At 40.0% G+C, this 72,089-nt stretch overlaps 5 protein-coding genes across 5 annotated transcripts in view; 4 read left to right on the top strand and 1 right to left on the bottom strand.

The window, feature by feature from the left end:
* The first annotated feature begins 19,198 nt into the window (after positions 1–19,198).
* On the top strand, positions 19,199–26,284 carry LOC106083725 (probable palmitoyltransferase ZDHHC24). The gene is made up of 2 exons (XM_013246943.2): positions 19,199–19,601; positions 25,603–26,284. Exons 1-2 carry the CDS (start codon positions 19,370–19,372, stop codon positions 26,244–26,246), a joined length of 876 nt encoding a protein of 291 aa, XP_013102397.2. The 5' UTR covers positions 19,199–19,369; the 3' UTR covers positions 26,247–26,284.
* Positions 26,285–30,434: 4,150 nt separating this feature from the next.
* Positions 30,435–34,371, top strand: LOC106083740 (probable palmitoyltransferase ZDHHC24). Its single transcript, XM_013246967.2, has 2 exons — positions 30,435–30,839; positions 33,695–34,371. Exons 1-2 carry the CDS (start codon positions 30,599–30,601, stop codon positions 34,306–34,308), a joined length of 855 nt encoding a protein of 284 aa, XP_013102421.2. The 5' UTR covers positions 30,435–30,598; the 3' UTR covers positions 34,309–34,371.
* A 5,230-nt stretch (positions 34,372–39,601) lies between these two features.
* LOC106083739 (small ribosomal subunit protein mS39) lies at positions 39,602–42,915 on the bottom strand. Its single transcript, XM_013246965.2, has 3 exons — positions 42,490–42,915; positions 42,036–42,431; positions 39,602–40,956 (listed from the first exon to the last, which is right to left on the bottom strand). The coding sequence occupies exons 1-3, from the start codon at positions 42,805–42,807 to the stop codon at positions 39,721–39,723; spliced, it is 1,950 nt and encodes a 649-aa protein (XP_013102419.2). The 5' UTR covers positions 42,808–42,915; the 3' UTR covers positions 39,602–39,720.
* Positions 42,916–47,027: 4,112 nt separating this feature from the next.
* On the top strand, positions 47,028–57,406 carry LOC131997773 (glutathione S-transferase E14). Its single transcript, XM_059369347.1, has 4 exons — positions 47,028–47,274; positions 47,343–47,546; positions 51,292–51,414; positions 57,117–57,406. Exons 1-4 carry the CDS (start codon positions 47,134–47,136, stop codon positions 57,342–57,344), a joined length of 696 nt encoding a protein of 231 aa, XP_059225330.1. The 5' UTR covers positions 47,028–47,133; the 3' UTR covers positions 57,345–57,406.
* Positions 57,407–66,159: 8,753 nt separating this feature from the next.
* Positions 66,160–72,089, top strand: part of LOC106083724 (uncharacterized) — a 17,073-nt gene continuing 11,143 nt past the window's right edge. The window contains exons 1-4 of the mRNA XM_059370499.1: positions 66,160–66,501; positions 66,570–66,776; positions 66,840–66,962; positions 72,075–72,089. The exon at positions 72,075–72,089 is cut by the window's right edge and continues 1,345 nt beyond it. Of these exons, the coding sequence (XP_059226482.1) occupies positions 66,328–66,501; positions 66,570–66,776; positions 66,840–66,962; positions 72,075–72,089 (519 nt within the window). The 5' untranslated portion in view covers positions 66,160–66,327. The remainder of the gene's footprint in view (positions 66,502–66,569; positions 66,777–66,839; positions 66,963–72,074) is intronic.

Below are 72,089 nucleotides of genomic sequence, written 5' to 3' on the forward strand. Positions count from 1 at the left end.
AGAAAGCATATTCCTTCTCCTGTTGCATCACAATGGACGATAACGTCTAAGTAAGTATAATGGCAGACTGCCAATTAAACCTAACCTTACCGAACCTAACCTTACCGAACCTAACCTAACCAACTACAGAAGGAAGTCGTCCAACTGCCGCCCCATCCGGCCAATATTTTCATCGCGTGCCTAGGACTTGTATGTGGTAGTAGACAAAGGTGGAATTTATACTCAACCCCGCCAAGGCAAGTTATGCGACAAAGGCCTATAGGCCTATAAGCCTTACGACCTTCCTATTCTAAACCATGGAACGTATTATGGATACTATGATAAACAGTAGGAGATCCAGCGAACTGCTCGAATACAAACATCATTCCTACGTCAAAGGAAGGTCCGTGGACACTGCTCTGAACGAGGTTGTACATAACATAGAAGAATCTTTCGATGTCAAGAAGCATACATTGGAGGTATGTATTGACATCAAGTGGGCTTTTAACAAATGATTTAATTCATAGACCAGTACCGTTTAGACCGGGACCATAGAGACTAGATAAACCATATGCTAAGGAACCGGTGAATAAATTGTAGGTTCCAAAATATAAATATGAGCGAGAAAGTGGCACAAGGCACGCCACAGGGGGCATTTTATTGCCACTTCAATGGGTGGCCACCATAACTAACCTATTACGGATGCTGACTGAGGAGGGATTTGAACCCGTCTGCTATGCAGACGATAATTTTGTATTTCTAAGGATGCGAATCTGCTATGCAGAAGAGCCGAAATGGTTTTGCACTTGGTTTGGACTTAGGGTCTCAATGCTAACCCAGAGAAGAACGATTTCTATTTCTGACATGGTCAAATACTTAGGAGTGATTTCGGACAAGAGAAGGCCACCGTAGCGCAGAGGTTAGCATGTCCGCCTATAACGCTGAACGCCTGGGTTCGAATCCTGGCGAGACCAGAAATAATTTTCAACGGTGGTTTTCCCCTCCTAATGCTGGCAACATTTGTGAGGTACCATGTCATGTAAAACTTCTCTCCAAAGAGATGTCGCACTGCGCCACGCCGTTCGGACTCGGCTATAAAAAGGAGGCCCCTTACCATTGAGCTTAAAACTTGAATCGGACTGCACTCATTGATATGAGAGAAGTTTGCCCCTGTTCCTTAGTGGAATGTTCATTGGCAAAATTTGCATTTGATTTTGGACAGGAAACTGAATTGCAAGTGTCACATTCAGGAGAGTACTGAGTAGGCTCACAGATGTTGGGCATTAAGTAAACGGGCCATCAGCTCGAAGTGGGGCTTGATCCCGAAGATTGGGGCTTGATCTAGAAGAGCGTGATTAGACCAATACTTATTTATGCTTCAGTAGTTTGGTGGACTGCCATGGAGAATACAACATTAGGACCACACAATGGGTTCAGAGAACATGTTGTCTTGGCCTAGGTGGAGCGATGGGAACCTCGCCCACTAGGGCACTGGAGACTATTCAAGCTATCCGACCCATTGACATACAGATTAAGTGTGTGTCAGCCTGGACTGAAATGGAGAAAAGGTGCAACGTAAGGATAATACAACAGGTTTAGAGAATATGTTGTCTTGACATAGGCGGAGAGATGAGGACCAAGCCCACTAGGGCACTGGTGACTATCATAGATATCAGATCCATCGACATAAATATTAAGTGTGAGGTAGTCATGGTACAATGGTTAGAGGATAGAAGCAGGTCATACCATCGCGGTATAATCGAGCCGACGATAGGAAACCTGGATGGACTAGAAGAGGTTTCCGAGCGGATACCTGAGATGACACTTGATGTCGAATGCGAGACACTGCTGCCAGTGGCATAGTCTTGGATTAACGGAACTCTGTTATTGCCATCTGAGAGATCATGTTACACAGATGCATTAAAGCTGGAGGACAGAGTGGACCTGGGGGTCTACATTAAAAAACCACTGGCTGAGATCTGTTTTCGACTACATGACATTAATGCGGTCCTGTAGACGGAGATCCGGGCGATCACGGAATCCTTGAAGTGGTGTGGTTTTAACACGAGGACGTCGAGTGTGATCATCTTTACCGACAGTAAAATTGCCATAAGGGCAATAACAACCAGGACGGTAAGGTCACGAACAGTCTTGCAGTGTAAGAATGAGATTAACACCTTCTCCGAGGATGACGCGATTCGCATCGTTTGGTTGCCGGGCCACTTGGGATTAAGGGAGAATGAAAGAGCAGACGATTTGGCGGTGAAGGCCAGAGGACTGCTGTCAATAAACTTGGTTAACCCGAAGCCTTTCGGGTCGACGCAGTCCGAGTTAAGTGCGTGGGCGACATAGCAACGAAATGGTTGGTAACATCCCGGAAATCCTATGGGGAGATCCGGATCCGGAATAGACGAAGCTTTTACTAAAAGGAAGTAAAAAGGAGGTCAGTATAGCTCTCGATATCATAACAGGATACTTAGGACTACGAGCTCACTTATGCAAAATCGGTGCCGCTTGCCGGTGCTTTTTCGAGGTTACTTTTAAGCATTTAGAGCGCTAAACAAGCCGGTATGTCCATAGTGGCATGGGGCGGATTAATATCCGCACCTCTTTTCTGCCTAACCTAACAGACAAAATAAAAGATTTTCAGTACCCCCGAACTTTTGGTGGGGGATATTACAAATAAAATTGTGCTAATTTCGACTTGACTGAATCTTGGGTACCAACCACCATGTATTCTGCCTAAAATGTAAACAGTCTTGTGTATGTCCATTAACGCATTCCGAATTCTTACACCCAACACCATAGGATGTGGATATACTGATCTGGACATTCCACTTGTAACACCTCGGTATATTGATCTAAGACCCTATACAGCATATATAGTCTAGATCGTCTCGACATTCAAAGTCGATCTTGTTATGTCCGTTCGTCGAATTCACGATGGTATTCGAACGAATATAGAAATCCGCTTAGAAGTTTACACAGATACTTTTCATTAATTTTCAAGTGTTTTCTCTTTCAAAACGAGCTCAATCATCTAAAATTTTCTTTGCAAATGGAAAAAGAAAGCCGGAGATCGCAACACACACCAACCACTATAGGACGAGTTTCGTAATTTGATTAGAATTACTCATCGGCCATATTACCATCTGCTTCAAGGCCGCACTTTTATATGTTGGCCTTATACCGAATTTATTGTGAAAACGTCTCTATGATAAAAATTGCACATTAACCACTCTCGACAACCCTGTCCATTAGCTGTACTTTTCCCAATGCATATATTTTTGTGTAATGGCAGATTTTTTTGTCTACACAATACACTACTCCCATGGTATACACATGACTCTGTGCTTCTGTTGGAAATTGTATTGATGACCTCGAGCGCTAAATAAAGACAATGGTTCTCGCTTTTGCTCCATGTGCCCAGGTTCGAGTCTCAGACGGGCTCTGCTGAAGTTTTTTCATTTTCCATTTTTTTTTGTCTGTTAGGGTGAAGATCAATTAATTTTACAATTTTTATTTGTTTCTCTTTCGAGACGAGCTCAATGATCGGAGATTTACTTTGGAAATGGAAAAGGAAAGCCAGAGATCACAACACACACCAACCACTATGGGACGCGTTTCGTAATTTGGTTAGAAATACTTTTAATTGTATTGATATAGCCCCATCAGGGAAGTAGCCTGGCGTTAATACCACCCCCCCATCCATTCAAAAAAATTCGTATTTTTCTAATGTAAGCAAGTACGTGTACACGTACTTGTTTTTTCTTTCGATATGACAAAAGCTTTTCTTTTTAGCAGGAGATACAACCTACCTGGAATGGCAGCAGTCTCCTTGGTACCACTGCCACTGGTGCCATTTACTGAAAGAGCAAAATACCTGGGTGTTTTGCTGGATAGAAAATTGAACTTCGAATCCAACATTTGGGAAAGGGCATGGAAGGCAACTCTTGTCTTGGGAGTTTAAACTGCTTGTCATGGGCACTGGGTTGTAAGATCTACTTTTAAATTTATGTTTTGAAAACAAACACTCAAATTGAAAAAAATTTATGAAAAAAGCGAATAAAAATATTTTAACGACTTTTTCTGCAATTTCAGATTAAAGTCTCCTTAAAAACCAAAAAGAAATACCGTCCGAATTTTTTCCCTAAACTTCCCAAATCGCTACTTTTGGTAATTGGCTGTGGAAGCTATAAATATTATTTTGTGCAAAAAGTATTTTGCATGTGTTTAGGAGACATATGAAGAAAAAACATAAATTCAAATGGGGGTCTAGACTTTGAGTTTTAAGAACTCGGCTCGATTTTCCAGTTTTTTGATAAAAAAATTTGCCTATTTTGTGACACATAAATCACCAGTTGAAGTTGACAAACGAGTGTGTTGCCCAAATCAACTTAAAACACATTCTTAACATATACTCTTTACTAAACAAAACGAAAAAGTTGAAGTATTTAATCAACTTTTTCCAATTGCGACTGAAAATTTAAAAAAATCTTTTTTTTCCAAAAAATTTAAAAATTCTCCAAACCCACAAAATTTTTTTAACATGATTTTAATGTATATTTTCTATAGAATTTTTCTATGAAGTTCTTTTAAAAACAAATAAAACAAGTAAAAGCGTGCTAAGTTCGGCCGGGCCGAATCTTATATACCCTCCACCATGGATCGCATTTGTCGAGTTCTTTTCCCGGCATCTCTTAGGCTAAAAAGGATATAAGAAAAGAGTTGCTCTGCTATTAAAACGATATCAAGATATGGTCCGGTTCGGACCACAATTAAATTATATGTTGGAGACCTGTGTAAAATTTCAGCCAATTCGTATAAGACTTGCGCCCATTGGGGCTCACGAAGTAAAATAGAGAGAACGATTTATATGGGATCTGTATCGGGCTATAGACCGATTCAGACCATAATAAACACGTTTGTTGATGGTCACGAGAGGATCCATCGTACAAAATTTCAGGCATATCGGAAAATAATTGCGACCTCTAGGGGCAAGAAGTCAAGATCCCAGATCGGTTTATATGACAGCTATATCAGGTTATGAACCGATTTGAACCTTATTTGACACAGTTGTTGAAAGTAAAAATAAAATACGTCATGCAAAATTTCAGCCAAATCGGATAGGAATTGCGCCCTCTAGAAGCTCAAGAAGTCAAATCCCCAGATCTGTTTATATGACAGCTATATCAGGTTATGGACCGATTTGAACCATACTTAGCACAGTTGTTGGATATCATAATAAAACACGTCGTGCGAAATTCCATTCCATTCGGATAAGAATTGCGCCCTCTAGAGGTTCAAGAAGTCAACACCCAAGATCGGTTTATATGGCAGCTATATCAGGTTATGGACCGATTTGAACCATATTTGGCACAGTTATTGGATATAATAACAAAACATGTCGTGCAAAATTTCATTTCAATCGGATAAGAATTGCGCACTCTAGAGGCTCAAGAAGTCAAGACCCAAGATCGGTTTATATGGCAGCTATATCAGGTTATGAACCGATTTAAACCATACTTGGCACAGTTGTTGGATATCATAGCAAAACACGTCGTGCAAAATTTCATTCAAATCGGATAAGAATTGCGCACTCTAGAGGCTCAAGAAGTCAAGACCCAAGATCGGTTTATAAGGCAGCTATATCAAAACATGGACCGATATGGCCCATTTACAATACCAACCGACCTACACTAATAAGAAGTATTTGTGCAAAATTTCAAGCGGCTAGCTTTACTCCTTCGGAAGTTAGCGTGCTTTCGACAGACAGACGGACGGACGGACGGACGGACAGACGGACGGACATGGCTAGATCGACATAAAATGTCACGACGATCAAGAATATATATACTTTATGGGGTCTCAGACGAATATTTCGAGTAGTTACAAACAGAATGACGAAATTAGTATACCCCCCATCTTATGGTGGAGGGTATAAAAAAAATTCGAAAAAAAAATTTCAAGGAAATTTTTTGAAGATAATATTTCAAAGAAATTTTGTTGATATTTTTTTTTTCTCTAAAAACAAAATTTTAATGAAATTTTCTTCTTAACACAAACCCCGTGCTCAAACCCTGACGCGAACATCAGACAATTTTTCAGCGTTGGTTATCCCCTTACCCCGATCGGATACCTGAGATGAACCTTTAAGTCGAGTGCGACGCACTGCTGCCATCGGCACAGTCTTGGATTGACGGAACCCTAGTATTGCCATCTGGAAGATCATGTTACACGGATGGATCAAAGCTATAAGACAGAGTGGACCTGGGTGTTTACATTGAGAATCCAGGGACTGAAATCTGTTTTAGACTGCCTGACCATAATACGGTCCTGCAGGCGGAGATCCGGGCGATCACAGAATGCGCGAAGTGGTGCTAATGCGAGGACGTCGAGTGTGAACATCTTTACCGACAGTAAAATTGCCATAAGGGCAATAACAACCAGGATGGTAAGGTCACGAACAGTCTCGCAGTGTAAGAAGGAGATTAATGCCTTCTCTGCGGATGGGAAAATCCGCATTGTTTGGGTGCCGGGCCGTAACGGAGTAAGGGGAAATGAAAGGGCAGACGATTTGGCGCTGAAGGCCAGAGGACTGCTATCAATAAACATGGTTAATCCGAAGCCTTTCGGGTCGACGCTGTCCGAGTTAAGGCAGTAGGCGACGAATGCGCATGCAACATTGTGAAACAGCGAAACGGTCGGTAGGACGGCGAAAATCCTATGGGGGGATCCAGATCGTGAGAAGACGAGGCTATTACTGAAAGGAAGCAAGAAGGAGGGCAGTATAGCTATTGGTATCATAACGGGACACATAGGACTACGAGCTCACTTATGTAAAATCAGTGCAGCAAATCACAGCATGTGTAGGGCATGTGGGGAAGATGATGAGACGTTGGAGCATTCCCTTTGTCATTGCCCGGCTTTCGCGTTCAACAGATACCGGTACTTAGGTGGAGACACAATATCAGACATGTACCAACTTTGGGGAGTGGTATTGAAAACAATTAAGGATTTTGTAAGTAGCACGGAATTCCTAACTTAAAATTTTCTTTTTAAAGGTTACTTTATAGTTATTAGAGCGCACAACAAGCCGATTACTGGCTTAGGTGTATGTCTATAGTGGCATGGGGCGGATTAATATCTGCACCCTGTTTTCAACCTAACCTATCCTATTTCCTTACTAATGCTGGCTACATTTGTGATGTATCCTGCCATGTTAAAACTTCTCCTCAAAAGATGTGTCCCACTGCAGCACGCCGTTCGGACTTGGCTATAGAAAGACCCCTTATCACTGAGCTTAAACTTGAATCGGACTGTACTCATTGATATGTGAGCAGTTTGTTCCTTAATGGAATGTTCATGGGCAAATTTGCATTCGCAGTATATAAACCAGAGATTCGGAGCGGAGCGAAGCAGGCCCAATATTGCCGGAGCGGGAGCGTCATTTTTAGAAAACGGAGCGGTTTCTAATCTCAAAATCTTCTCCGCTCCGCGAAATAATAACCTTTTAAATACACATTTTTTTTGGATAACGAACGTGTTATTTTAGCGAACTGGTACAAAAATGTATAAATATAAAATCGATTTTATAATTGTAAAATCGTTATCGAAAACATATTAGATTTCCACAAATTTTAAAACGGTTCATCTTAAAGTCAAAACAAGTGGAAACGAGCTAAGTTCAGTCGGGCCGAATCTTTCATACCATCCACCATTGATCGCATTTGTCAAGTTCTTTGTATATTCTGGATCATCATAAAATCTAAGATAATTTAACGATGTCCGTGTGTCTGTTCGTTCATCTGTTGTAATCACGCTATGGCATTCAAAAATTGAGATATTGAGCTAAAGTTTGACACAGCTTCGGATTTTGTTTATATGTGGGTTAAATTTTTGAAGAAGCGAAATCGAACTATATTTAGATATAGCTGCCATATAGACCGATCGCCTGGTTTAGAGTCTTAAGCTCAAAAAAGCTGCTTTTATTGTCCGATTTCTCTGAAATTTGAGAACGCGAGTTGCACTAAGATCCCCGATAACTGAACGGAATATGACCCATATCGGGCCATAATTAGATATAACTGCCATATAGACCGAGCTATCGACTTTGGATCTATCCTATCAACATACGGAACGAGCATGGTCCATATTGGACTGCTTTTAGATATAGTCGGCTTATAGGCCAATTTTCCTATTAAGGGGCTTAAGCCCATTTTATTTATTTATTTGTTTATTATGCAATTATAAGCCACAAGTGGCCGATTAACAATCAAAATATACAGCATGTATAACAACTACTCATTTATTACCAGGTTTTGATAAAATTTGGAATAGTTAGTTTTATTATGACTGACGACATCCAAACCGAATATGGTCCAGGCCGGTACATGTTAGGATATAGTTATTATATACGATTTGCTGAATCACGGTTTTAAGCCCATAAAAGCCCAATTTATTACGCGATTTCTCTGAAATTTTAAAACAGTGATTTGGTCTAGGCCTAGGCCGAACTGAACATGCCGATTTAGTCTCATAAAAAGCCGTATTTCCCTATTTTGCTGAAATTTAGAACAGTGAGTTGGACTAAATTTTCTATTTGGCCAAACCAAATTTGTTCCAGATCAGACAATATTTTGCTATAAATTTGGAACATGGAGTTGCACTAGGCCATCCGGTATGTGATCATATGCCATAAAATCCTGACCTGATTTCCCTGAAATTTGAAACTGTGACTTGTATAAAACTTCTCGGCACCTGAACCGAATATGATCAAAATCGGCATATACGTGGACATTTACATTGATGTAGTAGGTTTGTAATAAAATAGTATAATAAATGAATCCATGGTGGTGGGTATCCATAGTTCAGCACGGCCGAACTTAATGCGTTTTTACTTGTTGTTTATTATAAATTTAAAATAAATAAATCTTATATATAAAAATCAATTTGTGTTTGTTTGTAGGTTTGTTTGTTTGTATGTTTGTGTGTTCCTTATAGACTCAAAAACGGCTGAACCGATTTTCTTGAAATTTTCACAGATGGTGCATAATGAGCCCGTGGTGAAAATAGGGTACTACATTTTTGATATCTGAAGGGGGGGGCGGACCCTCCCCCTTACCCTTATTTTCAGAAACGCCAGATCTCGGAGATGGGTGGTGCGATTTAGGGTACCATAAGCTCTCATATGGTTCCCTAAAAATAAAAATTTGGTATTCAACTTTCGGATGGGGTACCTAGGGGGGCTACCCCACCCTAAAACCTACCAAACATATATTTAGACCAATCACGACAATATGGGACTCAAATCAAAGGTATTTAGGATAAAAAAACGTATCTGATATCCAATTGTCGGAGCGAGTGTTAGGGGGACCACCCCAAGCCCCAAAACACCCCTAAATTGGACATATTTACCGACCATGGCAATATGGGACTCAAATGAAAGGTATTTGAGAGTAGAATACGAATCTGATATCCAAATGTGGGGCCACGTTTCTGGGGGTCCACCCCTTTCCCAAAACACCCCCCAAACAGAACTTATCTACTAACCATGGCAATATGGGGCTTAAATAAAAGGTATTTGAATGTAGAATACGAATCTGATATCCAAATATGGGACCAACTGTTTGGAGGCCACCTCTCCCCAAAAATATTCCCCAAAGGGGACAAATTTACGACCATAGCAATATGGGGCTCAAATGAAAAGTCTTTGGGAGTAAAGCACGAATTTGATATCAATATTCGGGAAAAGTGTCCATGGGGCCAGCCCTCCCCACAACACCACCCAAATAGTAAGTATTTTCTGACTATTGCAATATGAGGCTCAAATATAAGGGTTTTTAAAGTGGAACACGAATCCAATATATATTTTCAAGGCTAACTCACTGAGTGGCCGCCCATCCCCCAAACCGGTTATGTTTGCCGACTATGGAAATATGGGGCTCAAATTAATGGTATGTGGGAGTTGACCACGTATCTGATATCAACATTAGGGACCAACTGTCTAGCGGACGTCCCACCACCATAACAACCCCAAACCGGGCCAATACCCCAAACCGGACATATTTGCTGACTGTAGCAATAAGGAGTTTAAATGAGATTAGCAAACGAAATTGATATTCAATTTTGAGGGCAACGGCAATATGGGGTTCAAATAAATGATATATAATAGATATATGAGAATAGATAGATTTAAGGTCATGGACCCATAAAAGGCTCATTTATTGTCCGATGTCGCCGAAATTTGGCACAGTGAGTTGTGTTAGGCCCTTCGATATCCATTATCAATTTGACCCAGAACGGTCCAGATTTGGATATAGTTGCATATAGGCCGATCTCTCGATTTAAGGCTTTGGGCCCATAAAAGGCACATTTATAGTCCGATGTCGCCGAAATTTGGGACAGTGAATTAAGTTAAGCCCCTCGATATACTTCTGCAATATGGGACAGATCGGTCCAGATTTGGATATGGCTGCCATATAGACCGATCTCTCGATTTAAGGTTTTAGGGCCATAAAAGGCGCATTTATTGTCCGATTTCGCTGAAATTTGGGACAGTGAGATGTGTTAGGCTCTTCGCAACTTGACCCAAATCGGCCCAGATTTGAATATAGCTGCCATATAGACCGACATCTGGATTAAAGTCTTGGCCCCATAAAAGACGCATTTATAATCAGATTTCAAGGAAATTTGACACAGTGAGTGTAAGGCTTTTCGACATCCGTGTCGTATATGGTTCAGATTTATTTTTTGATATATTGGGTTGCCCAAAAAGCAATTGCGGAATTTTCATATAGTCGTCGTTGACAAATTTTTTCACAGCTTGTGACTCTGTAATTGCATTCTTTCTTTTGTCAGTTATCAGCTGTTACTTTTAGCTTGCTTTAAAAAAAAAGTGTAAAAAAGTATATATGATTTAAGTTCATTCTAAGTTTTATTAAAAATGCATTTACTTTCTTTTAAAAAATCCGCAATTACTTTTTGGGCAACCCAATAGCTACTAAAAAGATCAATATTTTGTTATGCACAATTGAACAATGACTTGTACTTATTAGTATTTGGTCCAAATCGGAACATATTTCCGTATAACTGCATAAGGTATGAATTTTTCACCAGATTTTGATAAAAGGTGGTTTATATATATACCCGAGTTGGTAGGTATTCAAAGTACGGCCCGGCCGTACTTAACGTTTTATTTAATTTGTTTGTTTTATTTAATTTGTTTTGTTTTTCAATTCAAGCTCGGGGTCTTTCTATTTTTTATAACCTCCACCATAGGATGGCGGTATACAAATTTCGTCATTCTGTTTGTACAATAACTCCTCGAAATATGCGTCTAAGACCCCATAAAGTATATATATTCGTGATTGTCATGTCATTTTAAGTCGATCTAGCCATGTCCGTCCGTCCGTCTGTGTGTCGAAAGCACGCTAACTTTACTGAAGGAGTAAAGCTATCCGCTTGAAATTTTGCACAAATACTTCTCAAAAATGTAGGTCGGTTGTGATTGTAAATGGGCCATATCTGTCCATGTTTTGATATAGAGAGAGTACGCAATTCTTATCCGATATTGCTGAAATTTTGCATGAGATGTTTTGTTATAGTTTCTAACAACTGTGCCAATTATGGTTTCAATCGGTCTATAACCTGACATAGCTGTCATATAAACCGATCTTGGGTCTTGACTTCTTGAGCCTCTAGAGGGCGCAATTCCTATGCGATATGGCTGAAATTTTGCATGCGGTGTTTTGTTCTGACGTCTAACAACTGTGCCAGATATGGTTCAAATCGGTCCATAACCTGATATAGCTGCCATAGAAGCCGATCTGGGATCTTGACTTCTTGAGTCTAAAGAGGGCGTAATTATTATCCGATTTGGTTGAAATTTTGTACAACGGCTTCTCCCATGAATCAGTCTTTAACCTGATACAGCTCCCCTATAAACCGATCTCCCTTTTTTACTTTTCGAACCCCTAAAAGACCCAATTCTTATTCGATTTCGCTGAAATTTTACCATAGACTTCTACTGTGGTCTCCAACACTCAATTCAATTAGCAAAGCAATTTTTTTCTTTTATCCTTTGTTTGTCTTTACCGGGAAAGAGCTCGACAAATGCGATCAATGGTGGAGGGTATATAAGATTCGGCCCGGCCGAACTTAGCACGCTTTTACTTGGTTTTATTTAATTCATTTATCAATATGCATTTTCAAGAAAGGGTAATTTTTTAGCTATTATCTTTTTGGCAACTCTGGTTTAAACAGCTCACGCACGTTTCGTCTATTGTTTAACTATCAAAAATCTTCAGTTTGGTCTATAATTCAACCATGAATCGTTTCCCAAACGAACAACGCTTGCAAATGAATATATTTTATTATCAAAATGCGTGCTCTGTTAAGACATTTCATAACTCCATCATTTTGCTCTCATTTTTGGCTCAATGGGTACATCAATAGGCAGAATTGTCGACTTTGGAGTGAAGATGAGACAGAAGCATTGCAAGAGCTGCCAATGCATCCAGAAAAGGTCACAGTTCTGCGCGGTTTATACACTGGTCGCATCATTGGACCATACTTCTTCAAAGATGATGCGAATCGTAACGTAACTGTGAATGGTGAGCGCTACCATGAGGTGATATCCTACTTTTTTGTCAAAAATGCAAGAACTTGACTTGCATGACATGTGGTTTTAATAATTGAGAGGCCAGTACGGTGAACATTTTATTTCACGTTCGGGACCGGTCAATTGGCCGCCTAGATCGTGCGATTTAACGCCTTTAGTTAAAGCCCATGTCCATGGGATAAGTTAAAGCCCATGTCTATACAGACATGCCGGCTTCAATTGACGCTTGGAAGACAACATTGAAGCATTTTTTCGTGAAATACCGGCCGAAATATTTGAAAGAGTTTGCCAAAATTGGACTAAACGGATGGACCATTTGAGGCGCAGTCAACATTTGCATGAAAAAATCTTCAAACATTAAATTATATGGACCATACTATTGATTCAAATAAAGAATTTTTCTGAATTCTATGTGTTTTTTTTAATTTTGGGCTGGGCTTTGACTGGGCTAGAACCAGAGGTCTCAATGTTAACCCAGAGAAGACTGAAATATGCCTGTTCACGATGAAGAAGACGAAGGTGGTTCAATTTAACGCACTGCGTTTCCTCAATAAGACGATTTCGATATCTGACAAAGACAAATACTTAGGTGTGATCTTGGAGAGGAAACTGAATTGGAAGTGTCACATTCAGGAGCGTACTGAGACGGCTGACAGATGTTGGGCACTATATAGACGGGGCTCGAAATGGGGCCTGAATCTTAGGATAGTCCACTGGCTCTACAGGAGCGTGATTAAAACAATACTTACTTACGCCTCAGTAGTTTGGTGGACTGCTATGGAGAAAAAGTGCAACATAAGGACGGAGCGATGAGGACCACGCCCACTAGGGCACTGGAGATTATTCTAGATATCCGACCCATTGACATACAGATTAAGTGTGAGGCAGCCACTACTGCCATGATAGTTAAGGCGATGGGAGAATGGATTGAGGATGGGAGCAGCTCATACCATCGAGGTATAATCGAGGAGACGAAAGGAAACCTGGGAGGAAGTGGAGAGGTTTCCGATCGGATACCTGAGATTAACCTTTAAGTCGAGTGCGACGCACTGCTGCCATCGGCACAGTCTGGGATTGACGTAACCCTAGTATTGCCATAAGGAAGATCATGTTACACGGATGGATCAAAGCTAGAGGACAGAGTGACATCCAGGGACTGAGATCTGTTTTAGACTGCCTGACCATAATACGGTCCTGCAGGCGGAGATCCGGGCGATCGCGGAATGCGTGAAGTGGTGTGGTGCTAACGCGATTCGACGTCTAGTGTGAACATCCTTACAGTCTAAGAAAGACATTAACGCCTTCTCTGAGGATGGCAAAATCCGCATCGTTTGGGTGCCGGGTCATAACGGAGAAAGGGAAAATGGAAAGGCAGACGATTTGGCGGTTAAGGCCAGAGGACTGCCGTCAATAAACTTGGTTAACCCGAAGCCTTTCGAGTCGACGCAGTCCGAGTTAAGGGAGTGGGCGACGAATGCGCATGCAACATTGTGGAACAGCGAAACGGTCGGTAGAACGGCGAAAATCCTATGGGGGATCCAGATCGTGAGAAGACGAGGCTATTACTGAAAGGAAGCAAGAAGGAGGTCAGTATAGCTATTGTTATCATAATGGGACACATAGGACTACGAGCTCACTTATATAAAATCGGTGCGGCAAGTGATAGCATGTGCAGGGCATGCGGGGAAGATGATGAGACGTTGGAGCATTTTCTTTGTCATTGCGCGGCTTTCGCGTCCAACAGACACCGGTACTTAGGTGGAGACACAATATCAGACATGAACCAACTTAGGGGAGTGGTATTGAAAACAATTAAGGATTTTGTAAGTAGCACGGAATTCCAAACTTAAAATTTTCTTTTTAAAGGTTACTTTCTAGTTTTTAGAGTGCACACCAAGCCGATTACTGGCTTAGGTGTAAGTCCATAGTGGCATGGGGCGGATTAATATCTGCTCCCTTTTTTCAACCTAACCTCAGCTATACTAATGCTAATTTTGCCCATGAACATTCCACTAAGGAACAGGGGCAAACTTCTCACACATCAATGAGTGCAGTCCGATTCAAGTTTAAGCTTGAATCGGCCTCCTTTTTATAGCCTAGTCCGAACGGCGTGCCGCAGTGCCTCTTCTCGGAGAGACGTTTTTTTCTGATGGTCTCTCCTGGATTCGAACCCAGGTATTCAGCATCATATGCGGACATGTGCTACCGTGGCCTCCATGGAAAATACTCCTTGTATATAAAAACCAGGAAAGGCTAGAGTCGGGCGGAGCCGACTGCATAATCCCATGCCATTATTCATTGTTTGACTAAAAAGGGATAATGCTCAAAGAACTCGACAAATGCGATCCATGGTGAAGGGTATATAAGATTCGGCCCGGCCGAACTTAGCACGCTCTCACTTTCTCACTATCCGAAATCTGCAAATGTAATTTTTAATTTCCATTAATTTTCAAATGTAATAATATCAATATCACTAATTACATAGACTTATGGCTGAATCTATGATAATTAGAGCTATGCACTTAAAATGTTTATATTTAAACATGTTAGTGAAATATTTTGGGTCACGTGTTTGATAATTAATCTAATTAATAGTCAATTTTTTTTGCTATTTTATATTTAAACACACGCCAAAACAAGCGCGTGCTGGCACTGACGTCTAACGATTTTCATCAATAAATTAAGAAATGCGAACAACGTGAAATAACGCACGTTTAGCAGCGTCGAAAAAAATATTTGTTTTTAAGTTTGAAATCGTGTCCTGTTCCAATTAGTGTTTTTTATTTCGAAAGATGATAAAATAAAAAATACACAAAATAATCTCACATTTCTTAATATAAAATAATTATAGTTAATTAAACCATTTAGTTTGTATTACTACAATCAACACATCCAACGAATTGTATTTCTTCTGTATGTAATCTCTGATAGGTGCACACATTTTCTTATTTTAAAGTTTTCTTCAAAATTCAAAAAAAAAAATTGGAAGTGATTCATAGTTGGAATCAAATTTCAAATCCCCAAAAATAAATGTAATACTATATTGAACAAGTAAAACGGCCGGGCCGAACTTTGTATATCCACCACCTCGGGGATATATATTTAAACCACCTTTCATCAAAATCCGGTGAAAATTGCATGTCCCATAGCAGTTATATCGAAATATGTTCCGATGTGGACCAAATACTAATAAGTACAAGTCATTGTTCAATTGTATATAACAAAATATTGCTCTTTTTGGTAGATATATCTAAAAAAAACCCGATCTGAACCATATACGACACGGATGTCGAAAAGCCTAATATAAGTCACTGTGTCAAATTTCAGTGAAATCGGATTATAAATACGCCTTTAATGGGGCCAAGACTTTAAATCGAGATATCGGTCTACATGGCACCTATATACAAATCCGGACCTATTTGGGCCAAGTTGCAGAAAAATGTCGAAGAGCCTAACACAAAGCGCTGTCCCAAATATCAGCGAAATCGGACAATAAATGCGCCTTGTATGTGCCCAAAACCTTAAATCCAGAGATCGGTCTATATGGCAGCTATTTTCAAATCTGGACCAATCTGAACCAAATTGACGAAGGATGTCGAAGGGCTAACACAATTCACTGTCTCAAATTTCAGGAAAATCGGGTCATAAATGTGGCTTTTATGGGCCTAAGACCCTAAATCGGAGGATCGGTCTATATGGCAGCTATCTCCGAATCTGAACCGATCTAGGCCAAATTTGTGAAGGATGTCGGAGGGCCCAACACAACTCACTGTCCCCAAAATCGGGTAATAAATGAGGCTTTTATGGGCCTTAGACCCTAAATAGGAGGATCGGTCTATATGGCAGCTATCTCCAAATCTTGACCGATCTAGGCCAAATTGAAGAAGGATATCAAAGGGTCTAACACAACTCACTGTTCCTTATTTCAGTAAAATCGGATAATAAATGTGGCTTTTATGGGCCTAAGACCCTAAATCGGAGAATAGGTCTATATGGCAGCTATCTCCAAATCTGGACCGATCTGGGACAAATCGAAGAAGGATGTCGAAGTGTCCAACACAATTCACTGTCCCATATTTTAGCAAAATCAGCTAATAAATAAGGCTTTTATGGTCCTAAGACCCTAAATCGTAGGATCGGTCTATATGGCAGATATATTCAAATCTGAACCGATCCAAGCCAAATTGATGAATAATGTCGAAGGGCCTAACGCAACTCTCTATCCCAAATTTCAACAAAATCGAATTATAAATGTGGCTTTTATGGGGATAAGACCCTAAGTCGGCCGATCGGTCTATATGGGGGCTATGTCAAGATATAGTCCGATATAGCCCATCTTCGAACTTAACCTGCTTATGGACAAAAAAAGAATTTGTGCAAAGTTTCAGCTTAATATCTCTATTTTTAAAGACTGTAGCGTGATTTCAACAGACAGACGGAAGGACATGTCTAGATCGTCTTAGATTTTTACGCTGATCAAGAATATATATACTTTATAGGGTCGAAAATGGATACTTCGATGTGCTGCAAACGGAATGACAAAATGAATATACCCCATCCTTCGGTGGTGGTTATAAAAAGTAATTGCTATTTTACTATCCCGCGATTTAACCTTCTCTGATAAACATTACTCGGAGAATATTGGGGAAATTGTGTCCGGGTCGAAAATTATTAAGGCAATCACCAGGACCTGATGATATATCACCGGTTAGCTCCTTGGCTGTGGGATGGAGAGACACATAATGGCGAAAGATTTTTGTTTTATTTTCTGTCATCCCTTATGCGGAAACAAATTTGATTTTTATGCGAATCATGGGTAGACTTTTATCCACCGTAGTTCATCGGAAGATAAAGTGTTTTAGATTAAAATCATTTCTGCAGTGGCTTTTTGCCTAAAACATTCCTCAGTGGAGGTTAATTCACTCTTCGCTTGCAAATGACATATACAAGATCTTAGACTCCCATTTTTGGAGTTCTAGTATAGTGGAAGATTTTCGATAGAAAGAAACCGAATCAGAATATAGTTTTAAGGATTCGCTTCCCTTGGAATCTCGAGATCTTGAGATTTAACACTCTGCGATTACTTTCTATTGAGCCACATGAAAGATAAGGTGTACAACAGCCCAGTGTCCATTCAAGACCTCAAGGATAGAATTCGTGAGGATATGGAGGACATAGGGTTGCAATTTTGCAATTTGGTTAAGCAAAATTTCATGAAAAGGATATGGCTTTGTAAGCGTGGCTATTTGACTGATGTTCTTTTTCGTTATTCTCGGCATACTATCCCCTTTATTATGAAATAAACATCCGATCTTTCATTGGAAAAAATTAAATTTTTCTTTTAATACCAAAATAACACCTCTTTTTGGAAAACGAAGTGGGCTACCGAAAGTGGTCTAGGCGTAAATACGTCCAAGACAGAAGTAGTTCTTTTCAGCAGGAGATGCAAGTTACCCACAGCGGCACATGTCTCCTTGGGAAGAGAAAATGTTTCATTTAGTAAATCAAAATTTTTTTTCGAGATTATTTTTTAGTATTAAGAGCGCACAACAAGCCGATTACTTCCTTAGGTGGCTTAGGTGTATGTCTATTGTGACATGGAGCAGATTAATATCTGCACCCTCTTTTCAACCTCACCTAACCAAACCTACGGAAAGACCAAAATACCTGGGTGCTTTGCTGGATAGAAAATTGAACTTCAAATCCAACATTTTGAAAAGGGCAAGCAGGCAACTCTTGTTGGCACACTCTGTAGTTGGCACATTCGGTTTTGTCTCCTTTCTTGTGTACGGGACATAGTATGCTGAGGTTCCAATCATCGGGTATGCGTTCTTCTAGCCAGATTGCGCAGAAAAGCTGATGCATACGCCTTATCAGCGTGTCGCCTCCGGTCTTAAATAGTTCAGCGAGTAACCCGTCGGCACCTGCTGCCTTGTTGTTCTTTAGTTGGGTCACTGCTACTTGGACCTCTTTCTGACTAGGAGGTAAACATTCTATACCATCATCAGTGATTGGTTCCGCGGTATCCTCTTCGCCGCCAACGTCGGACACTAGCAGTTGGGTAAAATGTTCTTTCCATATTGTCAGCATGTTATCTGTGTCAGTTACCAGATTTCCTTCTTTGTCTCTGCAGGAGGATGTGCCTGCATCAAGGCCATCGGTTTGATGTTTAATTCTTTGGTAGAATTTCCGGACTACATTATGACTCCGGTACATCTCAATTCGCTCACACTCACGTCTATCCATTTCCTTTGAAAACATTAAGATTTCTGAATTTTAAAACCAATCACTCCACCGGTGTATCCCTCTTTGTGCTCAAGTGTATTTGACGTGGAGAATTATCTTTGAGAAATAGTGAGCGAGCTGATTCGAAGAAACTCATTTTGAATGTTTTTGAGTGATTAGATAACAAGACACACACATGCCATGGCTATGATCAATTGCATTTGCTCAATCGATTCACGTGATTGGTGTGAAGCATTGGAGAGCACAGAGAGTTAAAGCTAGACACCGAGAAATGAAGAAAGCGCCACTAACCCCCAACCACGAGACCCACCATGCAAACTCCTACACGCAGAAGGCAAGAGAGTGTTTTTTGCGGCTAAATGCAAACATTTAATTAGTCCGATGTGTTGCTCCAAAGAGTTGATCGTGCTTTTCGTTCAGTAAAATAGAGTGTAAATGAAAGCGAATCGTGTTACGGGTTTCGGTGTTGTTTTCATTGAAAAAATAAATAAATAATTGTAGGAGCACCATTGGAAAATCAAAATGAAAATACGTAAAAATGTGCTGCCAAGACGAATCGTCGACTGGCTTTGTTTCCTATTGATTGGAGTATTTTTGCCAATTGTCTTCATTTTCGAAATGATCGTTGTGTTGCCGGCATTCCATGAGCCGGGAGGTTTTTGGCACACATTCACCTTTACGATTGCAATGTTTCTGATATTCAACATTAAGGGGAACTTCTTGGCCTGTCTGATGATTGATACTAGCGTAGATTGTAAGTATGCGCCAGACAAAGAGCAGCTGATTTTCTACAATTTGGTGTTTATTAACGAATAACTTACCATATGGAACAGGTACAGAGCAATCTACGATGGCATGTCATGCATTATGTGTGAGAACAACAACAAAACATGCTTTTAGAAAAGCTAAAGCTTTCGTTAAAAGCTTTTAACATTAAACAAGTTAGAATAGTTAGCAGGGTCTATTCGACTTGTATTGACCCTTCACTAATTATTGTAAAGAGTAAGCACATCAAAGTGTCTCTTTATCCTCAATGCTGAAAAAGTCTGTTCATACGGGACGCTTTGATTTCATAGTGTCTTATGTGCCGACAGGTTCCAGTAAAATAAAGCGGCAAAGAAAAATTTTTGCGCTTCAACTGATCTACACTCAGAGAAATTTGTTAGTAAAAGCAGCAAAAATTTTTGATGCAACAAAACTAAATTCTGCTAAACTATTTTTTAGATGTTCAAAAATTTATTCTGTCCAGTATTTTGAGCGGAGTGCTGTGAAACTCCATATAAAAAAACGTCGGCGAAACATTGGCTGAAAACAGGCGGAAAAGTAGTACTCTGTTTAAAGTAAGGAAAATGGCAAAAAAAAACTATTTTAGTGGCAACACTTGAAACTATTGCTAGCATCATTTTAGTTTGTTTTATTGGTTTCTATGGTTCCTTTTTCTTTATACATTTGAGAAAAAATATATAAAATAGAGAAAACAATAAGTGCAGATTAAGAAACGTATTTTGGTATGGGAACAAATATATTTGATTACTGTCAAATTCCGCTCGCGAAATAATTAAAAAGCTATTCCAAAAGCAGAATAGAACACAAACCTTTAGATGGCCAACAATTTTTAATTTTAAATCAGCAGACAGTGTTTGCTCATATCAGCAAACTTATTTTTCTGGGTGTATATGAATAAAAGGATATTGGACTCATAGAAAAAAGTTTGCTGAAAATAGCAAACACTGTCTGCTGAATATTAGCAGTTAAGTATGCTGCTATTATAACAGTAGTTCTGGCAGTACAGCAGTAATTCTGCAATTCCAGAGCAGCATGCTGTCTGCTGAAAATTCTGTTGTCAACTGAAAATGACTGCCGCTTAGTTATGAAGGGGATGTTGGAAGAAGAAATAAACTACAAATATAAATGTGTTTCTCAGTGGATGTTTATGATCACCACTGAATGTATACATTCCATAATATTTTTTCTTTAAATTTTTAATTTTAGAAACAAAAGGCCATGCCAGTCATGTACACATTAGTAGAGCAATAACAAACAAGTAAAAGCGGCCGGGCCGAATCTTATATACCCTCCACCATGGATCGCATTTGTGAAGTTCCTTGATTTACTTTTTTAAATATATTGGGTTGCCCAAAAAGTAATTGCGGATTTTTTAAAAGAAACTAAATGCATTTTTAATAAAACTTAGAATGAATTTTAATCAAATATACTTTTTTTACACTTTTTTTCTAAAGCAAGCTAAAAGTAACAGCTGATAACTGACAGAAGAAAGAAAGCAATTACAGAGTCACAAGCTGTGAAAAAATTTGTCAACGCCGACTATAAGAAAAATCCGCAATTACTTTTTGGGCAACCCAATATATGAGCTATATCAAGTTATTTACCGATATGGACCGTAGTTGTTATGCCGTACAAGTCATATAAAAATATCATCTCCAAAATTTCAAGCAAATCGAGTAATAATTGGGACTTGAAGAGGCTCAGAAAGTCAAATTGGGAGATCGGTTTATATGGCAGCTATGTCAGTTCATTAACCGATAGGCCATAGGCCATTAGGCACAGTTATTGGAAGTCATGCCAAAACGACACATGCAAAATTTCTGCCAAATTGGATATGAATTGCGCCGTCTAGGACTCAATAAGTCAAATCAGATAATCGATTTATATGGCGGCTATATTAGGTTATAGACTGATTTAGACGATACTTGGCACAGTTGTTGGAAGCTATGCTAAACCGATATGTGCCAAATTAGATAAGAATCGCGCTCTCTAGAGGCTCATGAAGTATAATCGAGAGATCGGTTTATATGGCAGTTATATCAGAATATGGACTGACTCACCCATACTTGACACAGTTTTTGGAAGTCATAATAAATCGATATGTGCAAAATTTCAGCCAAATCGAATTGGATTTGCGCCCTCTAGAGGCTCAAGAAGTCAAGACCCAAGATCGGTTTTTATGACATTGATATAGCAAACATGGACCTATATGGCCGATATCAAGCGCCTTCTTCTTCCAAAGTTTATGTGCTTTCGACAGACGGACGGACATAACTAGATCGGCTTAAAATGTCATGAAGATCGCGAATATATACAAAAGTGTTACAAAACGAATGACGAAATTAGTATATCCCCATCTTACGGTGGAGGGCATAAAAATGTGGTCTAGCTCAGCCACATTTCGAAATTTATACCAATGGATGGATCAGGTAGCTTCTTTACAGTAATTTTCCACAAATTAAAATTATCTCTTCCAACAAAAAAAAATGCCTAAAGTAATTAAAACAATTTACAAGCAAACATAAACAAGTAAAAACGTTGTTTATGTAAGAAGTCAAGATCCGAAATCGGTTTATATGGCAGCGTTTTGAACTATATTTGACAGAGTTGATGGAAACCATAACAAAACACGTCATGCAAAATTTCAGCCTCTAGAGGGCGCAAGATCTGTTTATATGGCAGCTGTATCAAAACATGGACCGATATGGCCCATTTACAATTCCAACCAACCTAAACTAATAAGAAAAATTTCAATCGGCTAGCCTTACTCCTTGGAAAGTTAGCGTGGTTTCGACAGACAGACGGACGGATATGACTAGATCGATTTAAAATGTCATGACGATCAAGAATATATATACTTTATAGGGTACCATTTCAATATTTCGAGGAGTTACAAACAGAATGACTAAATTAGTATACCCCCATTCTATGGTGTAGGGTATAAAAATAGTACACATTTTTGTCAGTAGATTTTGTTCTTAATGCAGCAGATTTTGAGTGCTGATTTAGCTGACCCAAATGTGTGTTAATACAGCAGCCCTATGTTTGCTGAAACAGCAGTAATGTCTGCTTTCCCATTTCAGCTGGTTTGAATAACAAATTTGTTTGAGTGTGTTACCGATTAGGCACCCAATTTCATTTAACTGATGTGGAGTTTAGTTTCAACTTTCATTGGGACTAGAGCGCGCACTTACATATGACACTCAACGAAATTTGTTATTCAAAGCAGCAAAAATTTTTGCTAAAATAACAGTTTTTGTTTTCTGAAAAAGGGAAAGCAGACATTATTGCTGTTTAAGTAAACATAGTGCTGCTGTTTTAGCAAACATTTCCTACTACTGTTTCAACTTACAAAATCTACTGTTTTCAATACAAAAAAAATCAATTTGTGGCTTTGTTTGTTTGTATGTATGTTCCATATAGACTAAAAAGGCTGAACCAATTTTTTGAAATTTTCACAGATAGTACAGAATCCATTACTGGTGACAGTCAGTGACTCTAGATGGTAAAATATGTTTCTCGTCTTCTATAATTTAGACATACAGTGTTGCGCTGTTTCCGAGGAGGAGTGTAATGTGAAAAGGTTAAGAAGTTCCCTTATGGCAAACCCAGCTGGCGTCAGAATTGCGAGACTGTGTTTTGAAAACGTATGCAACTGGTGTGACTTTCACCACTGTTCCAAAGTGACAATGGCATCGATATGCAGTTGCTGCGAAGTGCGAAAAAGACTGATTAATTTAGTAAAGAAAGGAAAAAATGAGAATAAGCAATAACTTTTAACAAAAATATTTACATGACTGCAAACTCGTGGTGTTACTTATTTGCTAAGACATTGTAATGCCAAGATGGTCAAGTGGAGGGTATAAAAATGCTATATGTGCAATTTAATCCAATAAATATATAGATACTAGCTGAATCCGCACTTTCATTAACACCATGCGAAAAATTTATTAATTCCATATGTATCTGCCCAGAATAATTTGTTTTCATAAACACAAACACTATACCCATTATTTGTACACCATATAGCCATGATTGCCAAATTTTCCCATTTAGGGAGGGGTTTTGAAGTCCCATATTGTCATGACTTCCCCCTTCCAATATCGATAAATTGTATAGCCTAATGCTTCTACCTCCGAATACCTTTCATTTGAGTCCTATATTGTCATTATTGTCCAATATTTCTATTTGAGACGGATTTTGGCCGAGGCGGCCCCTACGTACCTGGCCGCTATGGTTATTATCAAATACGAATAGGTTTCATTCATCACATCGGTTCACTTTTATTTTTGCGTGGTGCTTTTGGGGTAAAGGGAAGGGTCCGCCTCCTAACGATATCAACAAATTCTATAGCCTATTGCTCCTTTCAGACCGTATTCGTAATCTACTCCGTAATAACTTTTATTTGAGTCCTATATTGGTATTATCGTCCAATATGCCTATTTGAGAGGGTTTTGGGTCGGGCCCCCTAGGTACCTAAACACAATTTTTATTATCAAATTAATACTCAACTCCCAAATACCTTTCATTGTCCCGATCGGTCCACTTTTATTTTTGGGTGGTGTTTTTGGGGTAAGAGGTCCACTTTTATTTTTGCGTAGTGCTTTTGGGATAAGGGGGAGGGTCGGCCCCTTACAATATCCACTAATTCTTTAGCCTATTCCTCCTTCCACACCATTTTCGTAATCTTCTCCCTAATACCTTTCATTTGAGTCCTATATTGTCATTATCGTCCAATATGCCTATTTGAGGGGGTTTTGGGGTCGGGGCAGCCCCCTAGGTATCTGGATCCAATTTTTAATATCAAGCTAGTACTCTACTCTCGAATAACTTTAATTTGAGTCCCGATCGGTTCACTTTTATTTTTGGGTAGTGCTTTTGGGGTAAGGGGGAGGGTCCCTCCACTATAGGATGTGAGTATACTAATTTCGTCATTCCGTTTGTAACACCTCAAAATATTCGTCCAAGACCCCATAAAGTATATATATTCTTAATCTTCATGACATTTTAGGTCGATGTAGCCATGTCCGTCCGTGTGTTGAAAGCACTCAAACTTTCGAAGGTGTAAAGCTACAAATACTTCCTATTAGTGTAGGTCAGTTGGGATTTTAAATGGGCCAAATAGGCCCATGTTTTGATATAGCTGCCATATAAACCGATCTTGGGTCTTGACTTATTGAGCTGCAATTCTTATCCTATTTGGCTAGGTGTTTTGTTATGATTTCCAACAACTGTGTTAAGTGTAGTCATATACACCGATCTGGGGTCTTGACTTCTTCAGCCTCTGGAGGGCGCAATTCATATCTGATTTGGCTGAAATTTTGCATGAGGTGTTTCGTTATGACTTCTAATAACTATGTTAAGTATGGTTAAAATCGGTCCATAACCTGATATGGCTGCCATATAAATAGGTCTGGGATCTTGACTCCTAGAGCCTCTAGGGGTAGCAATTTATATCCGATTTAGTTTAAATTTTGTACAACGACTTCTCTCATGACCTTCAATATACCTGTCAATTATTGTATGAATCGGTCTATTACCTGATACAGCTCCTATATAAACCGATTTCCATATTATACTTCTTGAGCCCCTAAAAGCCACAATTTTTAGTCGAATTGGCTGAAATTTTGCACAACTACTTCTACTATGGTCTCCAACATTCCGTTCAATTATGGTTCGAAGCAGACGATAACTTGATATTATAGCTCCAATATCATAGCAATTTTTTCCTTTTATCATATGTTTGCCTAAAAAGAGATACCGGGAAAAGAACTCGACAAATGCGATCCATGGTGGAGGGTATATAAGATTCGGCACGGTCGAACTAAGCACGCTTTTACTTGTTATATATAAGGAAAAAATTATCTTACCAAAGTTATTTTGCTGTTCATTTTGCAGTGTTTTATTCAACCATCACCATTGTTTCTTAACTTAAAATTGTTGATATGTAATTTGTTTTTATTTTCTAGTTGCTTCCTTGAAAACTCCACCAAATGCCGAATCTATGGGATGGCGCCATTGCAAGAAATGTGATCGCTTAGCTCCTCCGCGCAGCTGGCACTGTTCGATTTGTAAATGTTGCATTCTGAAGCGAGACCACCATTGTCTCTTTGTGGGCTGTTGCGTGGGCCATCGGAATCATCGCTACTTCATGATGTTCGTGGTATTCCTGTTTATTGGGGCCACATATGCTTTCGTTTATAACTCACTGTTTTTGTGGGTGGTCAATGCCCGGATCTATCGAAACTTCTTGTCACTTCTAAAAATGACCTGTCCATTGCTGATGACAGTCAGTGGCTCCATATGGCAAAATATGTTTCTGGTCTTCTACAATTTAAACATACTAGCCGTAGTATACAGTGTGGTACTATTGTGGTATCATGGGCCTGGCCTCTTCCGAGGGGGAGTGTGCTATGAAAAGGATAAGAATTTCCCTTATGGCAAATCCAGTTGGCGTCAGAATTTCGAGACTGTGTTTGGAAAACGTATGCATCTGGTGTGGCTTTCGCCATTGTTCCAAAGCGAATTGCCTGACAATGGCATCGATTGGCAGTTGCTGAAAAGTGCTAAAAAGACTGATAAATTAAGTAAAGAAAGGAAAAAAGGAGAATAAACAATAAATTTTAACAAAAATATTTACATGACTGTAAACTCGTGGTGTTACTTATTTGCTTGGCGTAAACTACGTGGCGTAGTGTGGTTTTTGTGGTCACGCTGCATTGATTGGTAAAAACTACAATTGACACTTACAATACCCTTTTGTTGGTGAAGGGTTTTGAAAACAATCAGTTATGTAATGTTGACATTGTATAAAAAATTTATGAAAGTTAAGATCAAAAAAAAAAAGTAAAAAGGCGTTAAGTTCGGCCAGGCCGAATGCATACCTTATGCCCCATAGCAGCTATATCGAAATATGTTCCGATTTTGACCAAATACTAATAAGTACAAGTCAAAAAGATTTTGATCTTTTTAGTAGCTACAGCGGTCAAAAAAAGTATTCATCATTCAATGTTTTTTTTTTTAATAAGTCTACAAAAGACAATTGGAATAAAAACATATTAAACTAATGATGCAGTAGTGCTTGTGTGATATATATGTACACAATTTCATTGTTTTTAAAGAAAAAAATAGTATTTATTGGAACAAAAAGGGCCATTTTGCAGCTGAACACAAAAAATTAAACAAAAAAAGTATTCATCATTGCAAAAAAACAAAAAAATAAATAACATAATTTAAAAAAATTAATACTTTGTTATTCGACCACCGCGTCTTATAACTTCTTTTAAACGGTTTGACATCGATTGGACTAATTTAGCGGTTATATTTTGGTCTATATTAGTCCATTCCTTCATTATCACCTGTTGCATTTGACTCTTGCTCGAAAAATTGCGCGTTCTCAATTTGCGTTCGAGATGTTCCCAAAGATGTTCAATTGGGTTCAAGTCGGGACTTTGAGGAGGAGTTTTAATGACTTTGGGGCAGTTATACAGCATCCACATCTTGGTATTTAAAGCAGAATGTTTGGGGTCATTATCTTGATAATATTGAAAGTTATTACCAAGCCCAAGTTTTACAGCACTATCTTTTAAATTCCTCTTTAAAATGTCAATGTAATACTTATGATCCATTACTCCATTAATAATTTCAAGATTTCCCGCTCCTGAAGCCGCCATACACCCCCAAACCATTAAACCACCTCCACCATGTTTTACAGTAGCAACTGTGTTTCGTTCTTCAAGCTCTGTATTTGGTTTTCTGTACACTATGACCTTTCCATCGCACCCAAAAAGATTAAACTTGCTCTCGTCTGCAAAAATTACTGTTTTCCAAAATGATTCGGGCTGTTTTACATACATTTTTGCGAAGTTTAGCCTTTTCACTCGGTTTATTTTATTTATAAAGGGCTTCTTACGTGCAGTTCTTCCTCTGTAACTATGCCTTTTGAGTGTATTTCGAATTGTTTGTGTAGTAACTTCCTTCCCTAAATATTCCATAGTGTTTTTACGAAGAATGGTCGCATTTGTCTTCGGAGTTTTCTGAACTTGCCGCACTAGCCAACGCACATCTCCAACTGAAAGTGCTTTTGGTCGACCAGATCTTGGTTTATTGTCAACAGTTTTCGTTTCTGTCCACTTTCTAATGATGGATTGTATAGTAGATCGTGGTCTATTTAATATTTCACTGATAGTTTTTTGAGTTAAACCATTCCTGTGGTGTTTTATTATCAAAACTTTTACCTCATCAGAAACCTCGTTTTGCTTACGACCCATTTTGACAAAAACTATATTTTCAATGAAATTAAATATTTGCTGTCAAGGGCAAAGCCTCCTTTACTAAATAAAACAGAAAAGGGGGATTCCCAAATAATATTTGAATTTGACTTTGATGATAGCACATCAATGATGAATACTTTTTTTGTTCTGTTTTTGGTGTTATTATATAAAATTGCATTTTTTGCGCTAATTAAATTTATTTTTTGAATTTATTTTAAAACATATTACGAAAAATAAACTATTGCATAAAACTGCATTATTTGTTTACTTTAAATTTTCTTCAATTACCCAAAATAAGTGAATTTATTATCAATTTTGCTAATGATGAATACTTTTTTTGACCGCTGTATATCTAAAAATAAATCGATCTGAACCATATTCGTCACGGATGTCGAAAAGCCGAACATAAGTCACTGTGTCAAATTTCAGTGAAATCGGCGCCTTTTATGGGGCCAAGACTTTAAATCGAAATATCGGTCTATATGGCGGCTATATTCAAATCTGGACCGGCCTATTATGGCCCCAAAACCTTAGATCGAGAGATAGGTCTATATGGCAGCTATATGCAAATCTTGATCGATCTGAGCCAAATTGCAGAAGCATGTCGAAGGGCTTAAATTAACTCACTGTTCCAAATTTCGGCGACATCGGACAATAATTGCGCCTTTTATGGGCTCAAAGCTTTTAATCGAGAGATCGGTCTATATGGTCCATGCTATATCCAAATCTGAACCGATCTGGGCCATATTGCAAAAGTATGTCGAGGGTCTTAATTTAACTCACTGTCCCAAATTTCGGCGACATAGGACAATAATTACGCCTTTTATAGGCCCAAAGCCCTAAATCGAGAGATCGGTCTATATACAAATCTGGACCGATCTGAGCCAAATTTTAGAAGGATGTTTAGGTACAAATCACAACTCACTGTTCCAAATTTCAGCAAAATCGGATAATAAATATGGCATTTATGGGCCTAAGACGGCGGATCGGTCTATATGGCAGCTATATCCAAATCTGGACCGATTCGAGCCAAGTTGTAGAAGGATGTTGAAGGGCTTAATTTAACTCTTTTTCACTTAATTCTAGCACGAACACAATGGACCAGAGGTCTTGAGTGAAGCGGTTGCTAACTGTGGTTGCCAGTCGCATGTCCTTTAATCTAACCTAACCTTCTAAGATAATCTGGATCGTCCTTAGGCCATTTCACATTTCCTGCCTGGCTGTCTGAGAATATATTTTACCGCAATGACTTAAGCTAGAATGAAAAGAGGGAGCGGTTATAAATTTGCCGCTGTGGACATACATAGTAATCAGCTTGCTGTGTGCTTTAAATACTAGGAAGTAACCTCAAAAAAAAAACAAAATCCCTAATTGTTTTCCATAACACGCACCTTAATCGGTTCATGTCTGGTATTGTGTCCCCTCCTTAGTGCCGATGTCTGTTAGCCGCGAAAGTCGGGAAATCACATAGGAAATGCTCCAACGTCTCATCAACTTCTGCACATGCCCTACACACGCTATCACTTGCCACGTCGATTTTGTATAAGTGAGCTCATAGCCCTATGTGTTCTGTTATGATACCGACAGCTATACTGAACTCTTTTTTTCTTCCTTTCAGTAAGAGTCCTATAGGATGTTTGCCGTTCTACCGACCGTTATGCTTTTCCATAGTGTTGCATGTGCGTTCGTCGCCCACGCCCTTAACTCAGACTGCGTCGACCTGAAATGCTTCGGGTTAATCAAGTTTATGGACGGCAGTCCTCTGGCATTCACTGCCAAATTGTTTGCTCTTTCTTTCCCCCTTACTATTTATGACTATTCATGACCTTAACGTCCTTGTTGGACGTGACCTTAACGTCCTTGTTGTTAATGCTCTGATGGCTAGTTTACTGTCCGTAAAGATGTTTACACGCGACGTCCTCGGGTTAGCAACACACCACCTCACACATTCCGCCCGTATCTCTGCCTACAGGCTTAGTTATAATGCTTTAATAATATAAATAAACCAACTGGGAAACGATTAAGGAGTTTTCCCCCTAATAAAAGACGTACTATAACAAAGAATTTTAACCAGTAAAAAAACTCTGGCATTCAGTTTAATTGATGACAGAGTATGTTTTCTATTTTACATGATCATCAAACATTTATTTTCATTCTGCAATAAATAGACAGAGACTGTCGCTTGCTCAGTTGATCGGAGATAGCATCGTTCTTCATATAAAATAAGAAAGGAAATCCGCTTATAGTACATATATAACATGCTTAGTGGATGTGTATTTACCCATCGCTTGTCTAGACGCTTTTACGTTTTCATTGAAAAAAGCTTAATAGTCTTATAAACTAAAAATATATTCATAATAACTTGTCTCGACATCTTTCTTTGCACATATAAATATATTTTAAAGAATTTTTGTTTCCACCATTTTTTGTCGTACAGTGTGATCACCCCATGAATAGAAAGCTATATATACAAAAGCTGCCTAACATGTTTTGCTGTCATTCTGACACTCCGCGTATTCGATATACATTTACAGTTATTTACAAGAGGAAGGAAATGGGTGTATACTGAAAATAAACATAAACAGGACACAAAAATAGCAACGGAAACCGGCCGGTCTAAAATGAAAGCGTAAATAAATTCATTCACAAATATTAATAAATTGTGGAGCCAGTTAAAAGGAATTGCTTTAATATGTTGAAATATCGCTCAATAATTCGGGACATGCCGCGCACCATATCTGATCTGGGTTGTGTTGGTTTCGTTATCATTTTCATTCCTCTATGCTTTGTTTTCCAATTATGTGTGGTGCTGCCTGTATTCCATGAACCATACAGTCTGATGTTTATATTGACTTGGACGGGTGGAATATTTGTGGTTTTTCAAATTGCTGGAAACTTTTTAGCTTGTATGTTAGTGGATACTAGCATAAGAGGTGAGTATGTGTTTTGTGTGTGAGCGTGTATGTATGTATATTGAATTGTAATGAAATATTCATGTTGTGTTTATGGATTTGTTTAAAAGAAAAATCCAATTGCCATAGACTTTGAGGTAGTCAAATGTGTAAAAAATTGTTGGAAGTTTTATTTTAGATTTTTCCAAATATTTCGGTAAACGGATTGGTAAATGTGGTAGTCCTTCCTTACACATTTTTAAAAAAAATTTAAGTGTTTATTTTTTTTTAGTTTTTGTATTCTGTTTGCAATCGCAAATTTGCCATGAACATTTCAATTAGGAACAGCGGCAAATTATTCACATATCAATGAGTACTGTACGATTCCAATTTTGCCATAGGCGGGCAAACATTGTAACCTCTGCGCTACGGTGGCCTCCATTGATTGAGCAAGCACGTTCCGGGCCAAAGGACCCATCACCGCGGCAACATGATGGCCATTGGTTATTTAAAGGCGGCAATAACTCGCCTTGTCATATCGAGCATCATTGACACACAGTATTTAGGCAAGAACCGGTACCACCCTGCCTCTGACTGAAACTCTCCGCTCGAAACCGCTGATTGTGCGCGACTGCAATTGCAGCTACTCCGTATGGAGCATTCCACTATCAGCAACCTGTGGACGCGCCCGGTAGCTCGCAGCTAAGCTTATCGTGATAGCAGTGAACAATACACAGATCGGAGCTCAAAGTTCCAGCTTGTGTGGTGCTCCTGGTTATTCCGTGTCTTACCAACATGCTGTAGAGCAACACCTCTGTATAGAAAAGTTTTATATGTCTGAAATATGTATTTACAAATGTCGTCGACCTTAGCGAGAGGATAACCATCGCCGAACAATGTTTTTGATGTTCATAGTCGGAGTTGGTCCGCAAGAGTTAGGTAACATGGGGTCTACATTTATAGCTCACATATATATTTCATTACATTCGAGAGCCGATTTTCGGGATTCGTTTTCCCGGGTCTTTAAAGATGGCCCAAGACTCTTTGGACTGGATTGGGGGTATACTCCGAGACATTGCTGTTTGGGGGTTTACTCGGTATGACTTTCGCCAAAACCATCACTCCAAGAGAATTTCTGGTCAGGAATTTTTCGTCATCAAATCTCAGAGTCAAGGTTAGGTTAAAAGACACGCTAACCTTAGTTGCTAGCCTCTTCCCTCGAAAACCCTTTGTCCATCGTGTTTGTCCTAGAAAAAGATGGAATTAGAGTGAGATGAAACCATACGCGATCCAAGGACAGTAAAGTGAAGTGCATGGCAGAGTGTTTGGAATCTCCATATAGACTTCAGGCTCACGACTTGGATTCCCGAACACCATGGTATTTTGGAAAAATAGAAGGCGAACGAATATGCCAATAATGGCTCCTTTTTGAGAGCGAATCAGTCGCCCGACTCGCATATGTGCATCTTGTTGATAAGGTGGGAATCTGTTCATTTATGCCGAACTGCCTGTACACTTCGGCCCACCGTCGACAGAATGAGGACGAAAGAGCTGCCGACCTTTGATTAGAGGTCACAGAGTACTTAAAGGTTGTTTCATTTGTACTAAAAACGCATTAAAAATGCAACTCTGCAAACAAATTCCATAAAACCGACGCGCAAGAGTTAAGAATTTTCAACTTTGACGATTGTACCCGTGCGTCATTCTGTGTTGCCATACGTGAAGTGGTGTTTTTAGGCGTCAAAGTTAAGAATTGTTTGACTTTTGTGCCAAGGCAAAACATTTAAAGGTGGTCTCATTTGTACAGCAACCACAAATCATATGGTGCAATCCGCCATCAACCTGATCGACATTTTGCCAACACACACAAAGAAATTTGGGTGCGAGTGTGCATTCGAGTGCACACATGAGCAGAGAATATGCGAGTAAGAAGATAACAACAAAGCGAATGCAAACAAAAATCTGACATCTTAATACCGTCAAACCTGGCAGGCTGTTAACAGCTGTTTGCGTGAGACTACCTACTTAAATCCATTCTTGCTTTTGTGTTTTGTTTTGTGGGATTTGTTTGCAGAGATGCAATTTTAATGCGCCCGCGTAGTATGTAACTCACCCTAAAGTGTGCGTACATGATCAGAGAGTGAGAAAGAAGATAACAACAAAGAGACTGCAAATATTTACAGCTGTTCGCGTGATACAACCTTTAAGTGATTCAGCCATGATGAGTACTATTACAGGGGATATGACCGGAAACTGTACGATAGACAGTATGGCTGCCCACGTGGGAATCCCTCATAGTGATTATTGCGGAAGCTGCTGCGATGAGAAAGAAGAGATGATCGATTACTTGCTCTGATTATGTCTGGGTCTAAAGAGGCATAAGCTATTCCCTCTTAGGGTTTTTAGGGCGGGTTTTTCCCGATCTCGGCGACCTTGTAGACGCATCTTTGGAAAGTCTCTTGAAATTCATGGATAAGACGGGATCGTACCAACGAGGGACGCGACGAAATCTTACACACGCCGTCATGTATGCGTAGACAAGCAGGATCAATCGTTGGCACTCATCGTACACACTCAGATAAGAGCGGACTGATATTCCAGGGAAGCACACGCGTGAGGACCTGCCGGGTAGGCGCTTGCACCCGACACTCTTATTGTAATTTCTTCCTATATTTTCACATAATTCTCACTTTTTCTTTTCCTTTTCACCCACACAATGGTCCAGACTGGCTTCCGAGTCAACTCGCCAACCTACACCACATTTACGAAAGGACAAATTTTGTCAACACATTCTTTTTGAATACTAACTTTTTCTTTTGAAATCTTTGATTATTTTTAATTAAAAAAACTACATCGAATATAATTTATTCTTTACTTATTGCTCTTCTCCCCCACAGCTACGATACTTGTACCACCTCCTGAACCACAATTGCGTAAACTTTGGCGTTTCTGTTCGATATGTGAAGTTGTTGCTCCCATACGATCATGGCATTGTGACTCGTGCAAATGCTGCATTTTGAAAAGGGACCATCACTGTATTTTCACCGGCAACTGTGTGGGACATCGCAATCAACGTTACTTTCTGCTGTTCATCGTCTACGTCATTATAGGTTGCGCATACTGTTGTCTTTACAACTCTGTCTTCTTTTGGTATCTACGTTATGACATTTATTTCAATCTTAAAACAGGACTAAGTTTAATGTGTCCTTTTTTGGGATTCTTCTTTGACATGTCCTGGAACAATTTGTACCTACTGATCTATGAGCTGAGTTTCATTTGTCTGTTGTATGCTTTAATTCTATTGCTATTCCATATGCCCAACATTTTGAAGGGTTCCACGACGCATGAAAATCAAACATCAAAATACGATTGTGGTCGCCAGCAAAATTTGGAAATGGTCTTGGGGAAAAGTTGGCGTTGGGTATGGTTGGCGCCTTTTGTGAAGAGTGAGCTGCCCCATGATGGCATTCACTGGGAGACCTTGTTAAGGCATTCAAGTAAAAATCGTTAGACAAACGTTTTGGGTTACTGATTTGTAAAATAAATTTTTCAGTATTGAATTTCTTAGCTCTCTTAGTGAAGATTTATTATTGATGTACAAATACAATCGATTTTAATAAAATTTTTAATGTTAATTTATGTGTTTATATTTATTTTTCTTAAAACATTTGGTAACCTTGTGGTAGCAAAGGTGACCAAACATCAACACAATAGACAGCAAATGTTACTTCGAGAAGTATTGGCAAACCGAAAACCAGAGTGAGTTACAACTAAGAATGGAAGCTCGGTGGATTGAAGGGTTCTCTTCTTATCGAAATTTTCCTCTATTCAGACATCTCAGACGCCTACAATAATCCTGAATGACAAAAGACCTTGGCTGAAGAAAATTTCGACAAAACATGTGTACATCACCAGCTACCTTAGCTCCGGGACAGTTTCCTCTTCGATAAGGGAAGTGGCAGGGCTTTGGCCACCTGGTACGCCGGAACCAAGTCACGAGGTAACTATCTAGTCGCGATGGAGGGGCTTAAGCCCTGTTCTAGCCACTTGGAACTCTGACGTTTGTTGTTGTTGTTGTTGTAGCAGTGTGTTGTACACCGAGGCGGCAGCCCTTGTCGAAGAAGCATTCCATCGGCTCAATCCGGTACGTACAACCGGCTGCCATGGGATTGCGTGACGATTGTGGTGGGCCTCTCAACCATGGTCTGACCTTTGATGGCGAAACAGGATGACCAGAGGTTACCTTTTCGCAGCGGATGATTAATGGGTTCTTCCGTCGTGTATTGGATCATTCCCGAATCCCTCTGCTAGAGAAACAGGTTGATCGTACGCGCTGTAGGTAATTTAATGGGATCTTCTTCACTTATAAGACCGTCCCCGCTCGCTCCTGCTACAGATATTAGCGGCACGGCACGGGATAGCTGTGAGTACTACACAAGCTGGAACATTGAGGTTCGATCTGTGTGGTGTTCATTGCTGTCACGAGAAGCTTAGCTGCAAACTACCGGGCGCGTCCACAGGTTGCGGATAGCGGAATGCTCTAGCCGGAGTAGCTGTAATTGCAGTGGCGGACAATCATCGGTACCGAGTGGAGAGTCTCAGCCAGAGGTCGGGTGGCACCGGCTCTTGCACAAATACTGTGTGCCTACGATGCGAGTTATTGGCGCCTTTAAATAACCAATGGCCAATGGCCCGGAACGATCAGTCCTTTGTACTGGAACGAGTTTGCTCGCTTATAAGAGCTTGACGAGGATCGCCACCTCCACATGCAAATGTGGCTACAACAACAGATAGTAGCGATAATTTACTGTAAAAGTGTCCCGCCCAACTTGAGTCGGGGGCAACCGACTATATTCGATCGAAACAAGTAATAAATGGGCTATGCTGCGGTGGACCTTCTTTCCCCTACACTCTTGGTACCTAAAATGAATGAAGGCAATAAAAAGGGCAAAAACAACAAAAATACCCAATTCCATGGCAACCGGTTGTACGTACCGGATTGACCGGTATACACTGAGGCTGACGCCGTATAACACACTGCTACAACAACAACACCGATGATGATCGGTGGGAAAGAATTTTGTGCTGGTGAGACCACCAAGGTGATATCTCTACGTCCGCCTAGTCTTAGGATAAATTTGATGGTTCACTCCTTACAGTTTGTCAGTTATATAATGAGAATCCGATTTCACTCGATCACGCTATGAGTGAAACGCAAGGTGAGAGGTCACCCGTGATAGAGGAGCTTTAGGTGCAGAATAGGAAGCTACGGTAGTTTTTTTTTTTTTTTGTCAAATTCCTATGAACTAGACTTCTGGATAGTGCAGCGTCTTTCGAGGAGTTGGGGATTTTCGTGATTCCTAGGGCCTTGGATGTGATCCTGAGTAATTAGCGGCGGTACTCTTAGACTGGCACTATTTATGTGGACAGTCAGGCGGCGCTGAAGGCCCTGGCTGCGGATCACGTGAGGTCGAGGCTTGTCGGCAGATGCAACAAGCGGCCGAAGTTCTCCAGAACGTGCTGAAGAAGAGTGGCCTTGGATTTTTGGTGAGAGTCCCGATCGGCCACTGCACTTCCAGGTCGCTGACATGGTAAAGGGCTCGAGACGATGACAATTACTGCAGAACGGATGAGGAGGAGCTGGAAACGGTTGATCATCTGCCTTGTCAATGTCCCGCGATGACGAGGATAAGGTGTAGGACAATGGGAGAACACCTGTTCTCTTCACTGAGCTCTCTACAGTCTTTTGGCCTACGAGTCATTCTGGACTTCTGCAAGGGTCTGGGGTGACTAGTCAGTGAGACTTCTTTTCTCTACGCCGGCATTTTAATTTTCGAATGGCTTTTGGTCTCTAGTATGGTTCCTCTGATGATATGGAACCCAGCACAGCCTGCCAGTTTCTACATGATTCGGAGATATTGTTAAATTTTTGTCATTCCTAGGCCGTAAAATACCTCCTCCCGAAAAACGCGACACCAGTAAAAGACTATGTTGGACTCACTTATTCCTTAGAAATCTATAACAAGTTCTGCTCCGTTGCGACTGTCAAGCCTGCATCCTTCAGTGCATACCGAGGGTCCAGAAAAGGGTAGAGTGACTCTCTCATTCTCTCTAGGAGAAGGACGACCAAATCGCCAATGAGAAACTTCGGTGCAGTGGCAGCAATCTCAGGCAGTATTGAGAATGCAAACTTCGAGAGCATAACAATAGGTCAAACCACTGCAATAGATCGAACATCTACTAAAATAAAGAACCTATACAACGTCCACGCTTTAGCCCCAAAATCCTGTATATTGAGTTCCGAAAGGTGCACATCGCATTCAATTCCCTTTTGATCTTTATTTTGATATATCGTCAAAAGCTACGCCCTGGTATTTATACTCTCGAGAAAGAGAGCTCTACCCCGCTCTGGATCGATCCCCTGAAAAGCCAATAGCAGCGCCAATTCCATGGCAGCCGGCTGTTAGTACCGTGTGCAACACACTGATGAAACAACAACAAAAACCAGCTCACTCTCTCTGTGTTTATTCCAAGTCGACTGACAGTCACCTATTTAGACTGCTTCCAGAGCACCACCTGAGCAGCAATGTTTGTAATAGCAGGGAGAAATTTGACTCCCACGAAAAACAACGTCATCGAAGATGGAAACATCTTTCACCATTCTACACCTGAGGATAGTCCCACGCCATATAACCAACGTCATTAAGGTGGAAACCACAATAGAGGGGATAACAATTTGGATGCGGGACCGGAGGAGGAATTATAAATGAATTCCTTGGAATCAGGGAGTTGTATAGGTTTCTGCACGAGGGTAGCGTTTTTTAGGCACTGGAGGCGATGTCAATGCGGCACGGGATGACTGTGAGCGTCACACGGGCTAGAACTCTGAACCCGATTTGTGTGGTGTTCATCGTCGCCACCGAGCTACCGGGCGCATCCACAGGTAGCGGATAGTGGGATGCCTTTATACGGAGTAGCTCGATGGCTTAATATAAAAATGGTCTAACTCAATTTTTCTTGTTTATTCTGGAAGACAAATGTCAGATACACCTTGCCTCAAAATTTCAGATGTATACAATTGTAAATAACAGCTATAACGATTTCAAAATAGACCTGCCAAGTTTTTCTTTCACCTGTAAAGTGATAACAAATCGAGTTAGGATCTTTTTACGTTAAGCCATTAGGCTGCTACGCAGTATGCCGAGTGGCCTGTGCCACCTAAGTGCCTGTGATACTCAATATGACAAAGCTAGTTTTTGACGTCTTTAACTTTCCAAAAGCCATCACATTCCCGCTGCGATCGGCCCCATTTAACGGAACAAGACGCAGCGGCCCGATCAGATTGTCTCTATATATGTGGACAATTTTGTGGCGCCGAAGGCTCTGGCGTCGGGCCATGTGAGTTTAGGACTGGTTAGAAGATGCAAAGAGTTTGTTTTTAACCATGGGGAGGGCTGTCAGGCTCTACTGGATACCGAGCCATCAAGGGGTCGCAGGGAACCAAGTGGCCGCCAAGCTGGTCAGGAATGGATAGCTTATTAGCACATATTGTATTGGGAATCAGTGAGCCAGCCTTTCTTGGCAGCATCTATGCCACCTACGATGACCAAGCGAATGAGGCGTGAGCTGATGCTGTGGATTGCAGGGTGACGAAGGACCTGTGGCTGAATATTTCACGGAACAGGACGACGCTTTTCCTAGGGCTGAGGAAGCATGTCTTGGGACTGCTCATAGTAGTCCTGAATGGTCATTACAATATCAGGGCATTGTTGTTGTTGTTATTGTAGCAGTGTGTTGTACACTGAGGCGGAAGCCCTTGCCGATGAAGAACTTTATCGGGTCAATCCAGTACGTACACCCGGCCGCCATGGGATTGTCATTGCAGGGTAGCGTTGGACGCAGGGAAAGAAAGACTTTTGCAGAGTATACGACGACGACGGAGAAGAGTTGGGGACATAGGGTAATGGGCGACAACCTCTTTCCGTGCCTGTACTTTTCGATCTAGTCATTCTGGAGTTCTGTAAAGGCCTGATTTAGGTAAGTTGATCATACTCTCATCTGTGAGAGCTTCTTCCCGGTCCACCTGGAACCCTACTTTTTTGTCTTGTGCTTTGGCTTCATTTTTCTTTTATTTTCGCTTACGTGTGTATCTATATCTCTTTTTGTCAGTCCCCCTTTTCTCTTTCCGCCCCTTCTCCGAGTGATGCGGGTAGCATTATAGGTTGCTAGTCGAATGCCATCCAATTTTACTTAACCCAGAGGAAATAAAATCACTCATTATGTTGTTCCACTAGTGACAATCTTACTACTAAAAGATGTTCTGATTACCTCTTTTAGCGAGGCGTTGATAATTCAGTTCTTTCGAATCATTGATGCATTCATGCAACCTAATCTCACTTTATTGAAACCCTCAAAAGGTTTCTCAAAGGTCTATAGTTGCTTGGGGTGATGTAGCCTGGTTTTCTAGACTAAGATGCCAGATCAGTTTTGTACGAGAAATCTGTGGGTGAATCTAATCTTGTATCCATGATTGACAAGAGGTTTTTTTGGAGTACGCTAAGAATTTGACAAAAATGGATTGTACAGCGTTTATATTCTTATATATCCTATCTTCTACTTCTGTTCCAAAAGATTTTATAAAAGATATTCGGTCCCCAGAGGGTAATTGCTACCGAGACAATAGTTATGTAAACATTTTCTGGTTGGCGAATATCAGAAAATAGCCGTTGGTGTTGCTAGAAGTTGAGATGTATAAGTATGGAAATCAGACCGCTGCATGTCGCAAATCTCATATACGAGCTTCATTTGTGTTTATATATGATTCTTTATTTCACATATATTTTTCGCAACAGCGAAAACAACATCGTTCGTTAAAATCTATCTTAAAATAATTACCAAAGAAAAAAAAAACAACTCCCATCACTTATTGCTTAAGAAAACTATCGCCCACCAGCGATTTCATTTTTGACATATGCACTTCGTTTAGAGTAAAGCCTTTATGAATACGTTGGGCCAAACTTAAGCCGTCCATGTGATTCTCCACGGCATACTGCAGACATTGCAATGCTTGACTAGGCGATTTATTCTCTATGGCAGCTTCAACATATTCCATAAGACAATTCTCTGATGGAGTACCAGGAATACGATGTTGATTTTTGTCAATGTTATTGAATACCTCCAATGCCTTTTCCCAATTGCCACCTCTTACCAAAAGAGTTAGAATGTCACCAATCATTTGGCCAGTAAAAGATAGTTTCTTGGCCCTACCCTCAGACTCTACAACTTTATTGTAGATGTCAAACGCAACTTTGGCAAATTGTTCGGGCAATTGCTCCTCAGACTTTTTGGTTAGATCGGGTTTATTTGAAAGCATTATTTTCAAGGTACGCAACAGCAGACTCTCGCGATTTATGTGATCGAATATGACCATATCGGACCACAAACGTGGCATTAGCTCGTAAGCTGCATTCACTTCAACCATTTTCAAAACTTCTTCCATAACTCCAGGTTCGGGAATATAGACATTGGGTACCAAGGTATCGTAAATTTCCAGGAATTCATCTATGGTGCATGTCTGACAGAGCAGGGCAAAATAATGCCTATAGTAAACGGATTCCTTGTATGTGTCACCAATCAAGTCAAAGTTATTGCCGGTATGTAGTAGATTGTCCACCTTTTTGGCCAATGAACGGTCATGCAGGTGGTTGCGACATACATCCATGGCTGTGGCAAAGAAATATGTATCTTTGGGATGTTGTATTTTAAATTCCTTGCCCTGAATCTCATTGAGTATGTCCACAATGACATGGGATACCGGGCCACGCTCGCGACAGAAAATTATCAGCACATAATAATATGAGCCCAAACTAAGTTCAACGTTGAGTTTTTTAAACTCAGCTAGAACTTGTAGGGCACACGTTCTACCCATTTTGTAATTGCCAAAAGTGCTGATGCATTCGAGTAGAGCATTCAAAGTGCCCAAATCTGGTTTCAATTGCTGCTGCTTCATTTGTTGCAATAATTCCTTGCATAATTCCCATTTTTGATCGGCTTTTTCTTTGAGGAAATTAACGTTGCTTAGTATCGAGTTGTATGTCGAGGTATCCAAGTGATGTTGCTTTTCTAAAGCCTCTTGGAAGAGAGCATAAGCCCGGTCGGCCTGAAATTAGAAAAATAGCGTTAGAATGGAAATATAAGTTTTGGACCACAAAACTTTACAAAAGAAGTCATGGCAATTTAATGAATGACTATCCCACAGAATGTACTTTCAAACCAGAATATAAAACTCGCTAGCGTGTTGCAAGTCGTAGCTCATTTTTTATGAATTTTATACAAGATTTAGCAACTAAGACAATATCAAAGTGAAATTATGAAGTATCATTTAGGCTGCCCGATGCCTGCTTTAGTAGTGACCTCGGTACATATGGCGCCGAAGCTTCCTCTACCCAATCAGAGGCTTAGGTCTGTCACAATGGCATCCGTTAAAACAACCTATAAACAGTCGACCTCCAATGCAGTATGGGGTTTTAAACCTGGATCGATCTAGGACTATTCCCTTTGTAGTAGTCACATTTGTATGTAGAGGTGACGATCCTCGTCAAGCTCCTGCAGGTGAGTAAACTCGTTCCGGTCCAAAGGACCGATCGCCACGGAAACATGGTGGTCATTGTTTATTTAAAGGCTCCAATAACTCGCAGTGTCATCTTGAGCATTATAGGTACTCAGTATTTATGCATGAGCCGGTGCCGCCCGGCCTCTTACTGAGACTCTCCGTTCGATACCGCTGATTGTCCGCGCCTACCGTTGTAGATACTGCGTATTGTGCATTCCAGTATCCGGAACCTGCGGACATGCCCGGTAGCTCGCAGCTAAACTTCTCGTGACAGCTATGAACACCACTCAGATCGGACCTCGATGTTTCAGACTGTGTGGTGATCACAGCTATACCATGCCGACGGCTATTCTTGGTCATGGACTACTCCCCTCCGCAAATCTGTGGCTACAACAACAATCAAATATAATGACGAACTAGTCCCATGGCAGTTGGTTGTACGTATCGTATTGACCCGATGGAGTCCTTTATCGGCAAGCGCTGCCGCCTCTATGTACATCATACGACTCCAGGGGCGTCATACGGTTGCAACACCAACTACATAATGTTAATCAACTAGCCAACGATTTGCATTTAAAATTTTTGGCTACCTTTTATTCTAACACAAAGGCTCTACATATTCTCACCTGATAATACTTTGCCATTCCTCGTATAACAGCCGCATATGCTTGGGTAGTCTTCGGTTCAATTTCATTAAAGATTTGCTCAGCCAATTCACCATCCTTCCAAGTTTTTGTCTGGCGTTGTTGTCCTTGGTTATTTTGTTTAAACCATCGTTCTTCATAATACTCCTCGGGCATGGGCTCCTGATGGTTGTAGAAACTCAATAATTCCAAAAGGCTTTGCTTGGTCTCAGCACTAATCTCTAAGCCTTTGGTTTTCATAAGATTGTAAACATAGACGGCATCTTGTAGTAGGGATCGCCTGATCAACGTTTCCAGAGTTTGTTGGGTAACTTCAGACTCTTCGGTGAAAACCATTTTGGGTGCAAAAGCTTCGATTGGTGGTTGTGCCTCTTGATGCTATCACAGAAAAAAGAAATCATGAATAGTAATTTAGCATAATTAAAGTATTTTGTACCATAAATAGGTTCCTATGTTCCTCTTTGATCCACTTGGCCGCTTTACGACCGGACTCTTGGGCCATGGCAAACGTACGTTTGCTAACATTTGAAGTGGGTATCAAAAAGGGATCGTCGTGGAATTTATAATGAGGAGCTGTAGGATCTCTACCAACAGTGGCGGACAGTGCCACCAGAATATCGGTGGAAGAGCGCTGAATGCGGTTGGGTATAACAATTTCTTCTTCGGCAGATTTTGCGGTAGATACGGCTGTTGATTTCATCATCCGCACATTGCAGTGCCGGCTAAGGTGCGGAAGACGTCTTGCCAAATGCATTTTCAAAGGTTTTTTGATAAAATATTAATTTTTTTATTGAAAAATGATTACAAAATCTTTCTGAACACACACCGCTAATGGAAAGAAAACAACAACGAACTTTTGGCAGCTGTCATATATTTGGGGAGGTTATGTTGTGAACAGCTGATTAGCAAAACTGAGTTGCCAGAGATTTATTTGTGGAATTTCAAGGGTGGTGAAATTATAGTGATGGATTATTCAAAGACTCTACGAATGTACAGTTGAACCTCGATTATCCGCATCGCTTGGGATTAAGCATAAAAGTTGGTCCTATATTCGCTTTTCGTGATATTTTTCGCCGATTGCTTTTTTTAGATAATAGATTTTAAAGTACTAAAAAACTTTCTGATTTCATTCAGTAGGACATTCCCTCATTACTTAGGGTAAAATTTTAATAAAATTGTTATTTTATCACAGTTATTTGTGTAGTGTTTCAAAAATGTAATCGCGAAAATATGGGTTTTTTACAGTTGAAGTTTTTCGCTATTACTTTTTGAAATACTACAAAAACCTCAATGAAAACGTAAACATAAATGTCCTATTGAATGAATACGATAATCCAATATCACGAGAGGTTAAGTGCCTGCAGGGTATCCAAGCAGAAAAAGAGGTTCACCCATAACCCTGTGTTTTCAATGACACAAATACAATAGTATGGAGTATGCCGTTGTCATCTTTTGTGTTTGCAGGTTTCTAATATTCAGTTTCCGTGCGGTGGCAGATCCGTTTGAACATGGCGAGGAAAGTACGATCTGCCACTGCACAGAAACTGTATATTGAAAAGATGCAAACACAACAGATGGCATACTTCACTCGACCGACCCAACTGCTTGATGACAGCACTCCTCCTTACGATGACATATGGTGCTGTGGCAAACCATTCATGGAAAATGCCTCGAAGTCCGTACTTAAGTAGCGGAAGCCTCCCCCGAGAAACCCATGGCACGATCAAGACTGTCGGGATGCTAATGAAGCCAAGAATACGGCATACGGAGCAACCTTCCATCTATCACAACATGATCAATTTGGATCTTCGAGTTGTGATCGGGTGCCAGCCATGTGACTTTGTGAATATTTTCATGTTGAACACCGGACGTTATCTCGGGGAGGCAACACCGGACGTTATCTCGGGGAGGCTAAACTTTCCGAATGTTAGTCCAAAGATGTCTTTCTTCCATATCTTCACCATAAAATCTCCCGGTGTCATTGGTGGGGCAGCGGTCATATTCTCTCTCTAGGCGCTGGTAAAAATATCCTTGATCTGCTCGCCCTTGCCTTCCGTCGGGGCATGGGCAGAAATAAAGCTGATGTTGAAGAATTTGGCTTTTATGCGGATTGTGGCAGACAAGGTGTTTCAGTCTACGACTAACCACAAACCTCGTGTTTTGGCAGCTATAGTATAGTTCGTCACCGTTTGGTGTTTTGTGAAGCCATTCCCGGTCCATCGCACTGCCTGTAAGGCGGTAGTATCTGCCTTGTACTTCTCCAATACATCCGCCAGCGCGTATACTGCACCTTCTCTATACAGAATGCGGACTTTTCAGGTGCAGATCCAAAAATCATGGTCCTTTTTTCGTTTGCGTGGGTCGTCAACGTTAGGGGCTCCGTTTGTACTATTTTTTTCTCATAGTGATTCCAAAAGTTTTTCCGGGGCGGGTTACTGGCCCAGCGCCCCACCAGCATGGGTTTTGTGAGATCACATGTATCCCACGTTGTCGCTTGCCTCTTGCTCCAAGATCCGACGCTCGCCTCCAGCCGCCCCCAACATGGGAACCGACGCTGATGTTGGCCATTGCGTATTTGAAGGCGCCAATAACTCGCCTTGTCATATCGAATATCACTCACTATTTAATTAAGAGCCAATGACAAATAACTCCTCACTGAGGCTCTCCTCTCGAAATCGCTGACTGCACGAAATATTGATTTGCGACCCCATAGAGTATATATATTCTTGATTGGCTTGATATTCTATTCCGACTCCCATCATCCGTGCCGAGTATGACCCGAATCGGTCTATAAACTAATATGCAAATTGCAAATTTTGCCTATGAATATTCCACTAAGGAACAGGGGCAAATTTCTCACATGTATCTGAGAGCGCTCTGATTTAAGTCCGAACGGCGTGCCGCAGTGCGACACCCCTTTGTAGAGAAGTTCTACATGGCATAGTACCTCACAAATGTTGCCAGCATTAGGAGGGGAACACCGCTGAAAATTTTTTCTAATGGTCCCGCCAGGATTCGAACCCAAGCGTTCAGCGTCATAGGCGGGCATGCTAACCTCTGCGCTACGGTGGCCTCCAACTGATATAGCCCCCTCTAAACCAATCCCCAGGTGTGACTTCTTGAGCCTCTAGACGCTTCAGATTTCATTTGATTTGGCTGAAATTTGGGCCAAAGGCTTCTGTTTGGAACTTCCGAACTTAGCAAATGATTGCCTGGATTAGCTCACATTCACATCGTAAAATGCGTCTGTTTTTCCATCAGAATATAAGTTTCTTTTTCCTTACCTTTCTTTCCATTTCACTACATGTTGGAGCTGGCCGATGACATTCCCGCATCTGTATTAGAGTACGAACTTGGAATACAAATTTCGCCCCAAGTGTACGGGGGTCCCCCATCCCCAAGAGATCTCTTTCACCGCTTTGGGCAACATGGGTATCAAATGAAAGGTATTTAAAAGTAGAGTACAAACCTGATATAAAAATGTATTCCTTGGTGTCTGAGAGGCCTCCATCCCCCCGATGGCAATAAGGTGTACAAATGATAGGTATTTGATAGTAGAAAACGTTTTGTTTTGGGGAAGTTTCGCTCGAAATTGGTTAAGAAGTTCGCTCGAAATTGATTGAAATTTAGGTATAGCTCCCATATATATATGTTCGTCCGATTTTCAGTAATAATGCAATAAAGTGCTCATTTGTTAACCGATTCTCTCGAAATTTGGCAGAAAGGATTTTCTTATGGCACTCGATATTACTGGTGAATTTCGTAGAAATCCGCCCAGATTTAGATATAGCTATCATATATGTATGTCGCCCGATTTTCAACCCAAGAGCCACTGCAAGCGCATTGTTTGACCAATCTTGCCAAAATTTTGCACAATTGTTTCCTCAACGACTACCACATTATCTGAAAAGTTAGCTCGAAATCAAATCAAATCAGGTTCAGAATTAGATATAGCTCCCATATATATGTTCGTCAGATCGTCAGTTTGAACATATTTGCTTGCCGAGGTCCATCAAAATTGGTTCAGAATTGGATACAGCTCCCACATTGTACTTATAGGGTAGGTGTAGGATATTATACAGTTGACTTCTTGAACCTCTAGAGTGCGCAATTCTTGTCCGATTGGAATGAAATTTTGCACGTAGTATTTTGTTATGATACCCAACAACTGTGCCAAGTATGGTTCAAATCGGTCCTTAACCTGATATAGCTGTCATATAAACAGATCTGGGGTCTTGACTTCTTGAGCTTCTAAAGGGCGCAATTCTTATCCGATTTGAATGAAATTTTGCATGACGTATTTTATTCTTACTTTCAACAACTGTGTCAAATAAGGTTCAAATCGGTTCATAACCTGATATAGCTGCCATATAAACTGATCTAGGATTTTGACTTCTTGAGCCTCTAGAGGTCGCAATTATTATCCGATTTGCCTGAAATTTTGTACGACGGATTCTCTCATGACCATCAACATATGTGTTTATTATGATCTGAATCAGTCTATAGCCCGATACAGCTCCCATATAAATCGATCTCTCTATTTTACTTCCTAAGCCCCCAAAGAGCGCAATTCTTATTCGAATTGGCTGACATTTAACACGGGTCTCCAACATATAATTTAATTGTGGTCCAAACCGGACCATATCTTGATATCGCTCTAATAGCAGAGCAAATCTTTTCTTATATCCTTTTTTGGCTAAGAAGAGATGCCTGGAAAAGAACTCGACAAATGCGATTCATGGTGGAGGGTATATAAGATTCGGCCCGGCCGAACTTACCACTCGTTTACTTGTTACTTATTCACACCATTTGACGGTAGGAAAATGTAGCATATGGGCAATTCGCCGCTTCCTTTTCAAACTACTGAGAAATTCATAGGTATCGTATCATATTGATAGCATGACATGTGGCTACCTACCATTAGTAGGTAGCTACATTCATTCATGCTGCAGTATTTGAGCGTGACTAAAACCGCAGGTATCAGCATTTCATAATTTCACGTCCAGTACTTCAGTTCACTTCCACGCTTTGGCTTGTGTGGTGTGTGTCATTTGACTTTCTGAGTTTTTATTTTGTTACAATGAAGCCTATTTTGTATTACGATGTACGTAGTCCTCCAGTGCGAAGTGTTCAGATGCTCATCAAAATGTTGGATATTGACACGGAGCTAAAGTCAGTCGATTTGTTCAAAAGAGAACAGCTCCAAACTGAATTTTTGGAGGTAATTTCCGCAAAAGTCTTCAATAGTATCTTTGAATAACATTTTGTGCTGTTGAAAACTGGTTTCAGATTAATCCCGCTCACACTGTTCCTGTCTTAGTCGATTGTGATTTAACTCTGACCGACAGTCATTTGATTCTAATTCACTTGTGTGAAAAATTCCAAGGAGAAAATTTCGAATTTTGGCCTCTGGAATACAAAGATCGTATGAAAGTTATGAATTTGTTAATGTTTTCAAACTCGATAATATTTCGAAGGGACAGCGATCTGATGGTAAGTGTGGGATGTAAGAATATAAACTAAAACAAATAAAAGCGTGCTAGGTTCAGCCGGGCCGAATCTTACATACCCTCCACAATGGATCGCATTTGTCGAGTTCTATGCGCGGTATCTCTTTTTAGGCAAATAGAGAATATTGAATAAGAACTGTTATGCTATTGGAGCTTTATCAAGTTATAGTCCGATTCCGACCATAAATAAATGGTGAACATTGTAGAAGTCATTGTGTTATATTTCAGTCTCAAGAAGCAAAATCGGGAGATAGGTTTATATGGGAGCTGGTTCAAGCTATTGATCGATTCAGACCATATTAGACACGTATGTTGAAGGACATGAGAGAAGCCGTTGTACAAAATTTCAGCCAAATCGGATGAGAATTGCGCCCTTTAGAGCTCAAGAAGTCAAGATCCCAGATCGGTGTATATGACAGCTATACCAGATTATGAACCGATTTGAATCATTCTCAGCGCAGTTGTTGGAAGTGATACCAAAACACCTCGTGCCAAACTTCAACCAAATCGGATGAGAATTGTGTCCTCTAGGGGCTCAAGAAGTCAAGAGCCAAGATCGGTTTATATAGCAGCTATATCAAAACATGGACCGATTTAAACCACACTTAGCGCAGTTGTTTCAAGTCAAATTTCAGTCAAATCGGACGAGAATTGCGCCCTCTGGAGGCTCAAGAAGTCAAGAGCCAAGATCGGTTTATATGGCAGCTATATCAAAACATGGACCGATTTGGCTCATTTACAATCCCAACTGACTAATTACACTACACTAATTAAAAGTATTTGTGCAAATTTTCAAGCGGCTAGCTTTACTCCTTCGAAAGTTAGCGTGGTTTCGACAGACAGGCGGACGGACGGACATGGCTAGATCGACAAAAAATGTCATGACGATCAAGAAGATATATATTTTGTGGGGTCTCAGCCGTATATTTCAAGTAGTTACAAACAGAATGACGAAATTAGTATACCCCCATCCTATGGTGGAGGGTATAATAGATATTAGACATTAGGTTCCCTTCCCTTTTATTCTCACCTGACCATCCTGCACAATCTGTCAAAAATTCATGACAGAAACACATACCCTCTAACAAATAAACACACATTAAATGAGGTAAGAGTGGCAATCCCTTACTGACTCAGTTAAACAATTTTCAGTCCAATGTGATACACACAGTAGCGACAGACCAAGGCCTCTGCTACAATGGCCTCCCAAATACATAATACTTCTTTTAAAACTGCTCATTAAATACGGATTTAAGGCTCTCGTCAGCTGATTTTATAAAGGGAAAACAGATGATCGAGATATTAAATCCGTATTTAAAGGGCAGTGTAAATGGGGTTTGCATTATAAACGAAAAATATCGGGCCTTATTTTAATATGGGTACCACATGTATTGAAAGAAATTCATTTAACAAACCAAATCAACGCTTGTGATATGCACCTTAAACGCAATGAATTGCGATCCGTTTTTAAAACGAATCATACCTGGAGATGAAAAGTGGATTGTTTACAACAACGTTAGTCGAAAACGATCATGGTCCAAGCATGGTGAACCAGCTCAAACCACTTCAAAGGCTGATATCCACCAAAAGAAGGTTATGCTGTCTGTTTGGTGGGATTGGAAGGGTGTGGTATATTTTGAGCTGTTTCCAGGGAACCAAACGATTAATTCGGATGTTTACTGTCAACAATTGGACAAATTGAATACAGCCATCAAGGAGAAGCGACCAGAATTGGTCAATCGTAAAGGTGTCATATTCCACCAGGACAACGCTAGACCGCACACATCTTTGGTCACTCGCCAAAAACTGAGTGAGCTTGGCTGGGAACTTTTGATGCATCCACCATATAGCCCTGACCTTGCACCATCAGACTACCATTTATTTCGATCTTTGCAGAACTCCTTAAATGGTAAAACTTTCGGCAATGATGAGGCTATAAAATCGCACTTGGTTCAGTTTTTTGCAGATAAAGGCCAGAAGTTCTATGAGCGTGGAATACTAAATTTGCCAGGAAGATGGCAAAAGGTTATCGAACAAAATGGCAATTATATATTTGATTAAAGTTCATTCTAAGTTTTATTCAAAATGCATTTACTCTCTTTTAAAAAATCCGCAATTACTTTTTAGGCAACCCAATATTATCCAATTTGATTGCATTATTGAACGTGGTATTTCTATACCCTCCACCAAAGGATAAGGGTATTCTAATTTTGTCATTCTGTTTGTAATTCCTCGAAATATTCGTCAAAGACCCCATAAAGAATATATATATTTTTGATCGTCATGACATTTTAAGTCGAACTAGTTATGTCCGTCCGTCCGTCAGTCTGTCTGTCTGTCGAAAGCACGCTAACTTTCGAAGAAGTAAAGCTAACCGCTTGAAATTTTGCACAAATACTTCTTATTAGTGCAAGTCGGTTGGGATTGCAAATGGGCTATATCGGTCCAAGATTTGATATAGCTGCCATTTAAAACGATCTCGAATCTTGACTTCTTGAGCCGCTAGGGGGTACAATTCTTATCCGATTTAGCTGAAAATTTGCATAAGGTGCTTTGTTATGACTTTCAACAACTGTGCTAAGAATAGTTCAAATCGATCCATAATCTGATATAGCTGCCATATTAACCGATCTTGGGTCTTGACTTCTTGAGCCACAGAGGCCGCAATTCCCATCCGATTTGGCTGAAATTTGGCACGATGTGTTTTGTTACTACTTCCAACCACTGTATTAAGAATGGTTCAAATCGGTCCATAACCTGATATAGCTGCCATATAAACCGATCTGGGGTCTTGATTTCATGAGCCAATAGAGGGCGCAATTATTATCGATCCATAATCTGATATAGCTGCCATATTAACCGATCTTGGGTCTTGACTTCTTGAGCCACAGAGGCCGCAATTCCCATCCGATTTGGCTGAAATTTGGCACGATGTGTTTTGTTACTACTTCCAACCACTGTATTAAGAATGGTTCAAATCGGTCCATAACCTGATATAGCTGCCATATAAACCGATCTGGGGTCTTGATTTCATGAGCCAATAGAGGGCGCAATTATTATCCGATTTAGCTGAAATTTTGCATGAGGTGTTTTCTTATGACATTCAACAACTGTGCTAAGAATAGTTCAAATCGGTCCTTAACCTGATATAGCAGCCAAATAAACCGATATGGGATATTGACTTTTTGAACCTCTTAAAGGCGCAAGTATTATCCGATTTGGCTGAAATTTTGTACAACGGCTTCTCCCATGATCTTTAACATACGTGTCGAATATGGCAAGAGTGGGTTTATAGCCTAATACAGCTCCCCTATAAACCGATCTCCCTATTTTACTTCTTCAGCCCCATAAGTGCGCAATTCATACTAGATTTGGCTGAAATGGTCTCCAATATTCAATATTCTTTTATCCTTTGTTGGCTTAAAAAGAGATACCGTGGAAAGAGCTCGATAAAGACGGTCCATGTTGGAGGGTATATAAGATTCGGCCCGGCCGAACTTAGCACGCGTTTACTTGTTTATGACTTCTAACAGCCATGACAAGTACGGCCCATGTTGGTTCATAACTTGATATATTGTAGTTCCTATATATTTTAATAAGTTATACAAAGTACTTGTCACATACGATCCATAGTGAATTGTACATAAGATTCGGCCTGCCGGACTTAACGCTCTTTTACTTGTTATTTCATATTTATTTTAATATTTTCAATTATAACTTTATTACAGTCGGATATAGTCCGCAAGACATTTGCCAACATTGATCATAGCTTTCATGAGAAAAAATGCTACGAAACCTACGGCATGGTGGAAAAATATTTAAGCCGCAATAAGTTTCTTGCCTCTGATAAGGTGAGTAAAATATTTTTAAGAGTATAATAATCAATTATTCATGAAAATCCAAGCTTATATATTTTTTAGCAGTTATTTAATTTTGATTTCTCTGGTTAATGCCTTGTTCGACCATAAAATCAATGGGTTTGATCGTACGATCGTAGTGGAAAGAAAAGCTAACTATAAAATTTAGAAAAATTTCCTTGTGCCCTGTGGGCTTTATGGCAAGGCCAATCTTACCGAATCAACGAGGAAATCGGGTTTCTTTCTACAAAATTTGTTATTTCTTATGTCAGTCATAACAACTGAAATCTTTGTTCCAGATAACACAGGGTATTTACTATTTATCGGATATAGCTAGAACAGGTAATGTTCGGTGCAAAGTACGCTTCTAGCAACCTAATTCGCCAGCTGCATCATGCGGTGACCTTAGGTTCATTGTGTACGCCCTAGATGATGAATGATATGATCATGGTGCCTTTCCAACCTGGATTCAACGACGTCCAATGCGTCAACCTCGGGGACCTCTTGGTCCAATCGTCACCCCCTAATAAATCCTGCTGTCATACCGCAGGAGTAGAACGTATTCAGTCACCTTTTGGTTCTTTCCTCGACGTTCCTTCTTCAAGTTAGTTTCTGGTTCCTTTTCAAGTTCCATAGGTGAGCAAGCTTGTTCTGGTCCATAGGACCGTTCGCAGCGGAAACGTTATAACCATTGGTTACTTAAAATCACATAGGCACCCAGTATTTAAGCAGGGGCCGGTGCCGCCCGGCCTCTCACTTAGACTCTCCATCCTGTGGACGCTCCCGTTAGCTCCCAGCTGAGGTTTTCGTGATGACGTTGAAAACCACACAAATCAGAGTTAAAAATCACGCCCGGGTACTTGGCCTACGAAGAGAATGATCAACTATAGAGATTGGTTGGTATTTACATTTTTGAGGTAGCTAGACCACAAGTAGAGCGCCCCGGTAACTGAGTTGTTTGCGGGCTCGGATAACTGGCGTTCGAGCTATGATAATGAAAAGGGCTTTCTCAAATGTTCCCATTGTTTGTCCTCGAAAGACAAATTTCTATTTTTGTACTCACCGAACTATATAAGATCAATTTTTTTGAGGCCACCGTAGCGCAGAGGTTAGCATGTCTGCCTATGACGCTGAACGCCTGGGTTCGAACCCTGGCGAGACCATCAGAAAAAAATTTTCACCGGTGGTTTTCCCCTCCTAATGCTGGCGACATTTGTGAGGTACTATGCCATGTAAAACTTCTCTATAAAGAGGTGTCGCACTGCGGCTCGCCGTTCGGACTCGGCTATAAAAAGGAGGCCCCTTATCATTGAGCTTAAACTTGAATCGGACTGCACTCATTGATATGTGAGAAGTTTGCCCCTGTTCCTTAGTGGAATGTTCGTGGGCAAAATTTGCAATTTGCAGTGTTAGGTTAAGTTGAAACGGATGTGAAGATATTAATCTCCCCCAATGCCACTATGGACTTACACCTAAGTCAGTAATCGGCTTGTTGTGCGCTCTAAAAACTAAAAAGTAACCTCTAAAAAGAAAATTTTAAGTTAGGAATTCCGTCATACTTACAAAATCGTTAATTCTTTTTCATACCACTCCCCTAAGTTGGTTTATATCTGGTATCGTGTCCCCACCTAAGTACCGGTGTCTGTTAGCCGCGAAACGCGGGCAATCACATAGGAAATGCTCCAACGTCTTATCATCTCCCCCACATGCCTTACACATGATATCACTTGCAGCACCGATTTGGCATAAGTGAGCTCGTAGTCCTATGTTTCCCATTATGACACCAAAGGCTATACTGACCTCCTTCTTACTTTCTTTCAGTAATAGCCTCTTCCTCTCAAGATCCGGATCACCCCATAGGATTTTCGTCACTCTACCGACTGTTTCGCTGTTTCACAGTGTTACCTGCTAGTTTGTCGCCCACGCCCTTAAATCGGATTGCGACGACCGAAAGGCTTCGGGTTAACCAAGTTTATCGACGGTAGTCCTCTGGCCATCACCGCCAAATCGTCTGCCCTTTCATTTCCCCTTACTCCGTTATGGTCCAGCACCCAAACGATGCGGATTTTGCCATCCTCAGAGAAGGCGTTAATCTCCTTCTTACACTGCAAGACTGTTCGTGACCTTACCGTCCTGGTTGTTATTGCCCTTATGGCAATGTTACTATCCGTAAAGATGTTCACACTTGACGTCCTCGCGTTAGCACCACACCACCTCACCTATTCAGTGATCGCCCGGATCCCTGCGTGCAGGACCGTATTATGGTCAGTCAGTCTAAAACTGATCTCAGTCCCTGGGTTCTCAATGTAAACCCCCAGGCTCACTTTGTCCCCTAGCTTTGATCCATCCGTGTAACATGATCTTCAAGATGGCAATACAAGGGTTCCGTCAATCCAAGACTGTGCCGTTGGCAGCAGTGCCTCGTACTCGACCTCAAGTGTCGTCTCAGGTATCCGATGGGAAACCTCTTCCCTTCCTTATAGGTTTATCGTCGCCTCGATTATACCGCGATGGTATGTGCTGCTGCCAACCTCAATCCATTCTCCCATCTCCTTAAGTTTCATAGCCGCAGTGGCTGCCTCACATTAAATGGGTGGGATATCTAGAAAGACTCTAGTGCATTAGTGGACGTGGTCCTCATCGCTCCGCCTATGCCAAGACAACATGTTCTCTGAACTTGTTGTATGGTCCTGACGTTGCACTTTTTCTCCATAGGAGTCCACCAAACTACTGAGTCGTAAGTAAGTATTGGTATAATCACACTTCTGTAGAGCCAGTGGACTATCCTTGGATTTAGGCCCCATTTCGTGCCCAATATCTGTGAGCATTCTCAGTACGCTCCTGAATGTGACACTTCCAATTAACTTTCCTATCCAAGATCACACATAAATATTTGACCTGTCAGATATCGAAATCGTTTTATTGAGGAAACGTGGTGCGTCAAATTGGCTCACCTTCGTCTTCCTCGTGAACAGGCATATTTTAGTCTTCTCTGGGTTAACATTGAGACCCTTGGGTCTAGCCCAGTCATATGCCATATGCCAGACCATTTCTCCCCTTCTGCATAGGTGGTTTGGATCCTTAGTAGTAGTATAACATCGTCTGCATAGCAGACGGTTTTAAATCCCTTTGAGGATAGTGTGCTTTCCATAGACATTGCAAATGATCCGACACGCTTTTACAGCGCTAATAAAGGAAACGAGAATGAGATGGTGGTGGGAAATTCCAAGTTACGGCAATGGTATTATGTCAGTAGAGCAAACCCCCAAAAGGGTTAATCGTTCTCCGGCTAAAATATTTTAGGGGCTTTTCACAAAACCTTAACCTATGACAAAAGGGTACCCAATATATTCGAGGTTTGGATATACCTCGAATATATAAATGAGTGGACTAATTTATACCAATTTTTGTTTGTACCTTAATAGTAACCCAAAAACACAAAACATTTGGGGTCAACTATTGGTTGCCCAAAAAGTAATTGTCGGTAATATAGTAGTAATATAGTCGGCGTTGACCATTTTTTTCAACGGCTTGTGACTCTGTAATTGCATTCTTTCTTCTGTCAGTTATCAGCTGTTACTTTTAGCTTGCTTTAGAAAAAAAGTGCGCGAAATTTTGTTTACATTTGTTTGTTTGGCGTCAATTTTAATATGGGTACCACATGTATTGAAAGAAATTCATTTAACAAACCGAAACAACGCTTGTGATATGCTCCTTAAACGCAATGAATTCGATCCGTTTTTAAAATGAATCATAACTGGAGATGAATTATAGATTGTTTACAACAACGTTAGTCGAAAACGATCATGGTCCAAGCATGGTGAACCAGCTCAAACCACTTCAAAGGCTGATATCCACCAAAAGAAGGTTATGCTGTCTGTTTGTTGGGATTGGAAGGGTGTGGTATATTTTGAGCTGCTTCCAAGGAACCAAACGATTAATTCGGATGATTACTGTCAACAATTGGACAAATTGAATACAGCCATCAAGGAGAAGCGACCAGAATTGGTCAATCGTAAAGGTGTCATATTCCACCAGGACAACGCTAGACCGCACACATCTTTGGTCACTCGCCAAAAACTGAGTGAGCTTGGCTGGGAACTTTTGATGGATCCACCATATAGCCCTGACCTTGCACCATCAGACTACCATTTATTTCGATCTTTGCAGAACTCCTTAAATGGTAAAACTTTCGGCAATGATGAGGCTATAAAATCGCACTTGGTTCGGTTTTTTGCAGATAAAGGCCAGAAATATAGCAGGTATAGCAACCATATAAACCGATCTTGGGCCTTGACTTCTTGAGCCACTAGAGCGCGGAATTCGGATCCGATTTGGCTGAAATTTAGCACGAAGTATTTTGTTATGACTTCCAACAACTGTGCTAAGTATGGGTTAAATTGGTAAATAACCTGATATAGCTGCCATATATACCGATCTTGGATCTTGACTTTTTGAGCCAATAGAGGGCGCAATTCTCTTCCGATTTGGTTGAAATTTTGCACGAAGTTGTTTGTTATGACTTCCAAAACCTGTGTTATGTATGGTTTAAATCGGTCCATAACCTGATATAGGTGCCATATACACCGATGTGGGATCTTGACTTCTTGAGTCACTAGAGGGCGCACTTCTTATCCGATTTGGCTGAAATTTTGCTTTAAGTATTTTGCTTTGACATCCAACAACTTCGATAAATATGGTTCAAATCGGTACATAACCTGATATAGCTGCCATATATACCGATCTTGGATCTTGACTTCTTGAGCCAATAGAGGGCGCAATTCTCTTCAGATTTGGCTGAAATTTTGCACGAAGTTGTTTGTTATGACTTCCAACACCTGTGTTATGTATGGTTCAAATCGGTTCATAACCTGATATAGCTGCCATATAAACCGATCCTGGATCTTCTTAAGCCTCTTGAGGGATCAATTCTTATCCGATTTTGCTGAAATTTTGTACAACGGATTTTCCCATGACCTTCGACATATGTGTCTAATATGGCTCTAATCGATATATAGTCTGATACAGCTCCCATATAAACCGATCTCTCGATTATGCTTTTCGAGCCCCTACAAGGCGCAATTCTTATTCGAATGGACCGAAATATTACCCAACATCTCCAATAGCATAACAATTATTATCCATTATTTTTTGTTTGCCTAGAAAGAGATACCGCGCAAAGAACTCGACAAATGTGATCCATGGTGAAGGGTTAATATAAGATTCGGCTCGGCCGCACTTAGCACGCTCTTTCTTGTTATGGTTATATTTGCTTTTTTTGAAGCCGACATCCCAAAATTCAGAATAATATTGTCCTTTTCAAAACACATTTACGGCCGTATTCACAAAACTTAATGATGCCTTAAAATAGGTTTATTTGATGCCAAATAAACCTATTTCAAATCAAATTACATTACATTATAAGCTGAATTGTAAAAAGGCCTAACAAATATATTCATCCATTATACATGAGTTTCCTTTTATCTGAATACTTATTTCCGCCCCACAACTGATTAGAATATTTCAAATCAATAAACCAACTATTGTAGCTTTAACTTTTGATTGTTAAGACCTTCTGCATTTCATGTTATTGATACCAAGATAAATAATTCATTACGCAAACTCTTTAACCACAGAATTTGATCCGATTTCATTTTTATAACATTCACTTTGTATGTGATTTCCATATTTTTTAGATGACAATCGCTGATCTATCTGCTGTTACCCCTTTGAGCACAATGGATCTCATATTTCCCATAGGTACTGTAAAAACGACAAAGTGGCCTTTATTGGCGCAATGGATGAAGAGCATGCAAGCATTGCCCGAATATCAAATTAATCAACAGGGATTGGATGTGTTTCGTGGTATACTGGAAGTATATGGAAAATTTAAATGTCCCACACGAGAAGGGAGTGAAGATTAAAATAAATGTGCATTTAAAACCCAGGATTTTTTACAATAAATAAAGTGTTAAATGAATATAAATTGCTCAAAAGTTGTTTGTTATTTCTTGTTATGGAAGAGACATTTTTAAGTGCTGTTTTGAAGTGACATGAAGTACATAATACATGTACGTGTTAATAAAATCTAGAGAAGAATCTAGAAATTTGCCATAATAAGTGTTTTACTAATTTTTGTAAAATTTTACAAATGATATACGTTTTAAGTACGTTCTTTGTGATGCTAGGTTAGATTAGGTTTAAGTGGCAATCTGGCATCAGGCTCACTTTGACGTTTTTGTTCATTGTGATACCACTAGAACAAAGCCCAACAACTTGTGAATGTTCACATCCGCTAAATCAGACAGGTTCTCAAAGAAATGAGAACCTAAAGTGGAACTCCTTCTGACTGCCAGTGGGGGACACGCACACACAGAAGGTGTTATATAGGAATATAACAGGCCACGTAGTTTTGGAATGCTCACAGCCCCTCTTTGGTTCTGATTTCATGCCCTGATGACGTGGCTATTGCGGTTAGAGGAAAGTTTCCCAGCACTCTAAGAGATATACTTCAGGAAGCTCTACGTGAAACAGCTAAGTGGGCGACCGAAAGTGGTCTAGGCGTAAATCCGTGCAAGACAGAAGTAGTTCTTTACAGCAGGATATACTAGTTGCACACAGTGGCACCTGTCTTCCTGGGAAGAGAGAATGTTCCATTTACAGAAAGCGCAAAATACCTGGGTGTTTTGCTAGACAGAAAAGTGAACTTCAAATCCAACATTTTGAAAAGGGCAGAAAGGCCACTAATGCCCTATACACCTGTGAGAGAGTCATTGGCAAAAGTTGGGGGTTTACACCTCGCGTCATGTGCGTATATACCCAGTAAACTGCAGTTGTCAGACCTATAATGCTATATGGTGTTGTGGTCTGGTGGACGGCGCTTCGAAAGTCCTCCTACTGTTCAATACTTACCCGGATCCAAAGGATGGCTTGTTTGTGCATCACAAAAGCACCGAGGACGACACCATTTGATGCATTGAACTTAATGCTACCCCTAATGCCTCCGGACATTGTGGCTAGACATATTGCTGCGACCTCAGCCTTGAGGCTAATGGAGCTTTCTCTTTGGTTATGTGGCGGCTACGGACACTGTGTTATCCTTGATACCATGTCCGATGTTCCAGGTGGTGTGGACTATATCCAGCTGAGCCATTTTTTTGATAAAAAGTACTGTACCACTATTTCTGATAGAATCAATTAGAACTACGATATCCCTGGTAATAGAAGTTACATAGACATCTTTACGGAAAGTTCCAAACTAGACAACCAGGTGGGCTTTGGGGTGTACTCTAAAGATCTAGAACTGGCCATATCGAAAAGGTTACCCGACCACTGCAGTGTGTATCAAGCGGAGATCGTTGTAATTAAGGAAGTGGTGGAATGGCTAAGATATAATGTCATGACGACGATTGGCATAAATATCTTCTCAGACAGCCAGGCAGCCATTAATTCCCTGGAGAACGTATTTCTGAACACAAAAACTGCCCTCGACTGTCGCAGATCTCTCAACAAGATGGCTGAACAGTTCAAAAATCACCTGTTCTGGGTGACCAGAGAGATATCCCAGGGAATAATAAGGAGGACGAGATTGTGAGACAAGGAACTACCTTACACATTCTACGGAAACTGGAATCTGTAGGTATGCCTCTAGCGACATGTAAGCTAAGTTTTCTGGATCAGGCCCGAAGGGCAACGAATGATAGATGGTCGATGCTAAAAACCTACGAAATTGTATCAACAAACTTCTCCCGACACGACTCACTGAGCTCATAGTCCTGTGTCCCGTTATGATACCGTAAGCTATACTGACCTCCTGCTTACTTCCTTTCAGTAATAGCATCGTCTTCTCATAATCTAGATTTCTCCATAAAAATTTCGTCTTCCTACCGACGGCTTCGCGATTGCACAGGGTTACATGTTCATTACCCACGTCCTTAAGTCGGACTGCGTCGACCCGAAAGGCTTTATTGATGGCAATCCTCTGGCCTTCCCTGCCAAATCACACCCAAATGATGCGGATAATGCCATCCTCTGAGAAGGCGTTAATCTCTTTCTTACACTCCCAGACTATTCGTGACCTTTTCGTCCTGGTTGATATTGTACTGATGGTCAGTTTAATGTCCGTAAAAATGAGCCGTGTTTAATACACATCCCAATATACTTCCGTTATTTTAAGACTTCTGCTTTTATGACGTCTGCGGACCTCTTTCCCAATGTCGCGAATCTCCCCGGTCATGCAGGGTTTTTCTTGGAATGATTTCCTTTCTCAAAGAGGTAACTATCAGTCGTAATCCTGTTGACATTATCATCAATGTCTTCTATGCTTGGACTGAGTAGTCTTCCGAATTTTGGCTATTGAGCTGAAATTTGGCACAGATTCTTTTTTTGTCCATAAGAAGATAGGCTATATGGGACTCTATCTTGATATAGCCTCCATATAGACAGGCCCATAAAAGCCACATTTATTATCCAATTTTGCTGAAATTTGGGACAGTGAGTTGTGTTAGGTCCCTCGACATCTTTCTTCAATTTGGCCCAGATCAGTATAGATTTGGATATAACTGCCATATACACCGAACTCTCGATTAAGGGGTTTGGGACCATAAAAGGCGCATTTATCGTTCGATGATGCCGAAATTTGGGACAGTGAGTTGCGTTAGACCCCTTGGCGTTCTTCTTCAATTTGGCTTAGATCGGTCCAGATTTGGATATAGCTGCCGTGTTGACCGATCTCCCGATTTAAGATTTTGAGCCCATAAAAGGTGCATATATTGTCTGATGTCGCCGAAATTTGGGACAGTGAGTTAAGTTAAGCCCCTCGACATACTTCAGCAATATGGCACAGATCGGATATAGCTGCCTTATAGATTTTGTTCGATCCGATTTTGTTGAAATTTGAGACAGTGCGTTGTTTTAGGCTCTTCGACATATTTCTGCAATTTGACGCAGATCAGTTTAGAATTGGATATAGCTGCCATATAGACCGATCTCTCGATTTATGGGTTTGGACCCATAAAAGGCGCTTTTATTGTCCGATGTCTCCGAAATTTGGGACAGTAAGTTGTGTTAGGGCCTTCGACATCCCTCTTCAATTTGGCCCAGATCAGTCAAGATTTGAATATAGCTGCCATATAGACTGATCTCGCGATTTTTCTCTTTGACCTATAAAAAGCACATTTATAATCTGATTTCGCTAAAATTTGAAACAGTGACTTATGTTAGGCTTTTCGACATCCGTGTCGTATATTGATCAGATTTGTCGTTATTTGAATATAGTTACCAAAAAACCAATATTTTGTTTTACAACATTCAACACTGACTTGTACTTATTAAACCACTCAATATCCGTCCCAAATTTAGTCCAAATCGGACCATATTTATATTTATATATTGTTGATCAGCGTAAAAATCTAGCCATGTTCGTCCGTCTGCCTGTTGAAATCACGCTACAGTCTTTAAAAATAGAGATATGGAGCTGAAACTTTGCACAAATTCTTTTTTTGTCCATAAGCAGATTAAGATCGAATATGGGCTATATCGGAGTATATCTTGATAGAGACCCCATAGAGACCGATTCGCCGATTTGGGGTCTATAAAGCCACATTTATTATCAGATTTGCTGAAATTTGGGACAGTGAGTTGTGTTAGGCCACTCGACATCTTTCTTTAATTTGGCCCAGAATGGTCCAGATTTGGATATAGCTGCATATAGTTTATATAGTATAGTATAGTATAGCTGGATATAGTTTGCATTTATAACCGAGGTGGTGGGAATCCAAAGTTCGGCCCGGCCCAACTGAACGCCATTTTACTTGTTTGCCTTCCAAACTTTACAACATTTAACTGAATAATCCGATGTGAACACTTGTCGCGGCAAAGTCGTTGTAAATTTTGTTACAAATCCAAATCATGGGTAAAAATGAAAATTGAAGCACAAATGCTTTCGCAAATCGCAAAATACGAAGTAAATCTCGATCAAAATTGCACAAAAATATTAATGTCGAATATCTTGAAACCAGTGCAGATATTGTAGACCTCAAGCGGACTTTTTTGTATAGATTTTTAAACACTATCCAGCAAAAAAAATGAAATTCAGACCATAAATGATATGAAGATTTGGCAGCCCGAACAATTTTTCGAAATACCGTGGTGGCCAAATTTAGGCGTCTTCCAAAAGTTTCCCGGACAACCTGGGGCTTTGAAATTTTGCACACGTTAACACCTCAGCTCTAATCATTGCAAATGTCAAAGAGATATCTCTACCCGTTGTGGGTCTCTCGGCCCTGCACTGCCTGATGTTTTAGTATTAGGATCTCTCTCAATACTAGTCTTCCCAGTACTGAGAGAGACGGTGATTGTCTCGTCGTCAGCCCCCTCTTTGCACTTACATTACCGAACTTTTTCCGTAGTAAAGCCTTCTTAGCACTTACAATAAATCGTAGAATATATAAAGAATTAAAATACCACTTTATTTAAAACATGCTGCTTAAATTGGTAAACAAAAATGATAATAAACATGCACAACATTAAAAGACGTCGATAATTTGTAGTTTCTATATTTTCCTTCAAGCGTTGATATCGTTTCTTATTTTGATCTTGTCGACGCAATCGATCGCGTATTTTGTCCCGCCTTCGCTTATACCATCGATTTAAACCTTCATCATCTGGAGAGTTGTATCGGAATTGAGGAGGAACGCGTTCTACAAAATACACAGACTTGTCTTTTTTATTCAGAACTATTATTGAAGGGAAAGCTTCCTTTATGAATTCCTTGTGTCTTGTTGTGATTTCCGATATGGCAGCTTCTTTCATGCGAATATCTGGTTCATTTAGTTGGAAGGGTTTTTTGTTCTCTTGAGGAATTGCATCGCAACTCTTTTGAAGTTTTTGCAGTAGTTTGAGAAGAGCTGGTGCTGGTTTTTCAATACGACTTTGTCTGACTTCTGTAGAATCATTCGGGTCATTGGTATCTATTGTACCCATCGAATTTGTATTCTACTTTACTTTTGAAGTTTTTATATTTTTTCACAATTTAACTCTCACTGAATTCTGATCTATGTGTGGACAAATAGTATAGGTTAAAATTTCGAATTTATTAATGATGTCTTTCCACGCTCAAGTAAACTGTTAAAGTACTCGCCACAGCACAAAATGATCTCAAATTTGGTAAATTTAAAACAATTCACAGGATGTTCCCATTCGTTTTTCAAATTAATATATGCATTTAATTCTACTCTGCTCGAGCTTACGAAATCATATACCGCCACATACGTTTTTCTTTGGTTTCTTGTGGCCACTATATCATACTTTGACGGACTGTAATGTAACTTCAAAGGCTTTTAGTTGGAAAGATCGATAACATATTCAAGTGTGCTCAGTTATTTAAATTTTTAATAGAATGGACAGTTATTTGAGTTATAGATAAAACGGAAAGTTGGAAGAATGTCGTATGATGTGTATTCAATGCTGTGTTCTATAAGATCTTTTCATAACAAAACATCTGCAGGAAGGGCTAAATCGGGTGAAGTAAATTGTTTAATACCTTAAGTTACGAAATGTAAGTACTATGAACAGTAGAGTTCAACCACGATCCAGAAACTTAAGACTACTCGTATACATATATACGAGTAAATACTGTATTACATGTAGTTTATTTTACAATATCCGCCAGCGCACAGTGTTGCCAAATTGAAAAATTTTGGATATAATTTTGGAAATTTTGAACGGATAAAGATTTGTACACGAGGTGTTTTTCAATAAGAATGCAAAATTTGGGGACCCTTGTGAGTCCAGGGGCTTAAAAGTTGTTCACCTCGAGCATTTCAAATTTTTAATTACTTGCCAAACTCTCACATATGGGCCGATCGGCTTGATTCTTTTTTAAAAGATAGAGCTCGTAAAACCTGTTCAAAAATCAAGACGAAATGCCCAGCACGGCATATGAGTTATTGGTCTCACAACATTTTTATACCCTCCACCATAGGGAGGGGGTATACTAATTTCGTCATTCTGTTTATAACTCCTCGAAATATTCGTCTGAGATCCCATAAAGTGTATATATTCTTGATCGTCATGACATTATAAGTGGATCTAGCCTTGTCCGTTCGTCTGTCTGTCGAAAGCACGCTAAATTTTGAAGGAGTAAATCTATTCGCTTGAAATTTTGCCCAAACTCGGTTGGGTTGTAAATGGGCCATATAGGTCCGTGTTTTGATATAGCTGCCATATAAACCGATCTTGGATTATGACTTTTTGAGCCATTGGGGGGTGCAATTCTTATTCGATTTGGCTGAAATTTTGCACAACATTTTCCGCTATGATTTCCAACAACTGTGCCAAGTATGGTTCAAATTGATCAATAACCTGATATAGCTGTCATATAAACCTATCTGGGATCTTGTCTTTTTGAGCCTCTTGAGCTGAAATTTTGCATGACGTGTTTTATTATGACTACCAACAACCGTTCCAAATATGGGTTTAATCAGTGCATAACCTGATACAGCTGCCATATTAACCCAACAGGGATCTTGACTTCTTGGCCCTCTAAAGGGCGCAATTCTTATCCGATTTGGCTGAAACAATACACAATGACTTCTACAATACTATGTTCTCCAACATTCAAACCAAGTATGGTCCGAATCGGTCCACAACCTAATATGGCTTCAATAGCATGGTAATTTTTATACCCTCCACCATAGGATTGGAGTATACTAATTTCATCATTCTGTTTGTAACACCTCGAGATATTCGTCTGAGACCCCATAAAGTTTATATATTCTTGATCGTCATGTCACTTAAAGTCGATCTGACCATGACCGCCCGTCCGTCTGTCTGTCGGAAGCACGCTAACTTTCGAAGGAGTAAAGCTAGCCGCTTGAAATTTTGCACAAATATTTTCTATTGGTATAGGTCGGTTGGGATTGTAAATGGGCCAAATAGGTCCATGTTTTGATATAGCTGCCATATAAACCGATCTTGGGTCTTGACTTTTTAAGCGTCTAGAGCGCGTAATTCTCCCCCATAAAGACTTGACTTGAAGTATATATATTCTTGATCGTCATGTCATTTTAAGTGGATCTAGCCATGTCCGTCCGTCCGTCCGTCTGTCGAAAGCACGATAACTTTCGAAGGACTAAAGCTAAGCGCTTGAAAGTTTGCACAAATACTTTTTATTAGTGTAGGTCGGTTGGGATTGTAAATGGGCTATATCGGTGTATGCTTTGATATATCTGCCATATAAACCGATCTTGGGTCTTGACTTCTTGAGCCCCTAGAGGGCGCAATTCTCATCCGATTTGACTGAAATTTTGCATGAAGTGTTTTGTTATGACTTCCAATAACTGTGCTAAGTATGGTGCTAATCGGTACATAACCTGATATAGCTGTCATATAATCCGATCTGGGATCTTGACTTTTTGAGCTTCTAGAGGGCGCAATTCTCATCCGATTTAGAAGAAATTTTGTACAACTGCTTCTCTCATGACCTTCAACGTGTCTAATATGGTCTGAATCGATCAATAGCTTGATACTGCTCCCATATAAACCGATCTCCCGATTTTTCTTCTTGAGCCCCTATAAGGCGCAACTCTTATCCGAATGAACTGAAAAATTACACAATGGTCCGAATCGGACTATAACTTGATATAGCTCGAATAGCATAACAGTTCTTATTCAATATTCTTTGTTTGCTTAAAAAGAGATACCTCGCATAGAAGTCGACAAATGCGATCCATGGTGGAGGGTATATAAGATTCAGCCCGGCCGAACTTAGCACGCTTTAACTTGTTATCCATTATATTTGTTTGCCTTTAAAGAGATAACGGGCAAAGAACTTGAAAAATGCGATCTATGGCGGATGGTATATAAGATTCGGCCCGACCGAACTTTGTTTGTTTTATTTGCTTCACAAGTAGCCATTTTTCCGCCCCACTTATGCATTTGAGAACACAGATATTATCATAGTTTTATAGAGCATCATTCTTATCTTTCAAGAGGAGACATTGTACAGACGGCAAGTTTCAGTTAAGTATTTAATATTATCAGTGATGTTCGATCCAAGGACTAAAGGATATCCCGCTGAACAGCACCACTTCGGAGAGAAGATTTACATAACCATGACAAGCATTGAAGCCGGTACGGGATAGTTGTGAGCACCACCCAGGCTGGAACATTGAGGTCCAAGGTGGTATTCATTGTTGTCACGAGAAGCTTAGCTGCAAGCTACCGGTCGCATCCACAGGTTGCGGATAGTGAAGTGCTCCATACGGAGTAGCTGCAATGGTGGAGAGTCTCAGTGAGTAGCTGGGTGGCACCGGCTCTTGAACAAATACTGTGAGCCAATGATGCCCGATTTGACAAGGCGAGTTATTGGCGCCTTTACACAACTAACACCCTGTTCCTGGGGCGATCGGTCCTTTGGACCGTAAGTAGCTTGCTCACCTACAGGAGCTTGATGAGGATCGCAAACTCCACATGAAAATGTGGCTACGACAACATCACAATTGAACAATTGCCTGGATTTTAACCCAATCATTCAGAGTCATAGATGAACATGGTATAAGGGATGGTGTCCTCCTTCGGATGTAGGTTATTAAAATTTGTAATCTCCGAAAATGGGAGGGCCGTTCGAATTTTGGGATGCATTTAATTGGTATAAAAGTGCTTTTATAGTGTCTGAAAACAATGAGTTATTATTTTTTTCAAAACATTCGAAGTGACATATTTTTCAAATATAAAAAAAAACAATTTTATTTTTTGTTCAATTTGTCTAAAATTTTTCAATTCTGCCTTAGTTATATGGTAATAAAATTCGAATAAGCACTCAGATATCAAAATTGGGCTTACTTGGACAACTAAAGCCAGCATCAGTTTGTTTTTAATGGAAAATCATCAAAATTATTGTTGAGAATGGAAACAATATATTACGGCCAACAAAGAAATCGTTGCTGCGTGCCCCCAATTCTGTACTATGATGAATTAAGTCCCCAGGCTCGCAGTTGTTGCATGCTTATACGGCTATTGAATATCGATGTAGATTTGCGTTTTTCCCCGGGCGGGGAACTTTGTGAAAATCGTAGTCAGGTATCAATGTTATCACAACATCCAAGTACAAAATGTCTTAAAAATGTTCTTTGATACAATACTTTCAGATAAATCCTGGTGGCATCGATCCCATTTTGATTGATGGCAAAATTACTCTAAGCGATGGTCACACAATAATGATGTATTTGTGTGATAAATATGCCTCAGAATGTTTACCCCACTTGTGGCCCAGTGATTATTTCCTACGCTTGGAGCTGCTTAATATGATGTTCTATGAGGCCGGCGTCTTAAATCAGCTACACAGACAAATAATGGTAAGCGGAAAAAATTATGTTACTACGATGATTTTGCCCTAAGTTATGTTTGTATTATAATAGTCGGACATACTTGTGGACAAATATCCCAATGTAGATATGCGGAAATATCATCGTAAGGTGGAGGAGTGCTACAATATTTTGGATGCGTATTTAGAGGGCCATATATTTTTGGTGGGAAATTGCGTAAGTATTGGCTCGTGAGACAACAAGATCGAGTAGCTTTCAGAGAGTTGTTCCCCCGATATGTTTTCTTATTTCAAAACATGTATATTAGACTGTCCCATGCTATAAAGAAGAAATTTTTTGCAAAGAGGAACGCATACCCTCCAATTTGTTCCTTTTGATCCCAATAATCAAAGTAAGAAATATTTTGCCGATCGGTTAAGGATAACCCGTGCCAACACGACATCCAAAGTTGGAAGTGCCACATTCTAAGTCTAAAGTTGAATGTGGTACTTTCCTATAATGAAATTCGTAAGCAAAGTATTTGTTTGGCTTTTATGGCTTAAACATTAACTCCACCCTGAGCCACGACTGTGGGTGTAATGCAGTGACCGGTTGGACTCAGAAATTCTTTCTGATTCTGTTTAGACATTTATGTCTGTCCGCGTATCCATTCTGTTTAGTTTATCCGTCGGTCATTTTTATATCCTCCACCATAGCATGAGGGTATACTAATTTCGTCACTCCGTTTGAAACACCTCGTCAAGTATATATATTCTTGATGATCATCACATTCTAAGTCGATGTAGCATTGTCCGCCCGTCTGTGGAAAGCACGCTTACTTTCGTAGGAATAAAGATAGGCGCTAGAAATTGTGCACGAATACTTAGTGTAGGTCAGTTGGGATTGTAAATAGGCTATATTGGTCCATGTTTTGATATAGCTGCCATCATAAGCATAGATAGGCCTCTGGGTGGGGCTAAGCACTCCCAAGAAAAGTCCTCCGAATTTTGAAATCTACGTTTATGTAGACAAAATTTGCTAAGTTTTTATGCTTCTCAAAGGGTTTGAGAATCGTTGGCATGAAGTTTTTAAGCAAAAAGTTTCTTGTTTCGTCTTCCAACAACTATGCTAAGTATAGTCTAAATCAGTTTATAAACTGATATAGCTCCCGATCTCCCGAGTTTATTTCTTCTCAAAGGGTTTGAGAATCGTTGGCATGAAGTTTTTAAGCAAAAAGTTTCTTGTTTCGTCTTCCAACAACTATGCTAAGTATAGTCTAAATCAGTTTATAAACTGATATAGCTCCCGATCTCCCGAGTTTATTTCTTGAGCCCCTTTAGGGCGAAATTCCTATCCGATTTGGTTGAAATTTTGCGCAATGCTATCTACAACATCCGAACAAAGTATGACTCGAATCGGCCATAATAGCAGAGAAATTCTTAGTCATTATCCTTTGTTTGCGTATAAAGAGATACCGGTCAAAGAACTTGACAAATGCGATTCATGGTGGAGGGTACATAAGATTCGGCCCGGCTTTCTTTTTTTTCTTATTACAAAGACAAACGTTAAACTTTTTGTTAAAAATCAATTCAACTTTAGATAAAGCTCCCATGAATACATAAGACCCGATTTTCACTTATAAGAATGAATTTACCACAATTTTTAACCGATTTGCAATAAGTTTGGTATAGTTTGGTTTGGTAAAAAAGGTTCAGTTTTCGCTATAGCTCCTTATGGGCTGTAGTGACTGTCTGTTGAAAACTGTGGTGGGATCTTTATCGGTTTACAACTGTGGTAACTACATCTTTATAAATGAAAATCGGGTATTATTTATACCTGTTGGCTATATCCAAATCTGAACCGATTTTTCCAAAATTCATAGCGTTTGTCTTTGAGTTATATGAGGCAAATTTTATGAGATTGGATTACAAATGCGATTTCACGTTGAATACAAGAAAACGACAGACAAACAGTACAGTATGGATACGAGGACGGACGGACATAGCTAAACCGAATCAGTAAGAATTTCCGATTCGAACCCGTGACTGCGTCATACCCTCAATCGTGGGGCAGGGTGGAGTTCTCATTTAAGCCATAAAACATATGTGTACTTTGTTTACGAACTTCATTCTAGGACCTAAAATTGTCAACTGGATCATTTTGAAAGTACCACATCCAACTTTATTCCACACAGGTGATTGTTTACCAATTTCCAAAATATTTCGTATTTAGCTTATTGGGATAAAAAGGAACAAAATTGGATGGTCTCTGTTTCAAAAAAAAAAAGAAAAACAAAACAAGTAAAAAGGCGTTTAGTTCGGCCGGGCCGAACTTTGGATAACCACCTCCTCGGGTATATATGTAAACCGACTTTCATCAAAATCTGGTGAAAAATGAATACCTTATGCCCCATAGCAGCTATATCGAAATATGTTTCGATTTGGACCAAATACTAATAACTACAAGTCATTGTTCAAATGTGTGTAACAAAACATTGGTTTTTTTAGTAGCTATTTCTAAAAACAACCGATCTAAACCATATATGACATGGATGTCGAGAAGCCTGTCCCAAATTTCGGCGACATTGGACAATAAATAATCCTTTTATGGGCCCAAAACCTTAAATCGAGAGGTCGGTCTATATGGCAGCTATATCCCAGTCAGGACCGATCTGTGCCATATTACAGAAGTATATTGAAGGGCTTAACTTAACTCACTGTCCCAAATTTCGGCGACATCGGACAATAAATGCGCCTTTTATGGGCCCAAAACCTTAAATCGTGAGATAGGTCTATATGGCAGCTATATATAAATCTGGACCGATCGAAGGATGTCCAAGGGCCTAATACAACTCACTATCCCAAATTTCGGCGAAATCGTACAATAAATGTGCCATTTATGGGTCGAAGACCCTAAATCAGCGGATCGGTCTATATGACAGCTATATCCAAATCTGGACCGATCTGGACCAAATTGAATAATCATGTCAAGTGACTTAACACAACTCACTGTACCAAATCTCAGCAAAATCGGATAATAAATGTGGCTTTTATATGCGTAAGACCCTAAATCGGCGGATCGGTCTATATGGAGGCTATATCAAGAAATAGTACGATATAACCCATCTTCGAACTTAACCAGCTTATGGACAAAAAAAGAATATGTGCAAAGTTTCAGCTCAATATCTCTATATTTATAGACTGTAGCGTGATTTCAACTGACAGACGGACACACGGACGGACATGACTAGATTGTCTTAGATTTTTATGCTGATCACAATGTATATACTTTATAGGGTCGGAAATGGATATTTCGATATGTTGCAAACGGAATGACAAAATGAATATATGCCTATCATTCGGTGGTGGTATAATAAACTGATTAAAGTTTTTTTTTTATCAAAAATTGAGTTTTATGCCCACAACCAAAGGACTTTACTTTTACTTTTGCCATTGTTAGTAATAAACAAGTAAAGACGTGCTAAGTTCGGCCGGGCCGAATCTTATATACCCTCCACCATGGATCGCATTTGTCGACTTATTTTACCGGCATCACTTCTTAGGCAAAAAAGGATAAAAGAAAAGATTTGCTCTGCTATTAGAGCGATATCAAGATATGGTCCGGTTCGGACCACAATTAAATTATATGTTGGAGACCTGTGTAAAATGTCAGCCAATTTGAATAGGAATTGCGCCCTTTGGGGGCTCAAGAAAGTTAGGTTGCTTTCGACAGACAGACGGGCGGATGGACGGACATAGCTAGTTCGACTTAAAATGTCATGGCGATCAAGAATATATATACTTTATGGGGCCTTAGACGAATATTTCAGAATAGAATGATGAAATTAGTATACCCCCATCCTATGGTGGAGGGTATAAAAACACAATTTCTAGAGGCTTAGAAGTCGAGCGACCAATTTATATATCGAGATCTAAACCGGTATGGCCCATTTGCAATTGCTCCAAAATTTTAAGGAGATAGCTTCATTCGTCCGACCACTATCGTGATTTTGACAGACAGATGAAGGTACGGACATGGACAGGTCGACTTAGAATGTCATGACCATCAAATCAAGAATATATACACCTCATGAGGTCGCACAATGACTAGTTTAGTATGTATACCTCCATCCTATGGTGGTGGGTATAAAAAGTCATCTTAGTATTTTGGATGACGCGACCTAAGCCAACCTTAAATTGTTGGAAACATTTCTAGTTTTAGTACGATGGTTTAAAGCCTATGTCTATATTCCTCTACAATTGTTTATCTCGGGAGATACGTTTCTAAATTAAACACCAGTGTGGGTGAATATGCTTTCTATTAAATCACACTTATTCAAAGAGTATTGGCCAGCACTTAATATTAGGAAAATTACTATACTCAAGAAAACTAATTTTGAAGCTTTGCTGATGGAATTTTCCCTAGAAGATCCCCAATTTTTTGCTCCATCAAAATCCCCGTATTCTAATGAGACAAATTTTCCCCAATCACGAGAAAACCCCTTCTTTGGGGAAATTTCCTCTATATGACAACACTGAGTGCAGGAGTCTCAACAAATATCAAACCTATGGCTTAGATATAGGCACCTCCTCCTGAGGAGGAAAAGTAGGAAATCTGGCAATAGATGCAAATAGTGTGATTGGGATATGTAAAGAACATTTTTCCAGCTGCTTGTATCAGATGATGGCAGTGAAAGGGTTCCTGGGGAAACAATCCCTGATGGTGGTATAAAATATGTAGAGCCCAGTCTCAAAAAGGCCCAAGTTGCAGTAACCTGACTGAAAAACTACAAATCCGATGGATTGCCTTGACTGAACTACTAAAACCGGAGCCAATACGCTGATGAGCCGTAGGGATCAATCGTTTGAGCGGTGAGGCTAGAATAGCGCATACCAGATAATTGAAACCTTAACATTCTATGTCCTGTACACAACAAAGTAGACCTGGCAGTTTGTGACAACTACAGAGAAATAAGCCTTCTTCCTACACTTTCGGGCGTACTAGTGTGAGAGGTTAAAATTTAGGTAAGGTTAGGCCCATTCTCCAATCGCTTTAAGTATCCTTTCCGCAGTCGCTGCCTCATACTTAATCTGTACGTCTATGGGTTAAAATCTAAAGTCAACGAGATAACTGCGCCCTACACTGAAAAGAAAGTTGTTCAATATTTAAGATCTGTGATAGCCAAATAATAAAGTTAATATCATCTATTCTCGCAGATATATAAACGAAGATTTAAAGGACTATATTATTCAGATTTGTGGTTATTTGTTAGTTATTTATATTTTGGAATTGCGACAGGTCTCATATTCAATATTGACAAATTCCGCAATATTAACCTTTTCTTTCCAGTTAACCATTGCAGAT

This window comes from Stomoxys calcitrans, chromosome 5 (assembly GCF_963082655.1).
Source record: "Stomoxys calcitrans chromosome 5, idStoCalc2.1, whole genome shotgun sequence".
Lineage (NCBI taxonomy): Eukaryota > Metazoa > Arthropoda > Insecta > Diptera > Muscidae > Stomoxys > Stomoxys calcitrans.

Excerpts from the sequence above, each read along its gene's own strand:
- LOC106083725 (XM_013246943.2), top strand. The coding sequence starts at position 19,370 with ATGAAAATACGTAAAAATGTGCTGCCAAGACGAATCGTCGACTGGCTT. Across the intron at positions 19,602-25,602 it reads GATTGATACTAGCGTAGATT|TTGCTTCCTTGAAAACTCCA; the intron begins GTAAGTATGCGC and ends TTTATTTTCTAG.
- LOC106083739 (XM_013246965.2), bottom strand. The coding sequence starts at position 42,807 with ATGCATTTGGCAAGACGTCTTCCGCACCTTAGCCGGCACTGCAATGTG. Across the intron at positions 42,432-42,489 it reads AACATAGGAACCTATTTATG|CATCAAGAGGCACAACCACC; the intron begins GTACAAAATACT and ends TTTCTGTGATAG. Across the intron at positions 40,957-42,035 it reads GAATGGCAAAGTATTATCAG|GCCGACCGGGCTTATGCTCT; the intron begins GTGAGAATATGT and ends TTCTAATTTCAG.
- LOC131997773 (XM_059369347.1), top strand. The coding sequence starts at position 47,134 with ATGAAGCCTATTTTGTATTACGATGTACGTAGTCCTCCAGTGCGAAGT. Across the intron at positions 47,275-47,342 it reads TCCAAACTGAATTTTTGGAG|ATTAATCCCGCTCACACTGT; the intron begins GTAATTTCCGCA and ends AACTGGTTTCAG. Across the intron at positions 51,415-57,116 it reads AGTTTCTTGCCTCTGATAAG|ATGACAATCGCTGATCTATC; the intron begins GTGAGTAAAATA and ends CATATTTTTTAG.
- LOC106083740 (XM_013246967.2), top strand. The coding sequence starts at position 30,599 with ATGTTGAAATATCGCTCAATAATTCGGGACATGCCGCGCACCATATCT. Across the intron at positions 30,840-33,694 it reads AGTGGATACTAGCATAAGAG|CTACGATACTTGTACCACCT; the intron begins GTGAGTATGTGT and ends TCTCCCCCACAG.